At 39.8% G+C, this 62,088-nt stretch overlaps 1 protein-coding gene across 1 annotated transcript; it reads left to right on the forward strand.

Moving 5' to 3' along the window:
• Window positions 1-45,307: 45,307 nt before the first annotated feature.
• gtpbp8 (GTP binding protein 8 (putative)) lies at window positions 45,308-59,106 on the forward strand. The gene is made up of 8 exons (XM_063887024.1): window positions 45,308-45,444; window positions 46,218-46,417; window positions 46,975-47,128; window positions 50,602-50,700; window positions 51,488-51,618; window positions 53,610-53,709; window positions 56,593-56,711; window positions 58,229-59,106. Exons 2-8 carry the CDS (start codon window positions 46,248-46,250, stop codon window positions 58,317-58,319), a joined length of 864 nt encoding a protein of 287 aa, XP_063743094.1. The 5' UTR covers window positions 45,308-45,444; window positions 46,218-46,247; the 3' UTR covers window positions 58,320-59,106.
• Window positions 59,107-62,088: the final 2,982 nt, after the last annotated feature.

Here is a 62,088-nt window from a genome sequence, read left to right on the forward strand (position 1 = left end):
TGGTGGCTGACTAAATACTTTTTTGCCCCACTGTATATATATATATCAGTGGCGGGCCGTGCATTTCACACCTAGGCCTTCAGTGATGTCCTACACAGTCCTACCTGAATTATTCCACCTCTTAATGCCGTCATTATGACGCCATGGCTCTAGAAACTATACATTTAGACAGAAACGCAGTATAACCAGGCATTGCATCACCTTAACATAGTCAAGTACAACAGAGTTATATTAATATTTCCGAAGCTTTTATAATCAATACATCAGCATTTACAGTTAACTTAATTAATCAGATTATCTGACAAACCGCTCCTTGACACCTGTGTCTGTCACATAACGCAGGACAAGTGCCAGCTGTGCTACATTACCCACATCTGACGTCTCGTCCACCATAACAGCGACAAAGGGTGCTTTTTTAATCTTCATTTTGATCTCTTCTCCCATCACTTCAGCAATAGCATAAATCAGGTCGTTTTGTATTTTGCCTGACGTCCCAGTAAACATGTTGTTTGTGTACAGGTGGTAATGCAAATCTGTGTTGTTCTCAGCAAGAAAAGAAAGAAGCTCCACGTAGTTTCCTCTGTTTCTGGACTCGGCGCTTTCATCGTGTCCCCTAAATGAAAGTTCCTGTTTACCCAAAAACAGGACACAATCAATCAGTCTTTCAATATTTCCCTATTTTTGTTCACCCTTTCGTTTTGGAGCTCCGTTTCCCTGCACACTTGTTCGTTGAGCTGTAGATCCACTCGGGTGTCTCCAAAGGTTTTCAAAAGCACCAGTGCTTGCAAGTGCCCAGCTGTGCTTTGGTGTCTCGTTGCTGCCTTGGTTAGACAACTCAAGTTTGCAAATCCAGTGTGGCTCCAAACACCAAATGATCAGTTGCAAATAACAGGCATTCCCGGCAGTACAATTTGCAGTGCCTCTCGGAGGCTGTGAGCCAGGGGTAGGCTACCGCTCGTAGTTTCCCTGCTGTGCTAGGCTCGCTAGCGTTGGAGTTGGTCGTTCCCTTTTCAAGATGTGTAGCTTTACTTGAAAAGTTCGTTTTGAAAATGGCGTTGTAATTATATCTTCGACCAAATTGATCTCTTCTCCTCCTTCAGCCATTGTGGGTTGAAAAAAAAATAGCTTGTAGAAATCTACACAAATTAGCTCGCTCAAGTTCTAGTTCTGTTTGCTAGCTTTGCCCATAGACTGTATGGCTCTGCCTACTGCCTAGCTCTGCCTCTCAATAGTGCGTATCCAATCAGAAGATGTGCACGTGCTAACGTTAGCGTACGCCTGCTAGCTGGCCCGTTGTCGCCAACTCGAAATCGGATTGGTTAACGCCACAGTTTTGTTTGCGTTCACTTTAAGCTACAGCCGCCCGCACTGTTGATTCTGAAGGCCTAAGGGCAGATTTCTTTGACCCTAGCAACACATTATGGCTGAAATATGATTGGATAAAAGCTCTAACATAAAGGCCAGCCCTCCAAATCTCGTTCTGAGGCTGGAAGCAGCGCAGCCAAGACGAACGCTATAAAATGAAGAGAATAGACTATGGGGAATAATTTAATACATATTTGTGGAAAAAATATATAAAAATTAAATTTATATTCTGATGATGTTTAGGCCAGCAGAGAAGGCCTTGCTGGCCCTGACGGCCCACCACTGATATATATATATATTCTTTTAATTTACTCTGTTATTGTGTCTAACCAAGTCTCACTGAAAAAGAAGTCTTGCTCTGATGCGGCGCGAGGTTTCCCTGAACAGATCTTTAGCCTTGTAATGATAACGTTTGCCCTGCACTAAAGTAATCCACTTCTCAAATTTACCAAAGACTGATGTTTACAGAACATAGGACAGATATAAACCTCACACAGCTGTGATTGGTTGCATTTCAAAAGTAAAACTGGGTGACTTTCGACGAAAGACGCTGCTGTAATTAGCCTCTACATTGACAACATGTGTACGGTGCCTTATATGAGCAGCAACAATTATTTTTCCTTAGCAGCCGGGTTGCATCCACATTGTCCAACGAGCTACATGTTCTTGATTTTTTTTTATAGATAAACTAAGCTGTGTGAACTCCACCAAACAAACTCTGACAACACCAGCACTCCTCTCAAACTGTCACTCGTGTCTTTGATTTCAGTTTCAAGGTTTTATTGGTCATATGCACTGCATATACAACGTATATGTTGGAAATGAAAATCTTATGTCCCATGCTCCTCCAACAACTCCACATACATGGTGCAAATAACATAAATAAAATAGTGCAAAAAGAGAGTCTTTGGGCAACAAGTCACCTTCTTGTCAAGCCTTCTCCTTGAGTGAGACTAAGTTAGACACTAGCTAGGAGCAGGATGGCTGTTTAGCTCCTAGCTGTACTCTTACATTGACATGTTTCCATTTGGCAGTCAATGAGTTACACTCCAAACCACTGTGGATCAAGGGGAAACCCTTTGAGACATTTGAATAGCCTAACATAAAGGCCACTGTTGCAGGTGCATACATTAAAATGTAAATGTAGGAAAGTACCCTTTTTTATGACTGTCTTAAACTCTCCCTTTTTTCAAGATGAATACATCACTTTTTTCCTTCCTTAGAAAAATACATTAGTCAAGGTGTGGGTCATTCTGCTTACATCAACTTAGTTCCTATTTAGAACACAAACACTGAGAACAGAAACATCTGTCTGAAAGTCTTTGAGCCTCTGGAGCCCGCTCTAGCCTCCACTTACTTCATCTGTGGCATAGAAATGTCATAATTGTCAAAGCCTGTTAGACTTGATTTGTACTGATGCTTAGCATCCATTTGTACTTCAAAATAATGTGTTTTTTTTTTATTATCCTTGCCGGGAAGCATAAGAAGAAAAGTACAATGGTAAGTTAATTAAATATGGGGACATTCCAGATTGTAATCAATGACTTGAGAGGTAACAGAATGGAGAGAGAAAGCGAAGCAGTGATTTTCTTCCCGTGCTAACCTGAATAGAATGAGAGAACTGCATGTGTTTCATTTATTATAAAGGTCCTTCTTCCAGAGGTTCAAAGGAAAAGCTGAGGCATTTTAAATTAGACATGGAGCCTTGTACTTCTTGACTATATTTTATCAGTAAATTACATTACTCATCTCTAAATCACACTCTCATCATGCTTAATCGAGCAAAACATTGGACACATAAGAAAAAATAATTAAGGTGCCCTTTTCCATCAAAGAAATTCATTTACAAATACAGGAGAAATGTTCAGAGATTTTTTTCGCTTCACTCTGAGAACACAGAGCACCGCTCATTTTAAGCACATTTTTCTTTCAAGGGCACACACTCATTAAGACTTTACTTAGTGAACAACCATGTGTACTTGTTTAGCAATTACAATTAAATACAGGAGTTATTAGGCCCCTGAGACTTATTTTATGGACACTATGACCATTCAGTTATTGAAGTTTTACATACCCTTTTAATATACCTGAACAGATATTCATCACAACCAGCCTGATAGTCAGACCTGAGCCCATCTCATTTTGTATTTATTAGGGAGTCATTTTGTATCTTGAATCTGACATGTTTCAATGTGTCAATCCGCTCAGTCTCTGTTTAACTGGGCACAGTCAGAGACTTCACCACCAAATGCATTAACATTTAAAGAGCCCCTATTCTGCATTTTGGGGGTTTTCCCTCTCCTGTAGCGTGTTCTATATTTTTTTCGTGCATGTAAATGATCTGGTTGACAAATCCCAAGAGCTGGCCAGCAGACTGGGCTCTGGTTTCAGACAGCGACAGTGACATAATCTTGATTCATATTTGATCAGCGCTGCCTGACGCTTTGCCGGCCGAGGGGGATATTCATGTGAGCTGTGGGTCAACGTCACACATTGTTTCTATTGGTTGAGGCTGTGTCTTCACAGAAGTTAAACACACAATGCAAGTCTGCTTTGCTACCAGAAATGTTTTATTTGCCACTTCCTCCCAAAGCATGGAAGTGAAAAAAATGTTGTGAAAATGGTAAATGTGAACTGCAGTCGTCAAAGTTAAACAACATATAATGTCAACATTTTCTACGAACAAAAAGTTGTGTTTCTAAGAAAAAAAGCTGACTGAGTTTGTATATTTTTACAGTTTCCGATGAACCCTTGAAAGGGATGGATTGAATTGAGGGGAACAATAGACTTTGGAAATATTTGGACATTAAAGGTAAACAATGAAACAATGAATCTGCCACTCTTTTTAAGGAGTGAGTGGTTTTCCTAGCAGCCATGTTCTGACAGATGGAGCACTGATCCCTGGAAACCACAGGGCTGAATGTGTGTATCCTCTGCTTGTCCTTCTTGTCTCTTACATCAAACTTCTGCTTTGGAATCCATTCTCTTTGAACATGGATGTCAAACCATTCTTGCCATTCTAAGTTCCCTCAAAAACATGTCCTCACACAATCTGATGTCACTGTTTAATCTGAACTGTGGTCAGTGGACAGTTATTGGCTGTATATAGCTTTTTTTTCTTTGTCTTGTTGAAAAACAACTTGGAAATATCCAAACTCTAATATATTGTCTCTGCTTGGATTTCATTTGCCTATTCTTTCTGATTTATTTGTATCATTAGCTCTACAATTGTTTAGCAAATGCAAACATTTGTCAGGGTAAGGTTTCCTATTAGATAGTTTTAAGGGGCAGCATCATTATATTTCCACACTTATTTTTTGTATTTGCATGGCTATAAATCATAGTTAATCACACAACAGTAATGAGCTACTGCTTGCATGGTGCTGCAAAGACTGAAGAAAAAAGTGAAGTGTACATTACAAGAACTCAGCCTATCTTCAGGAGTTGGCTAATAACTTTTGCTCTGTGTGAATAGGCTCCCTGCTGAGAAACATGGTGGAAATTGAGAGAATTAATCATGTCAATTTTTTAAAAAGGCTGCTCTCATAGCTGCAATATAGCCTGGGTCAAGTCAGTAGTGATATTGGCTTTGCCTCTCCTGCAGTATATTATTATATGTGTCATTATGACTAAAGTGGATACATTTTAAGGGGAAGTAGACTTGCAATTCCTAACAATCAGAGATCTCAGCTTACTCCTTAGTTAATGTAAGAATGGTGGAAAGAACAGGACAATAACAAACCTGTGCGCCTTACACATCCAGGATTTGGAAAATGCAAACACAACCGTTTATCTACACATGCATGGTGAGGCACAAGGCTGCCATGTGGGGATAAAACACTATTAATGGTGGAATAGCAGACGGGGGAGGGAGGTAGCCGGACACCCTTTAGGAATAAATCCTCCATCCACATAACTACTGAAGGCTGACACCATGGAAGCATAAAGAAACTGAAGACACCGTTTGAGGTGGGGCACCGTTCATTCCTATGAAAGTTGCTCAGTGGTGCACGAAGCAGAAAGGGCTAGTTTACCTAGTACTAAATTGCCCAGATGATCCTAGACTTCCCGACTGTGTTCTGCATCTATAAGTCATAGAGAACATTTAGGAGGAGCTTAATTTAGCTTGTAACATTGTACAACTTTTAGGACCTAAGGATTTACAAGGACTATCCAAGTGTTCAGTTGGTGAAGTTGAAAAAAAATGTGTTTGCTGATATACAGACATCTTTTACAGACATCCAATGTACAATAAGAAATGTTATATTTTTTGGGGCAAAATAATAACATTTGCTTCAAGATAAACACAACAGGTATAAAATACATGAATAAGAGCCACACTGCAGTGTGACAGATGAACAGCTCAATCAAAAGCACCAGTAAAAAGATGTGTTTTCAGTCTGGATTTAAAAATAGTACGAGTTGCGGCGGACCTGCAGGTTTCTGGGAGTTTGTTCCAGGTATTTGGAGCATAATAACTGGACACTGCTTCTCCTTGTTTACTTCTGACTCTGGGGACAGAGAGCAGACCTGTCCCAGAAGACCTGAGACTCCTGGACGGTTGATAATGTAGCAGGAGATTGTTAATATATTTTGGGTCTAAACCATTCAATGCTTTATAAAATCAATTCTTTGACCGACAGGAAGCCAGTGTAAAGTCCTCAGAACTAGACTGATGTGATCCACTCTTTGAGTGTTAGTGAAATTATTTTATTGACTCGAAAATGATCTTGTTTATTCCACTTAGAAAAAAGAAACTCTGTTCCACGGCACACCAATGACTGGAATTGTGACAACAACAACTTTATGGCAGCACTGATCGAGGTTTTCTGTAAGTGTTCAAGTCTGTTCACAGTTTCTGATCTACTAACAAGTCCTTAAACCCTGCAGAGCCCAGACCGTGTTCCTGTTAGTGTTCACTTCCTGTCTGTCTTCTTCTGGTGATTTATCATAAGTCCAGCGCTCAGTATTTTAACATCTTTTCCTTTCTCTTTCTTGATCCTCCTTAACAACGGTGAATAAATCCTTAACAGCGGTCTGTACTACTGGATTAAGAACGTGTCAAATGTTCTGAATTGACCAATCAGAATCGAGTATTCAACTAAGACATTTAATAATGAAAGTAAATATACAGTATATATGCAACCCAACTGGACTGATCCCTGGCATCACATCATTTGTCAGCAGTTTGGTGATTGAAAAGTAGATCACAGTGGCTTTTTAGTGGCTTATTCCAAAACCACATCTATGGAGGATTTGAAACAAAAACAGGAGGTTAAATGTTCTCTAATGGTCTGTAGAGCTGTACGCTGCAGATATCACTTTTTAAACAACAATCCTGACACAGAGCAGAGAATCGCTTCAATGTTCACACCATAAATCCCAATTTTTTGGAATTTTTTTTTTGTTGTATAGATTAACAATAAAAGGTATCCTCCTGTGCTACAACACTAGGATTCAGCAGGAAATGTGTTTAGGGTTGCTTTGCCACAAAAAAAAAATCAGAGGAGAAGAGTGCAATGCTGTTTCCATGGCAAGGGATAGCAACTAAAGCGCCGGTTGCATCACACTTCCCGGGCAGAGCGACAATTACAGTTGCTGTCAGAGCTTCAAAGGCCATTATAAAACTTTCTCTGTAACAGTTACAAAAAGAGGAGTGACGCACAGGGAGTTATGGTTTGATCTCCATGTCTCCTTTTAGAAAAGTTGGAAAAGTTTCAATTTAACAGCTTTTAGTTCATCTAATTGTCTTTTTACAAGCAGCATTAGTGTCTTTCATCTCATGCACACCACATTTTTCTGTATCATCTTTTCTTTGTTTTGCTATTAATTAGCAGACCTTTATTCTCACACACCGAGGTTGGGAGAGCACAGTGGTCTATTAAATTTACCGTGACATTAATTTTCACGCTCGCCACTGCCTTCAAAGCCCTCAGACCCACCGCATCCACTTCATTATTCACTTCTCACTTTGACTAGCAGCGGATACAGCAGCGCTCCAACAGTATCTTAGTGCAGTTGGTGGGGACATTTTCTAGGGTAAAAAAAACACTGTGATTATTTAAGTATTTCTGATTGTAAAAAAATCTGATTTTTGGTTTCTTATTCTAAAAAAACCCAATATACCATTTCAGAAGAGTAAGCAACAAGATCATGTAATTAAAAAGGCTTGAACCACAACAAAATGTATAAAAATGGATAGAAACGTTTGTTTTTTCAAGTATTCCTTCTGGTAAAGTAAGTCAAATGAGATGTGTGTGGCTCAATGAGAATAATATTCTCATCTGCCGCTTCTTTTTGTCTCTAGTGAAGCAGAAGCTTGAGTAGTTTTTAAGTCAAATGGGCCGAAGGGTCGCCGGTTCACGCCCTGATCGGATCAAAGGAATACGGAGTGTGGACTGGTACTGAAGAGGAGCCAGATCACCTCCTGGGCCACTTCCGAGGTGCCCTTGAGCAAGGCAACAAACCCCCAAACTGTTCCCTGGCGCCGGCTACACTGGCTGCGTTTCGATGCCTGTGTATAACTGTGTGTATTGCCTGTAACTTTAGAACTAAAAAATGAATGTGCGTGTATAAAAACAGAGTAGAAACTGAATTTCCCCCTCGAGGGGATCAATAAAGGTTCGTCTTAAATGCTTCATGTACATCATCATTTAGTTGCTGTGTTGCTTCTGATTTACCCAGTAGACCACCTTCTCTACCTCACATTAGTAAAATTCCGATGAAACACACCTCCTGATCCTCTCTTACAATTAATTTTCTAAGAGCTGGATGTGCAGCCTTACATGGTATCCGATCATCACCCACTCACTGAGTAATTAGAATCTTGCTGGGGGCCACACAGATTCTAATAACTGATGTGTAAGACGCCCCAGAGGGAGCAGACCACAACAATAAGACAATTTGACTTTTCACCTCTGGGCCCCAGGAGGACAGGTAATTCTGCGGAGTATTACCCAGATAAAGCTGTGTTTTTTAGCGGGGCACATTATCAACTCACAACTCCATGCTGGAATCTACTCCCACGCTCAACTACACCCTCCTCATCGCTCTGTATCTGCATTCATCTGAGTGGAGGGGGGGGATTTGGGCCTTGATAGGAACTGTATAAGCTACCCTGTAGGCAATCATCTTTCTCTACTGTTTGCATCTTCAACATTGAGTCATCCCTTTTACAGTCTAAAATGACGTCAGCATGTTATTTTTAATATGTGCTATTAGTTCAACAACATAGTACTCTTAATATATGTTTTAGGAGCCATGAATGTCACAAAGTGATGGATTCTGTTTTAATTTTAATACGTTTTTTGATTGTTTGTACACTTGGTATTGGCCCTTGTTTATAATAAATATATACATTTTTCTTTTCCTTTCAAGTGTTTGTATTTATAGCAATATACGTTAATGCACAACTTAATAACTGGGCGAAAACTATTCACTGTGATGTGTAGGCATACTTGAAGAAATGTTATTTGGTCTATGGTCTATAAATAAAAAGAAATCGAATCGCTTCACAAGTGTAAATATAGAAAGTAGTCCAGTATGAATTGAATCTGTTTCAGTGTGCAATAACAGCGCGTCTGCTCAATATTGTGTACATTACTGACCCACCACAGGCGGCTGAGTCTGCCTGAGCTGAATTAATGTCCTTAATTTGAATGTTGCTGTCTTATATGGTCTTTGCTGAGGGAGACTCAACAAGTTCACCTTTGTTTTTAAAGTCCATAAATAGATGCTCTGATATATTAATTCTAATATTTGCTCTTGTTATCTTTCTGCAACAGCACAGCAATCAATGTTTTTTGGATTTATCCATCATCCAGGATACTCTGCAACTTCTACAGGTGCACCATAGAGGCTATCCTGACACGCTGCATCACGGCTTGGTACGGCATTCACATTCTGTTCTTGAATATATTCCATTTACGTGTATAGACTTCTTTGTGAACAATTGAATTGAATCCTTATTTACTTCCACATTTTGCAACATTTTCTTACACTATTATATTCTCTATTCAGTTGTTTTTGTTCACTATTTGTATTGGTTTTATTTGTTTGATGTCCTATATATATTTATGTTGCATTGTTGGAGGAGCCTGGGACTTTTTCATTGTCATATCTACACGGTAGATACTGTGCATATGACAGTAAAGCCTTGAATCTTGAATCTTGAATTAGTTTAAAAAAGGATGGGGGTCGGAAACTCAGGAATAGCCACATGAAGGGAAATGCATCGCCGATAGAAGTAGTAGGATGAGATGTATTTTAGTAGATGAAATATAAAAAAATAAACAGATTTTGGAGTCACAGTATCACCTCAAACTCCAATATAAGACATTTTCCCTACTAAATATTGTCCACTGTGCCAAGAGAAAGAAATGTATTACCATGTTATTTACGAAAGTTACAGTGAGCCACAGCAGAGGGACTCTAGCCAATGCTAGTGAAGCCAACCATAAAAGCAAACTACCTTTAGTAAAACGATACTGTGTATGACGGGCTGCGCTGTCCGAGACACTTAAGATTGTCCGCCACTGCTGTTTTGTTTTATTACATTTTGTTTTGTAACAGTAGTTTCGTCATAATTATCTTCTTATAGTAGCTTTGTGGTTTCATGTTGTTGTTTTTTTTTTATATAGCTTGGATACTATTTTTATAATATATTTCATAATCAATGAATTTATAATAAATTGTTGCCATTTGTTGATAAGTACTGACTGCATATGAATTAACTTAATTAAACTTGATAAATAAATATCATACTCTTGTGAGTGAATCCTTGTCTTTATCCTTTTTGTTGACTGCCAACTGTATCCTCTTTTTAATTGAATCTGAGGCGTTTGTGCTGTTTCAGAAATTGAGTGAAAGGGCATATTTTGTTAGTAGAACAGCTAAATGTTAGGCCGTATACATGGCCGCGGTTACACTAGGTAAGGTATACCTGAAAGTGCACGTGGTAAAGTGGCTGTCCCCTTTTTAACCCTGGGTCCTTATCACATGGGCCTGAGTTTAAATCTTACATGTTGCCCCCATAGTTGAATGTCATTCCATTCATATTCTGTATTATAAATTAAGGCAAAGTCAAAAAACTAAAAAACTTTGACCCATCACTGAAAAAACTGAAACTATGGCTACATGTATTGTGTCATAGATTTCATATTACTGTATTCATTTACAGCAATAATATTACGTTTAAATAATAAATATTTGGTTCAACTTAGAATTATTTCTTTTAACTAACCTAAAACAGTTAGGTGAAACCTGTTGACATAAAACATTTAATTCAAGTCAACGTTTCAGTGTAGTTTGATCACACATATCTTTTGATTGACCTTGTTACCAAATATCTGACTGCTAGAGTCCTGATGTCGACAGCATGGTGACATAGTGGTCTTACTTTCTTGTAGCCTCACATCCCATAATGTATCCCTGTTAACTGCAGCCTCTCCTGCCAGACGTCCTCCGTCACCTGAGCTGTTCCCATGTGTGGATGCCTGCAGCCTCCTGTCATCATCACCATTACCCTGGAGCTCCGTTTGGTGCTGGGGAAACAAGTGATGAGTGAAAGAAGCAGAGGAGGAGATGACAACAGAGTCCCGGACCTTATTCTGGAGCAGAACCCCCTCCTCTGGGAACTTACTTCTTGTGGACTCAGCTCTGCACCTCCAGAGGCCCCGAACCCCGGCGCTGACGGATATCCAGGTGGTTGGGAGTGAGGGAGGGTCCATTAGCAGATGGACGCTGGAACCCTGTAACCGACAGGGTTACTGTGAGACGCAGCACAGCTGAAGGGGGCAACAGGGCTGTCAGCATCACCACGACAGCCCAAAATTGGACCCCCATCCCCATGCTAATAGCTATAAAGACATAGGCAGCATTACAATGAAAATATGTTGATGACACTCCATTTTACACCGGCTATTTGTCTGTGCCAAGTTACATTTCAGCATGCAGATTAATAAAGTCTATTTACAGACACCCAAGGGCGTAGATACTGGCTCTATTTTAGGAATCCACTTTGAATATGATTTACTGTCTTGTGCATACTGTAAAAGTGTTGTTTTTTTCTGTCTGATACCATGAGCCATACAATAATAATGTTGGTGAACAATTAGCACTCACCAACATTACTATTTTATTTATAGATTATTTTATATTTTACAACTTCAGGCATGTAAAGATAAACACTTACACTTTTTTAGAATTTATTTACTGTGACTTTATTTAAGAATTTAAACATTTTGTTTGTATTGTGTTTATGCTAGTTATTGATTCAATTAATTCTCTCTGTGTTTAAAATGTGTTATTTGTAAAATTGCTACACAAATGTAATGTATTATGATTTTATTATTGTCATTATTATGATGATTATTACTTATTAGGAATTAGTAAATGAAAGCATATGAAGTATTTATATTTTATATGCCACATCAATGTGCTCTACATTGGTTTATAAAGTCTAACACTTTTTAAATTAATTCTCCCTACCCCATTATTTTGTCTCCTCAGACAGACCTACACCCAGCCCGAGCGCTGCAGTTTTTCTCCCTGACTCCTGAGTGCTGTTAGCAGGAACGGGTCACAGAGTCTGGGCTGAATGTAAACCTGTTTGACAACAGCATCACCCATCAGCAACACGATACCAGCAACAAGGAGCGTCCCCAAAGCCCCTCAATCCCTCTGTGGAGAGCGTCTTTTCGCACCTGCAGGCCACGAGCACCACCACCATGGTCACAATGCATCCACCCATCTGCCGGGCCAAGGTCGAGGATCTGAGGGGGGCCCGGGGAAGCCATCACTCAGCCCAGGGCAGGTCTCCTGGGACCTGATAACTCGGGCTAGTTGATACTGCCCCAACAGATGCTAATGCTTTAAACACCTGCCTCCATACTTTCAGGAGGGGTCTGTTTAAAACAGTGAATCACAAGGTTGCTATGATACAGATCTGTGTCAGGCAGCATGGATGACAAGTGTTATTTGATGACCCAATTATTCCTAAACCTAAATATTCATTGTTCAATTCCAGACAGGGATCTTTGTTGTTTCCTGTTCTATGGTGTCATTAAACATTTCCTGTCTGTCATAATCATCAGAAAAAGGTTTTTTAAAATGCCACTGTAAAGTAATACCTCAATGACTATGACTATGGTTGTACTATGTGGGGTGTGATTCTTTATGTCTGCCAATGCGTCATAATATTTGTAGACAAAAACTTTGATATTTTGTCTCATTGAGAAATCTGAGGAAGGTGTGGAGCATCTGCTCCTCTTCTGATTTTAAAATGCACCCATCCTATGGATGTGCCTGTCTTTTTTCTAATGTTTATTTGTGTAATTGGCATATTATATTGATCTTAACATATTATAGCTCCCTGTCCTGTTCTGTACAGCACTGTGGTCAACGTGGGTTGTTTTTGAATGTACTTTATAAATAAACGTGATCGATTGTTGAAGAACTGTCTGACTTCTTATTTTAAAAAAACTCATAAATGACCAACTCAGACAACAATGCAGTCAGATTTACCATGCTTAAAAAAAAATCTGTAATTTTGGCCTTAATGGTTTCACTTAAAATAAATGACAGCCTGTTGTTTGCTGATAAAGTCTCAGTTTCAGAAACAACAACACAAAAGATGTATGGCCCACTAAGAAAGCAAATATTGACTTTAATACCAGTGTTTTGTCTCTTCTCAGACGGTCAGACTATAAAACACATTTATATCCAAGATAAGCCCTGCATCTTATTCCCAAAGTGGTTTAAAGGCTTCATGTGAACTAGCCAGGATTTCTGGATGAACTATTGTTGGAGGAAAGCTGTTGTTAGGTGCAGGACATTTTTTTAAGATATAACCTTCTTTAACAAATTACCTCCTGGGCTGGTTGCCATGGATATACGATTAACTTATGTTCTTTCAGCATCAACACAAAAAGAAAACAAACAGTAAGAGCCTTTATCAGATAGGTCCTCCCAGTCTTGGCTATGTTTCATTATCACCCAAGTGCTCAACAAAAGCTAAAAGAATCCAGAGGTCCCTTTCGCGAAAAAGGACAGAGAAAACTGCCAAACAACTTAGTACAGATACAGAACAGAACTGCACTTCATTTTGCCTCCTAATTACACTAATGGAAGTCCCTTTGTAGGTCTCAGTGCTCCCAAACCGAGGAGCTAAAAGAGGATAGGCACTCTGCTAAAGGCCCCATTGTGCTGGGTAAGCCCGGGCTTAGACAGAGAGGGAGACAGCAGCAGCTGTAATTAGTTTAGCTCCCTCGCTACTCCACATCCTGCCAGGAGAGCGCTCTGCCCAGTGAAAGGTGTCTCCACAGGGCTTTCTTTCTAAAATGAGGGTGGATCATCTACTAAAGGTCCCATGGAAGGGGTAGGAGATCCCTACTCCAATCTGACATGCTGTGATTAAATTGGACGAGGGGGAGTCCAACAATACAGATGGTTAGTTGAGTGAAGGGACCTAATTAAGCAGTCGTGAGGGGGGATAGTGAGGTATTCACCCAGCCGCTGAGACCCGCAACCTCCCTGCACAACTTTTGAAATAAAGGTCAAGAATCTATTTAACAGGCTGTACTTGGGACTCGTGCATATGGCATTTGAAAAATAAATCTTAGCATAATGAGCACAGAAGACCAGATGAATGGGATTACTCACATTGAGACTATTCAGTGGCACGGGCGTTTTCAATCAGGAATGGAACACAAAATTCTCTTTAAATACTCCAATGTGATTTCTGGAGCCATATGACACACAATGCTGCATTCCAAGAAGGAAATCCCACTCATCTGGTGCTTCAGTAGGCTCGTACGAAGCATAAACATATTGTAATTGCTATTACAATATACAATGCTGACTGCAGTCCATGCAGAATGCACAATGCATTCATGGAAAACATTAAAAACAATGCGGTTCAAGGGGAATATATTAAACCCCTTTTTAGTTTTCCTGGAACGGCTGCTTTTTCCCAATGTTTTTCTTAACCTTGACTACCAGAGTTGTTTTTTATTGAGGTTTCTTTTTTCCCACTGTGAATGTTGTCTTTGGGAGGTGGGTTCTTCACACCTCAGTGAGCAGCCTCAATGGTACCCATCCCAAAGTCGGCCATTTTACCCAGCCCTTTGCCCTGTTTGAATGGATGCCCTTTCCTCCCATTTACCCTCTCCATGAACGGAAAGGGCCTACATAATCCCCCCTCGCTTTAATCAGGGGAGCTCAGGAGGATAGAACAGAACCAGGGGGCTTGTGCCTTTGTGCTGGCCTTGACCGTCTTGATTCCGTTGGCATATTCTGGGAAGGTCCACCACCCGGGGCCTTTTTAATTTGCTCTCTATTGACTCTGTGTTAATTGGGTTGGGGAGAGATGCTTCCAGATTTCAACCCCAAGCTCAGTCATCTTAAACCTTCTTTGTGTTTTTCACACTTTTTTTTTTTTACAAAAGATGCTCAGCCTGCTGCGAAGCAAGCAGTGTGCGAGAAGGGGAGGAGTAGGAGAGATGTTGAAAGGAAAAGGATTCAGGATCTGAACTGTATGTTTGCGAAAGGGTGAGATACCATCCCAATGGAAGCCGTTAATCAACACCGTCTTGCTGTGTGTACTGAGTGATCTCATAGGTCAACATGGCCACAAGTAACTATCTATTTTTTCCCCTTCCATATGGTATTAACATCAATCTGTATCTGCATGTCTATCTGGAGACAACCTCGTTCTTCTTAGCGAAGGTAAGTGGAGCTGATAGCGGTTGCAAGCAAGCGATAGTGTTAGGAAACATCTACAATAGCTCTGATTTATGAAGGTTCTCACAATGTATCGTATTGCCTGTAGACTAGATGACCAGTTTAAGACATCATTTCACTTTTCCCTACCCTAAAATATTTTTTAAATATATTTACCAAGAAAAATAACTCATAGGTTTTTGTGATGCATTTTAACTTTATTTTTGTGTTTCATAATTACATGACCCCGGGTATGTCTGGCTTCTCCACCAATGATTCCCTCCTTGGTTCATGTCTGCAGGACCAAGGTCGCCATGTTGGATTAACTTTGCAAAAAAAAACTCATCATTGGTTACAGAAAAACACCATAAAACAACATGTAGTGGTTTTTTTTAAATACACACTATAAACCCACACACACATATCACAGCATGTTCCTAATTTAACTGAACAAAGAGATGATTTTGTGAGTACCGAAATACATTGTCCTCCAAAATAGTAAACCCCTTTGAAACATGCACCGTACTTGATAATAGCTTTAAATTAATTGCATCGGTAGTCCCATGGCATTTTAGCCAAGTATCATTGGCCTAGATAGCAAGGTGGGTGAAATTGTCACTTGAACCTGACATGCCCTTGCACATTCTAGCTGACTATTGTTAGTATGTTTCTGTCTGTCCGTCCGTCCGTCCGTCCATCCATCCACTCATCTATTTATCTACTCATCTAGCTAACTAGCTAAGCCTCTATTGACAGTGAAGAGCAATGTTTGCCACGGCTTCCTAACTTTGTCTCTCCATGGAGTGTAAGGTTGGGGGGGGGGTGGGTGGCGTTTGGAAGCTGACTGATACAAATGAAGTGTCTTGGTAAGAGCACCGGGGTGTTTAAGTGTGTAATCATTCGATGCATCCCTGTAGACCCCCTAGCCTGACGGAAAGAAGTCAAGGCTTAAAGAATCATGAAATCCTAGCAATTCCAGAAAGCACCCCTAGGAAACTCATTAAAGAGCTGCACACATCGATGGCACAGCCTCACACTGCTGTTTTTCTTACAGAGAAGGAGCAGTCCATGGAGGGTTTAACTGGATAATGGTATTGGTTTCACATCAGCGCGGGAGCAGGAAGACCACAGTGCCTAAGCTGTGTGGACAGCCTCCCTCTCTCCTCCTGTTTCCCGCTTCTGAACTGAGTAATTATTCCTTAAGCCCACCTACCCAGGCAACAAAAATAGAATTGATTTCACATTATGTGGAGCATCACTCCTGCTGGGGAGGTCCTGGCAGGGTGACCAGGCAGCCAGCGGACCTGTCTGACCTGACGGCCCGGGACTGGCTGTGAGCTGCTGCACAGGGCTATCGATGTGATCCTGAGCTCTGTTTCCTGAAACAAAGCAGAGACTCTGTTGTTACACCTTTCCGCCCCGAAGAGTCGCAGAACGCAGTGCTACGAGATAGCAAGCCCCCACAACCACACACTGCTGGGTTTATTGACTTTAAAGTGTGTGAGTTTTTAAAGGTCACTTCACTGATACAATGTCAAAGTTATGTTTGACCGCGATGAAAATCTAAATCAAAATCAGTTTCATGTCAAAGGTTATGGATGACACCAAGATACTATTTCCTGAGTGGATATGACCTGACTTATGGGAAAGCATTACACGAGGGATCAATTATCAAGGTAATAAACGTGTTGGTTTATTTAGCATGTGCAGTGATACAGTGCTAAGTTATGTATAACGTATAGTTTTTTATATCTTTTCACGCTGATATTTTTGGGCCTGTCTATTTCATTTAAATAATGGTTCCGTATAGCCTGCTCACGCCATACCATGCTGAATTCTCACACTCATGTTCACCCACGCTGCTTTAATCTAGCTTTGAAGTGTGGTCAACTGAGGCCAAATCAAAGCCACATCCAAGTCTTTCCCTGACCCTTACTGACTGAATTAACACATGTCTGTCTTTGGTAGAAACTTAGGTGCAAGCTCCAGTTTCAAAGAAATGACCCTCCACAACAAAACGTGTTACTTTATCAGATCAGCGAACCCAATATACTGCAATGCATCACCACGATGTTGTAATGTAAGGTACAGGTGATTAAACCTCACAATTGGAGAGAGGGTTTTCTTTCTGTCATTAAAATATTTGGTCTTCATCAAAAATACAATTATTTTACAAAAATATTCATATTTTTCACAACAGGCCTGGTGCTGCTCTTTTTGCCAACCAAAGGAACAATTTCATCCCCTCTTTTTCTAGTCAAATGTATTGCATGACAGCCCGCCTTCACAATACAAACTGGCCAATCAGGTCATGACTCTGGAATGTGAGTGAACAAGTTAAACAGAAAAATAAACATTGTTTCCTACATCTAACAAAATCATCAAGCCTAAACCAGCCCAATCACCTAAACCAATTCATTATTTTATTTACCAAAAAATAGTACCTTTTAAAACAAACCATATCTGCGCAGAACTGTTAGTATTTAAGTTTCGGCCAACATAACATCATATGTTTTTGACCAATGACATTTCCCACTCCACCTCTTCATGATAGATAGATATATAGAAGTGCTTTAATTGGGAATTTTTTTTTTTTTGTTGCAGCAGCATAAAAACAAGGCAATGTAATTACAATAAAATAGCATTTAAAAAGAAGGAAGTAAAACATATATATTTGGGACAAAATATGTGTACAATAAATGTGAAAGGTGTGGAATATTAAATAGAATAAATATAGAATGTACAGTATGGTATAGTTTAAGTCCAGTTAGCACAGTGAACTATGGAGCAGAGAGTTACCCGTCAGCCAGAGGTGCACCATAAGGAGTACTTTGGAGGCTTTTTGAGCACTGGCACAAAATGTATATTTAAGAAATACATTTAATTTAAATGCATAGTAAATGTATATGCCTATATGTAAATTGATATTAGAAACCTTTATTGAAATAAAGGAAAGTCTGAAGAAAAATGCCTACCTTTCTTAACAACAAAAGTCCAAATGTTTATAAAAAACAATATTGCAGGGAGGTATAGTACAAGCACATACAGTCACAGTGAGCTGTCAACGGGCCAAACCAGCACCCCGTCTAACCCTTCACCTTGCCGGGTGTCCTATGGAAAACCATTACCATGTTCCCGCCCAGCTTCATTGATCACTGTGGGTTTAGGCTCGGTCTGGCTCCCCAACCCAATGGAACATTATTATGTGCAAAGTCATCCAGCATGTGTGAGAGGGGGGGGGGGGGGGGGGGGGGGGGGGCGGGGCTGAGGTTCAGGAGGTAGAACGGTTGTGTATCAATCGGAGTGGTTTGTTCCTGCTGCCCATATGCCAGTGTCCTTGGGCAAGATACTGAACTTGGATTGCTCCCAATGACCGTGTACGTGTGTCTGACATTAATGGGTGATGCTGCGGCCTTAAAGCTTGTTATATTGTCGTTTAGACTAGAGAAGACCCATAAAAAGGCTTTTCGAGCCCTAAATCTCGATTTTGACTGTAGAAAGAATATGTAAAGAAAAATAAGAGAATACAATGTCATGTGTTGGTCGTCTTTATAAATGTTTTTTTTTGCAACAGGCTTAGGCTAGATAATGCAAAGTATGAAACAAATATCTGTGTCTGGGAATCACCAGTCCATCTGAATCAGCTGCAAAAAATCTTTTTGATTTCATTTCAAAGGTCAAAGTTCAACAACCCTTGTACCATCAATCAATTAAGAAATGTATTGGTTTGTTCAACATGACTGATCTACTTTAGAGAGCAAATAAACAGCAGGTAAAGACATACATGTAAAACAAAGGATAGTGCAGACTACTGTTTATGTCTTGTTTTAGAGTCAATGGCAGCTCACATTGTCACCCCCAAGCTCCATAACCTGGCATGAATGCATGGAATCACACAGAGGTGCAGTCGGTGGACTGGTGTGGGCTAAAGAATACAGAAAAATATCCAAATGTCAAACTCAAGCTTTACTGCGGGTCTAAAAGCATATTTGGTGTGGTTTCATATGGCATGTACGTTGTTGCCTTGTCACTGTGTAATGCTGCACAATACAGTCAGTTAATAATAAAAACGATCAAGTATTATCATCAGGGATTTGGTATGCAACACGTATGGGTCAATGAATCAGAAATACCCAAAACCTATATGTGAGTGTGGAATCCATTAGTCCCTGTTTCCGCAGTATCACAAAGAACGTTTTTTTTGGTAGTAAGATAAATCCTGTTCTCATGTTGGGTTCTGATAATGGATACACTCAATACCTACAAACAGACCCTGTTAACCATAATACTCTAGGGTACATTACGTTAACCACTTCAGGTGTTACCTTTGTGATGTGGAGAGCCAGCTAGATCTTTTTCTGTACTTAGAGTTCTCTTCTACAGCACTATTCTTGGCATACCATCTTCATATTTTGTCCAATGTTATTTTCATAAAATCGGAAAGGATAATGCTTGTAATATTCTTTTGCAATTATTTTTCTTACAGCACAACTCCACTGAAAAGACTGCAGACTCAATACTACTCCAAGCCCATTCACGAAGAGTTCCTATTATCATTCAATCTGTGACCCATGAAAACTATTCTTAAGTGGACATATTATGCTGATTTCACGTTCCTGATTGTGTTTTCGTTCCTACCAGAACACCTTTACATGCTTTAAAGACTTGCATTCACATCAGACATGTTCTGATTGTTGACTTTGTAACCATACCAGATTCCAGAAGACTCCTTTGAAGGCACAGTCTCTCAGTTCCTCAACATTATAAATACCTGTTCCTGCTTTATAATTTTTTTTAAAGCATGGAAAATACATTTTTTACAATATATAAGGTTTAAAAAATGTTTTCTGGCCATCAGATTCCAAAAAAAGTTACTCAAACACCGGCATCTGGTGTATTAATTTGAACCGACTTCCACCCAGTGCAACAGATTGGCTCATTGATGTGTTTTTAATAGTTTTGGTACAAAAGTGGCACTGGGACTGGTAGATAGCTGCACATGACTAGCTCCAGAACCTCTGTGTGTTATATTAATTAGCTTAAAACCATGAAACATTCGCAACATCAAAGTTTGTTAAATATTCCACCATTCAGAAACAACCTCACTCTCTCGTTGCCGCTTGTTATGGGAAGGGCTCTGTCTTCCCCCAGCTAGACTCTGCTTTCATCCCATTTCACAGCCATCCTGTCCTCCTAAGCAGGTGCCAATCACAGCGGGCCGACTCGCCCAGAGCCCTGAGCGGCTGTAACTCATTAGAAAATGCTGGCCAAGTTTTTTGGTGCCGGCACCGCCCGTATTCATACTGAGCCCAATGTGAGACATTCCTTGGGGTGGTGAGAGGTTAATCAGCAGGGCAAAAACTATGAGCTCAGGTCCTGCAGGTAGGGGGGGGGGGGGGGGTGCGGGAATGAGGAGGGCCGATGTTAGTCTGTGTCCGAGGGTGTACGAAGGACGGTGTGGTGGGTCGACTGTGAAATGAGGAAATGCATCAGGAAATGCACAAGGACAGCCAGGATGCTACGCATTTGTGTGAATGCTGCAGATTTTTGTAATGCATACTAAATCACATAAATACAAAAATAAGCCTCCTTTGCAGGTCGAAATCAACATCCCCTAAAAAATGTATTTCAGAAGTTAAATCGACTGGAACCACAATTGAGGAAATGCTTTAACAGCACTTTGTTTTTCTTGTTTGTTTTTTACTTCACCCCATTTCTAAAGGGAGGCTCCATGCACAGTATGTACTGTGGGAGAAACTCTAAAATATAATAGAGAGTGGTGAGCCTGCACAGTTGGATATGCACACCACAGCCCATTTTAACCACTAATGGTGTTGGCCCGGTGTCGATTCAAGGCCAGTCCAGCTGTACGGCTCTCTACGGTTAGCTTTTACGAGACGCTCGGTGGACAAGCCTTCAGCCCCGGCCAATGCCAGGCTCACCACATTTCCCCAGCCACACATTTAAGACAAAAATACTGCCCAGCAAACACAGTTATGAAGAAAGAATATTGGAATGGACTAATCCACACTCAATGACTCTGGGGGAGATAATTGGAAAATATAAGTTAAATGAGAGTAACAATGTGAGAACAATCTGCAATAGCCAGTATTTTATAAAATTGATAGGACCTGTGTCCACTGCTGCAGCTACTGGAAATATCATATCTGGTAATTTCCCCTTGTTAACATGCATCAGTCTTCTTCATGTGTGGCTCAGTTATCAGTCGCCCCCATATGCTGGGACCGTGGTAAGCAAAGAGTCTACCCAAGGGGTGTCAGACTTATTTTAGTTCAGGGGCCACATACAACCAAATTTGACCTCAAGTGGGCAGGAAAAGATCAATCATAGCCTTATAACCTATAAATAATCGCAACTCTTAATCCTTCTCTTTGTTTTAGTGCAAAAAAGTACACACTCTCTCAGTTTATCATTTACACATGTGCATTACAACGTACAGATCACAGTGTGTCTACAAAGTCACAAAACATGTAGTCACTGGCCGCTAACTGGAACTGAACATATAGTATTTTACTTTATGGTCTAAACAACCTGTGTAGAAATTATTTTACATTAATTTCCACATCTGTGTCAGCTGAACAGACACCATCATACAAACTAAATTGGGAAATGTTGAGGAACAAGGTAAGCCCCCTTCCTTGCAAAGATATAAAATGTATACAAACAAAATAAATGAAAGTTGTGAAAATTGCAGTTAATGTATTTTCTGGAATTTTAACACTTTGCAAAATCGGATTGGACGCTCTTGGGGCCGGTTTTGAAAGGCCAGTGATGTAAATTGTGCTCGACAGGCATTAGGCAGAAGTGCGTGTGTGTTTTCTGCGCAGCGTTCACTTGGGTTCAGGGTTTTTCTTTTATCTCACCTCTTGTAGGGCTGGGTGTTTTGTTAAGCGCTCCACCTGCGCAACCATGTCTTTGTTGCTCAAAAAGCAGCATTTGTCTGAATGCATGTCTCTCTGGCTCCACTTCTTTATTCTATCCACAACACAGAGCAGGCAGAGGCAGATTCCCCTCCCTGAAGTCATTGAGGCTATGCCTGTTGAGTTTTCCACTCCAGTTGACACTTTACAAAGATAACATTGCCATATTCACCTTAAAACTTGATCATGTTTCGAGGCAGTGGGTTACTAGCTTCAGATAGATCTGGACAAAAACTGGAAGCACATTTTAGGTCGATGACTACAAATGTAAACGATTGAAAATGTTAAAACTATCAAAAAATGTTTTCATCAGCTGGGAATAACTATCCTGCTAACGCTAACTTCATTGTTTGGTTCATGGGTTGCAAAAGGGTCCTAACCATGCATGTGGGAACTTCACTTGAGATTCACTATAGCAAGGACAACGCCATAACAATATGACATGTGTAGATTTAATGAAGTAACAATGAATTGATATGAAGGGACCGATTAAATGATGTTGATGAATGACATCTCTTGGTCCGGTCTGGGAGGACACTCAGAGTAGGGTTTCCGTCTCCTGGATAATTCTGCTCGGGCTGATTATGGATTTAGTGATGTGAGGATGAAGGGAGGTGGGAAGGGAAATGTATGAGTGGAAGGGAGAGGAAAGGTGGGTTGAGAAATATAAGTAGACTTAGCAGTGTTTAGAGATGGGAATGGGGCGTGCTCCTGAACCTAAGTTAACAAATTAACATAATTTAAGATCAACAAGATATAAGATTCAGCTCTGCACTGTTATTTTACAATTGAACAAAAGCCTGAAAAACACAGCCATGCACAAACAGGACCCACTGTATTTACATGCCGTAATGAAGAGGACACCTCCATTGGTGGACACCTCGGCCCACCTACAGCTACCAGTTCTCACTCTCCCAATCTTAGTCCCCCACAGTCTGAGAAACTGCCGCCCATTTATTTGCTTTAACCAGCAAAAAAAACTCTCCAGCTCATGATCCACATAGAAAATGTGTTTGTGACAACACATTAACAATTGTTAAAGTTTCAGGTGAGATTGTGCTAAAGTAAAGTATTCTCAAAAAATAAATAATAACACATGTTTTTCTTTGTTAATTGATGCTGTTAAGATAGTAATATAAATTATATTAGAATAGATCAAATGATAGTTGAACAACAAATTGTTTGCCCTTGTATTTTCCTTCATACAGGCATTTTGGTTCCCCAGAGGACGAATCCTACTAACATCTCCTCTGGCGCCATCATACGTTAGATATTAAGATTGATCGCCATCACCACACATTCATATTGTTACTGTACATAAGAAGATAGAAGGCTAATAATCTTCAATCGCTACTCAGTTAGTTTTGTTTTTAATAAATTCCATTCACATTTGCATTATTATTTTAGATTTTGGATTGAGAAAGAACCTCAACACACAAAGTCTCACCACTTCAGTGCCATGCACACGACTTGGCATTCTGAAGATTTCCAAGCATAGCCTGCTGTGCAGTAGCTCGGAGAACTGTCAGTTAGAAAATGTAAGTTATGTGGTCATATGTTAAATTGACTCTTGTTGCCAGACGGAAAAGGCAGCATCCAAATAGGGCCCATTTCCTGTTTGTGTAGAGTATATATATATGCATGGGAAAACCCAACATAACATTTCTGTCACTCATTTTAATGTCTTTTGGCTCAGTTTTTGTATAACCCCTCATGAATCTTTGAGTGTGACACAGATATAATTTTCCAGCTAATAAATATATATCCAATGACAATTGGATCTTCCAACAGTTCACCCCACATAAGTGATTATTTTGCCAAATGGCCGCCCCGCCCTGTGGGTCCCCACAGTGACCTCATTATGTTCCATATTTATTGATTTTGTTCATTTCCTTTGGTTAGTTATTCCTCAAAACCTCAGTGAAGCTTTGAAAACATGTGAATCAACAGTTAATGACTATATTAGCTATTCCTGTAAAAGCATATGTCAAAATATAACCAGATGCAGCGTCGAAGCTGAATAAACACTTGCGGTTGGATCCATGTTGCCATTCATTTTTGAAAACAAGTTCTTACAGCTAGTACAAGAAGGACTAACTTTGCTGCATAGAGTTGGTGAGATACATCACACCCCCTCCTCGTCTGTGGGGGCAGCAGTTGGACCTCACCCACCAGCAGCATAGAAGTTACCAACGTCAGATCTCACCTGCAGGGGCTCTATGATCTCAGCTGAAGCTGGATTTGGGACGGGTGGACCGGTTTCTCGGACAGGCTGCCTGGACACGGGCCAGACGCCCAAGCTGTGAAAAGGTCCTGCAGCCTCCCTCACATTACACCAGCGTTACATTTGTTCTAGCTTCTCTTCACTTCTCCTGCCATCTGTGGTCTTAATGAAGCTGTCAAGAAGCTGTCATTCACTCGTGAGTGGCTGTGCCGCACAGCACGATGGCTAACATTTAGCCAACAGGGACTCAGCGAAGCCTTGAGCTATAGCAGAATGTTCCAGAATTGCTGTGTAAATGACTTTCAGCACACCAGACACCATCGCTCATCAGAACTGGTGATAACACAAGCTGGTTGAAGATCAAAGAAGGGTTTCTGCTTCGATTCGTTTTTGGGAGTATTCACTCACAGGGTGTATTTACTGAATGAGTAATGGCAAATCACAGTATGCCATAAAGTCTTGGACCAGAGTGAGATTGTAGTTGTGAGGAACAAAAGAGAAACTCTTACTGTTGAGGGGGGAAGAAGTCATGGCAACGAAAGACCGCTGGGAAGTCGATGAATGACAGAAGGGGTTTTGATTCTTGTTCACATGGTGTCACACATGGCTACAACGGAACCGGAGGCTTTGTGGAACTCTGTGTATCCACGCCCTCCTGTTTATTGACTGCCAATGTTCATTGTTTTACAGGAAAAGTAGTCCCTCCCTGTTCCCAAAGGTAATTCACCAAAGACAATCTGGAGCTAGTCGATAGCAGGGGTCCAGGATCTGGGTGTACTGCAATGTTAATACAAAACATTTATTGGCATAGGCCTCTGAGGAAAACTTGCTTTTCTTTAACTCTTAAATGGTTACTACATTCTGGAGGATACAGTCATTTGCATGCTGTGTCCATTTTTAAAAAGGGTGTAATAACAGTGTAATTAGGGTGTAATATTGGTGTAAAATGGGTATTAAAACAATTAAATATTGGTGAAAAAACTGTGTAATATAGGTATAATATGGGTGTAATAGGGAAGTGTTCATTTGTAGTCTAGGTGAATTAACAATGTAATGTGGGTGTATTAAATGTGTAATAGCAGTGTAATATAAGTGATAATATGGGCATAATATTGGTCTTATGTGGGTGTAATATATCTGTCTCAAAACAGTTCAATGTGGGTGTAATAAATTACGCAAAGCGGAGGGATCTTGATCAGCTTCAAGGGTGTTCTTTTTTCCCATAATGATCGCCTTTCTGCACATTATCTCGTTTATTTCACGGCTAGATACTAAACAAACAAACAACTCGACTCCCAATATTAATTGAAATGATTTTATTGACTCAGAAATGATCGTGTTTATTCCTCTTAGAAAAACATTAACTCTGTTCCACGGCGCACCACCGGCTGGAACTGCAACAATAACAACTTTACGGCAGCACTGATCGAGGTTTTCTGTAAGTGTTCAAGTCTGTTCACAGTTTCTGATCCACTAACAAATCCTTAAACCCTGCAGAGCCCAGACCATGTTCCTGTTAGTGTTCACTTCCTGTCTGTCTTCTTCTGGTGATTTATCTGACGTCCAGAGCTCCGTCTTTTAACATCTTTTCCTTTCTCTCTCTTGGTCCTCCTTAGCAACGGTCATTATAGTGCTTGTCAGCGGTCTGTACTACTGTATTAACAACGTGTCACATGTTCTGAATTGACCAATCAGAATCGAGTATTCAACTAAACTGTGTAATAATAGTGTAATATGGGTGTAATGTAAACAATAGCAATCAATTAATTTCCCACAAAATATTTATTTGTGATTTCCCATTTAACAAATAAAGACTCATTCTGAATAGGGTACAATTAGATGCCACCCACCATGCTTTTGACCCAACCCAAATTCTTGGAAATGCATTGACCGTAGAAAATGTTTTGTGGGGCATATAAGACTATCAGTCAGACAAAAGCTTAGTAATGCCTCCTGCTTCTGAGTATGACAGAGAGAGTTGTATGTCTTTGCATGTCCTTGGAAAAACCCTTCACTCTTAATTAGTGCTCTAATTCAGCTTTATCTCTCATAGCTATCATTTCCACACTAATGTCATAATCACCCTCCGGCTGAATCAGTGATGGTGAAATGAGGAGGGAAAAGAAAATATGACAGATAGTTTTTGGGAGAAGTTCAATGTCTTTGAGAAACGACTTCTAACCATGAGAAAGTGTTGAGGCCGGGTGTCGCTTTTTTCCACCGGAGCTTGTGAGAGGTGGAGGGGTTAGAGGCTTTCTGGGATACGCGTGGTGCCAAATGGGGATGAGTAAGCATTCCCAAGAGCCAGGAGTTGTTCTGGACTATGAGGAGTGTGGCCACGCTGACGTTAGCCTGAGCTTTCTTTTTAGAGAGGAGAAGGGGCAGCAGTGAGCCAAAACAGGCAGAGGGAACCAGCCAAAGCTAGCAGCACATCTTAGCGGCTGTGGACCGTTCTCATCCTCATCCTGCTAACCAAGTACAGACACCCACAACCGCAGAGCCTGGAGCGGGCCGCTGCTGAGTCCCTTTCATTTAGCCAATCACTCTTTCATTTCTCCAGCTCCAGCCTCTCTCTTTCACCAATGCACATCTGTCTCTGTCAGTCTCTCCCTTCACCTTTGGCTCCCTCTCTATCTGTCTTTTTGTTTCACGCTTTTCTTTTGGCCTCCCCCACTTGTCAATCTGTTAACCCTATTAAGTATAAGTAAGAGGACAAAAATGTGGGGTAATGAAATAACATAGGGAATAACACCCTGCCGTGGGTGAAGATAAAACCGGTCTATTTATGAGAGCAGAACAAATAAACCGGCTTTGAGGGTGCGCCTGGACTCTGTCTGCCACAGAGGAGTGACAGAAACAGCACTGTTCTGTTCAATAAAACTAGAGGAAAATCCATTTCACTCTCATAACTGAGGTCTATATGAGCAAAACACATTATGGTTGGATTTAGCTTTGCTATGTTTCTGCCTACTGGGCCTGAGGCTTTCATATTTTAACATTGTATGTATCAAGGGAAAATTTAGTCCCAATGTCTTGTTCAAGAATAACCTTCTACTGTCAGCCATCAATGAAATATCAAGATATACAGTATACTATAGAGATTGTCGTTGACTGTAAATGTCAGCTTTTACAATCTGAATCAAGGAACAGGGGCTTCTTTCATAACATTGAAAAGTCAGAGACCCTATTCCTCTGTGTCAGAGTATTTGAAACAGACCAGAGTACAGTGCATTCAGAAGAAATGCTTTTCTGTTTCAGTCATTGCTGCTCTTTCCATCTCAAAGCAAAGCTTGGCTTGTTTTCTTCAGATTGCTGAAAGGCAAAATAAGAACAACTGGTAATGTAGCATAAGGCCCAAGTATTGTTGCTACGGAAACCTTTAAACACTGGTTGAGAGCAGTAGATATAGTATGTTTGAAGTGAACACAACAGGGAAGGGCTCATAGTTATTGGCAGGGAGAATGCTGGAAAAACATCAGGAACAATCACAGCTCAGCAGGCCACCTCTTGTCACATGACCTTAGTCCCTTACATAGGAATGAGCCACATTCACAGTAACGATTACTTTCTATTCTAAAGAAATCAAGAATGTAGAGTTTTCTTTTTCAGAGTTGGGAGTCAAGATATATTTTGTCTATAGCATTTTAACAATGCCTATATCTGATGATTATCAATGACATTAAGCCATGTCCTCCTCCTTAGTTTAACATGTTGGCAAACTGTATTCTCTCATTGGTACTGAAAATAAAATACAGATGAGGCTGATGGGTGTGTCATTAGTTTTGAGGTTAGAAATTATCATTAAATGACGTGTTACTTATTAGACGCTTTTATCCAAAGTGACTTACATACATTCAGTAACTGTGGACAATCCCCACAGGAGGTGTGAAGTGTCTTGCCCAGAGACAAAACAACATGCTGACTGCAGTTGGGATTGAACTTGTGTCCCCTGATCCAAAGATCAACACACTGAAGAATGCATCCCTCTGAGCCAAAGCCTCCTAGAAGCAAACTTACAATCCTCTGGGGAATATGAATGTCTGAAAAATTCATTAAAATGCATCCAATATTACTTGAGGAATTAAGTCTTGACCAAAGTGGTAGCCATACATAATGGCAGCCCACTGCTCCTGACACTAGGATGGGTCAAATGCATAATGTACATTTCCCCTCTGTGGGACCACCAAGGGTATATTCTATCCCAGGTGAAAGACATTTTTAACATAACTTATTTTAACTAAGTAATGTAACAAATGTTCATATTGTAACCAAAACCATGGTCTTTTTCTAAACCAAACCAAAAGTGATTTTGCTGGCTCAACCTAAACAAGATGTTTTGTTTCAATTCACAAGATTAACCACATTTAAAACTAAGACCCAAAATGCTTCTACCTCTGTAGCCTTTTCTCCAGCCATATGTTGTTTTGGGAGTTATTGGCAACACCGTATTCTGTTGTTTAGGTATAGGGACACGTTGCAAATTTGGCAAATCCACAGTGACTGCATGCCCAATAATTGTAATAATGCCTGTATGTATTGCTCCACAAATGATGTAGAGTATAAACAAAGAAAAGAATGATAAAAATACTTTTTTTATTCCACCATGGACAGCTGTTCGGCAAAGCCTCTAGTCTTTATGCTAAACATGTCCTGACTTGAACTCCGTATCTAACCCACAGACAATTAGTATTCATTTTCTGAGTAGCTTTCAATATGGTCAATGTTAACCCGTTCCTGCAATAGATCAGAGTCAGTTCACCCTCCACCTTCCACCCTCATCTCTCCAGTCTGCGTGGCACAGAGCTGCAGATCAGTATGCCAGCACATGGCTCAGGTGATAATGCTAAGAGCTAAAGGACATATTTATTCCAACATGGCTAGCCATGTACAGGGCCAAAAGGATCCTCGTCACCTCCCGGAGCCCCGCTGTCCTCTGGAAAGATGAGGACAAAGAAGGGGACGAGCCACCGGGGCCTCGGCAGCACCACAGAAAGCCCCCCGTAGCAGGAGGAGAGAGATCAAACCTGTTTTCCAGCTGCTTCTCCTTTCAAATTATACACATCCCTCACTTTGCTCTGAAGATCCTCTCCCTCTGTTCCTCTGTCACCTTCACTCTCTCACACACACACAGGGATCAGGCATCCATACAGATTGCAACACACACTCAGGGTTGGAAGGGTTCTAGTGTGACACTAAAAGAGCTCTCACTGTAAAAGCACCTCTTTTGGATTATTAACCTAGTATCTGCTTGTAATACTCTCCACCAGCACACAGTAACAGCGTGACAAGAGGAATACTGAGGACTGAATTAAAACGAATGTCTGATCTTTGTCAAAGTCAATTTATTTTCATGATATTATGTTAATTAATAGAGTATTCCTACGAAAATGACTTAAATTCGGAATATTTGTTTAAAAACTGCTGAAAATAACGTATGATGTGGATTTATAGGGGAGCAGAAGAGATTTCAATCAGAATTGAATATTGTTTTTATTCTGACAGAATCATTTTTTACAGGAGACTTAATTTCATACTAAACTTTTTTTAGCCTTTACTTCTTTTTAACATTTTCTACAGTACCTTTAGGTTCAGCTTAAGGCAGTGAAGTCCAAGATTTTAATATTTTTACCAGTGAACATTTCAATTAAATGAGCTGCAACTGACTGGAGACATGTTGACTTATCCATAAAACCTTGTTACAGAAATCAGACAGTATCTGACCTGCTACAGCGCAGATAGAAATCTAATCGCACATGGACTTGTGTTTCAGTCACTTGTAGGTCAGGAGTAAGTGAAGTAGCTCAGCTGACGTATCTCAAGAATCTCTCTTCAGGAAATAGGTCAACATTAATCTCAGATCTCTGCAACCATTTTTGGCAGTAAATTGAGGTCAGAAAATTCCATTGGAAAATATTAACGGTGTTGTTAAACCTTGTCCTGCATTTTGTACTTGTAACTTGTACTTGTACTGTATGTTTCATCTTTCAGGTGGGAGACTAAGCTGCTTTTGCTTCAGCTGCTTCACAAAAGCCAGAGACAGGCTGATGGTTCTGTGTGGGCTTGAATGCAACTAATAAACATATGATTTAGCTCTTTTATTTGAAAATAATGCTAAGTTATCATTAAAATCAATTATTCTTGGTGGTGTTTTTTGTTTTTTTTAAATGGATTTAATTTCATCTCTTTTTCTCTTGACCAAAATGTTGGCAGTGCGTGCAAACCTCAACCAGCCTCAGGCACTGCAATTGAAACTGTAATTTTAAAAAGTGACCGTTAAAACAGGGCTATGAGCTGTTGAGATAAATACGAAATAATAAAAAACTACGATGTGCATGAGTAACAAGCATTAGGTCTACCTCCCCTGTCTGGCATCTCCAGGGAACTCTTGCAGAGCAACAGATGGTAAACTCTGAATGACTCAGCCGCTGCGCCTCATGTGTAGTCCTCTACTGCCACCTGCCGGCCACAGCATGAAGAATACATGCATTTAGTAACACAAAGAATCCCTAAAACAATGACAAAAAAACAACAATAAAGTACAATATATTACTGCTAAATTAGATCATTAACTAACAAAGACATAAAGTGACATGAAAGCACTTAAAGCAAAGAAGCACAGTAAAGTAAAAGAACAATAAATAATATAACAATAAAATATCTAAGTAAAAAGGTTCGCAAAATTAAATTAAAGTGCTCTTGCTTTTCTTTAACAGTATAAGTATTTCTCTCCAACAAGGCAGTTTTTGTGTGTGTGTTTTCTTTTTTCTGTGTGCTTATAAATGTTGAAAAATGTTTTTAATACAGACAATGAGGGAAAAAAGAAATACAAAGAATAGAAATAAAGTTGCCTAAATTGCTATCATGTGAAATTGGTAATGAAAACTGATGTTATGAAGCACCCCTCCAACATGTTCAGTTAATGACTCAATTTAGATAAATAATTGAAGTTTGGGCATCCGTTGTGAGTCATGATGAAGAGATCCCCACACTGACTCTTATAATAAACACATGTGAGTCTTCCCACTATCTGGGCCAATTATAGACAGCAGACACTAAACAATCTATCAGAGCCGTATAGAAAAATGACCCCCCTGATACAATAGGAGGATGAAAAATGATGTGGAATGTGTAGAGGTGCGAGCAGATGGATTATGAACTATACATGTATAACAAATGAACCGAGCAGGGGGCCCAGGACTGCCAGACCCGCTCAATCCATCACCACTCTAACAAGACAGTGGGCAGCGTGGTGTCGTCTAAGGGAGAAAGGCTCGCAGGCAGCAGAGTCCACACTCAGAGAGACACACATGTCCACACAATAAGAAATGTCTCTGTGGGCTGTTTGTTGATTAATCATGAACCAGTTTTCCAATGTGTTTTTTTCTCTGTCTCATATCTCCCTCCTTTTTATTACCGTCTCTCCTGTGCTCTCAGTCTGGTCTCCCTGAATCTTACCAAGTCGTTTGTAATCCTTAACATGTTTAAAATTGCAACCGAGAAAACATGAATGCTCAAAGAATAAAATAATGCTTTTTTGCGTTGTATGGGAAGGTCATGTCATGAGAAGGTTTGGTCCTCTTAGTAACCACATATTTGATACATATAGTATATGGTACCAAGCACTGGCAGCAGGTTGATATTTTAGGTTAAGAGTGAAACGTCTTGAATAGATGTCAGTCAAAGACTTGCTTCACAAGATGGAATGTAATAGTTTGGTGGTCCGTTGTCCTTGCTTCTAGTGCCACCTACAGGTCAAAATGTACCTAATTGTTTACTTATAACTGCAAACAGATCCCCATTAGGCTGTTTAGTACTGATGTGCATTTAGGGAAACGTTAGCATGCTAATGCTAACATGATATGTCAACATTATAAACATAAACTGCATAATAAAGCATGTTAACATGTAACTGTGAGCATGTTAACTTCTCAACAGCTGATAAGGAACAAAATCAAACATGTTTATTGATTTTGCAGTGTTTTTTTCTCCTCTCTTTACAACAAACAACTTCACAGGTTTGGTAGCATGACTAAAACATGTAGCCTAGTTTAGAGGGGATCTATTTATCACATCAGATGGTGGGGATGTTGACATTAAATGCATTAATAAGTGACTGTATCACATCCAGTATGTGAGGGATTATTTTCCTCTACTGGGACAATTGAGATGCCCTCATTCCTTTTCTTCCTGCAGAGAGACAACTTGTGAAGAACAAGAGGATACTTTGCTAGCGACATATCTTATGGCCTCATGTGAACCCATAACACAAAATAAAAGGGGAAAAGCCAATATGAGGGGACTACAGGTAATGCTTTGATAGTTTAATAATAATAACTTTAACATTAGGCTATTGATTACCAGAATGTGGATTTTCTCATGGTCGATTGAGGAATATTACTGAACCACTTCCTGTGATTAGACTTTTGCTCAAATGCCATCCGGAGTGATGCACTAATGAAGGCTACTATTTTACTGGAAAGTTAATTAAGCTTACATCCCCCCCGCACTACAGAGAGAGACTCTCCTTGCTCTGTTTAACTCACTGTCCAAACACAGACCATACCGTCCCCCTGCAGCCACTCACATGACCTCACCCTCCAGCCGGGGCCCCCACCTGCCATCGGCACCACACAGACGGAGCTCAAGGGCCCGGGGGGGTGTGTATGCATCACAAGCAGCCATGTCCAATAAACACATTGTGAGTGCAGGCTGTGCTGTCAGAGTCCAGCGAGTCACAATGAGCCAACAGCATGTATACTGGCCGTAGTGAAACCATGGGGGGGAGGCCCGTTGTCAGGGCCTGAGACTCTCTTTAGGGCCAGGGGACATAGAGCGAATGGGACAGAAAGGGAGGGGAAAAAAAGGGAGATGGTGATTTAGAGGACACCACACACCCTACTCACCCCTCCTCACCCCACCATGCCCCCCTACTGTCCTCTCAGAGTCACAGAGGGGTGGAGCAGAGAACAATGAACTTTCTGTCTCTCTCTCTCTCTCTTTCTGTCTTTCGATCATACCAATACCTTTATTTTTAAACGGTACGATCAGAGAGAAGTCATTCAGGAAATACTAAATACATAAATAAACATATAAAAATGATATGATGTAATCTTGAAAACATAACCGTTATGTGTTTACAGTTATTCATACAACAGTTTAATAAAACTTTTAGCATTTCTAACTTCTCATGGCTAGGGATGCCATGAGAAGGTAAAGGAACAGCAAGATATACGACAATATTCTTCCTGGTTTTACAAATAACTGTACGACAAAAACTGCAATATAAATTGTGTTTTTAAGGAAATATTAAAAAAAGTATTTTTCCCAGGTTTATGTTTGTACAGAAGTATTTCAAATATGCTTCAAATCAAACTTTTACACAGAAAGTCTCAGGAGTCGGGTTTGACACTGAAAGTTAATTTATGTTTATGTGTTTTCTATTGCTTAAATTATGTAATAAATATTCTAATTAATTAATTAACACAAACACCACGATCCTTTTTTAAATCAAGTAATTGTGTGTGTTATTGCTTTGTTGTTTCTACTTGGATGTTAACCAATTGATTAAAACTGGAGATTTAATACCAGAGTTTCCCAGGAAACGTCATTAAGAATGCAGTTTATTGTATAATAAGGTCATTTTCTCAAACAGGTGGCTTACATCAAATATAAAGTTGCAAAATGAGAGGATCCCCTGTTTACAGAATATCCACCATTACAAATCTCACATGATTTCACACACTGCTATGATGGGCATGATACTCTCATGGTGGAATCATCAGTGCAAATGATCAACAGATGTGTACAAAATATTGTTCCTTCATGAAAATTCTAAAAGAATGAGAATAACTACAACTCCAAAGGTACATTTTGCCCAGAAACATCCAACACAGAGCTGAGAATGATCTGTCGGTGGAAGCTAACATGTGAGCCTCTCCTTGAGAAGTGCTACTCTGAAATAAAAAATGTCTCATGCTCTGCTGGCATTATATTTGCTTTAAACTTTTGTGTGCGAAGCAAAACGATGCAAATCAAAAAACTACGCCTGGGTAATGGATCAAGCTAGATGTAAAACAGACAAGTCCACACGTGCACATGCATTTCCCTTCCACTTAGCTTCCTTCTGACTCAGCCTTTATGAGGAGAGCAGTGTGAAACTGACACAGCCATTATCCCACCCACCCTTCCGCCCAGCCCTCACACAACAGGGACAGGAGTCTGCCATCAGCTTTGTGAAAGACTCTAAGGTCACTGGTTTGGTTGTGAAGTCATGCAAACACCAGCATGACATCATAGCAGAACTGGTCTCGGATCAGTGGATAGGCATAACAATGTATTGTGAATTTGACCTCCAGATGTTATACATTTATTTTTTCTTCCACTGTTCTTATTTATAGATTCTTTATAATAAACCCACTTGATATTTCCGTCTCCATTATTACCCCGTCCTCCTTCCATTCACCGGAGCAATGACCTCCTATAGGTGAATGAGCCATTCTTTGTGCTTATGTGAAAATGAAGCCTCAGGTTTCATTATTTTAATGTTCTGCTACTTATATTTTTGTCGGGGGTCAACCATGTATCATCCTTAGACAATTGCAGCCGAGTGGAACCCTCCCCGCTTACGGTGGTGTCACCTCCCAAGGCTCCAGTGTTATAACTCTGCAGAGGGCCTTGCTTTTCTGCATCACCTTCATTAACTCGGCGCTGGAAGCTTCTCTGTCATCCCTAGCTCGATGAGTCGCCTCTCCACTCCGGCTTAGCTTTCCCAAGTTTATTTTTCCACTTATCTGCAGCGAGGACAGAGGGAGGCAGAGATGGAGGGAGAGAAAGGGGAGATACTCGGAGCTCGGGCTGTGTTTTTTAATCTGTTATTCTCCTGTATTGGCACGGGCGTCTCCAGTGTGGGGATTAAGAATCCAGACAGAGTGATGGAGCTCAATGCTGACCCCGGGGGCGGCTGAGGACTGGAGGAGGAGAGGGGAGAAACAAAATAAATCATCTATGTGGAATGAAAGAGAGAAAGACGGTAGACGGAAAGAGCCGGGGTGGAGGGTTGTGTGTGTGTATGTGTGTTTGTGCGTAGCAGAGAAAGAACCTCTTCAGAGGAGAGAGTAAGGTGCCGGCAGTGTAATGGTCTTTATAAGGTAAAGGGAGCTGTCTAAATCCTGAAACATGACATTATGAAGGCCTTGCATAAAACATTGTTGTAACGTAACCAAGTACATTTACTCATGTACTGGGCTTAAGTACAGGTAATTGTACTTTACCCGAGTGTTTTCATTTGATACTACTTTATAGTTCTACTCTGGAGGCCAATTTTGTACTTTTTATACTTTGTATAGATTAAACAATCCAACATTAAATTAATACTTTTAATCTAGTAAAGAAACTTTTTCCACCACTGTTGTAACCTGTTGCTAACTAACCGAGGGGTTACCACTGTGCTGCTTTCACTCCTCATTTCCACATGGATGAATTCATCAGATGAATAATCATGATCAACATTTCATGCAGGCAGGCCATCAGCTCAGAGGCAGAGCTAGATTCTCCAGCGTTGTGTCTCGCAGCAGCAGAGAGGCTACAGTGCTGCCTCTGAGGGAGGGAACGGTGCCCCGTGGTTTTTAATTGGTCTCGTATGCATTTTCAGATGACCCAGTCGAAGAAAGATCATGTGGGCGCTTGTTGTTTCAGGTGTGATTTATTGTTGGAGCTTGTAAACATCAGTCAGACTCCATTTCCTCTCGACCTGTGTTAGTTTCAACAGAATGAAAAAAAAAACATAAGTTACAATGCGGCAGGAATCTAAGAATACAGTTACAAAAGAAGGAAAGCTATGATGGTGACTCAGTATCACCCCTTCTCGCCCCGCTGTTCACCCTGCCTTTCAGGGAGGCCATTTTTAGAACAGCTATACAAACTCCCCCAAAGTCGGAAAACTTTGTAGAAACCAGTTATTTGTTGATTGCAGCAAACCTAAAAGTGACTACCAGGTATGCCGAGCACCTCTCCGCCACAGCTCAGCCAAAAAACTCTTATATCATCTATAAAATTGACTGTATATATATTGTATATATAGCGCTTTAGCCAGTCTTTACAACTCAAAGCGCTTTACATAATATGGCATTCACCCAAAAAAAGAGATAGGAGGTGACATGCAAGGTGCTCAGGGAAGCTATTATTCACAAACCATTGGTCATGCCGTCAGCAGCAACTTGCAGTTAAGTTTCTTGCACAGGAATACACCAACATGTTTTGTTTTGGACCCTCCAAATCACTCTGCGTCAACCTATGATGCCCCAGAAGGGTCTAAGACCATCGGTTCATTAGTTTGTCCCCAGTTCGATTATCTCTGAATATGCCTTTTTGTAATTGGCCACTCCCACTGGAACTACCACTTTTTGCAAATTGGCATGAACACAAACGCACACACACTCACTGAAATGTAGTGTGTAGCTAACCTTGATGTGTAATTTCAGCATCCTAGTACAAAAGCTGTGGCTACCAAAAGGTTGGGACCTTTTTTGTGGACTGACCGACTGACAGTGACATCTGGGGCTGCTGGTCTCCGCTAATATTCATTATAAATCCATGTAGCAGGTACAGGTGAACCAATGGATTATAATCCATGAAGCTGCTTTGAGTTGCCCACTAGTCACTGTTAAGAGGGAAGAATAATTGTATAACTCTTCAAAGTTATCACTGTAGAAGTTGTTTCCTTTTCTGTTATGATAATTCCGAGCTAATTAGAAAAATTTCAGAAGCAGCCAAAAGGGCTAGTTGCTATGGAGGGATAAAATAAAAATGTGCCTTTTTCATTTTTCTGTGCTTCCATTAAGGTTTCTACACACACATGTTTGTGAAAGAATGTAGCCGCATACAAAAATGGAAGAAAAGAATCCTGTGCTACATTTGAATGTTCCTTCAGACTGGTATATGTGTTGCTGTATTTGTGTGTCAGTATCTTTTACACTTGAACAAGATTAACATATTTTTCTCTTCCGCTCGCTGCCCTGCTGACAGGTGGGAGGTGTTTGCGCTGGTTTCTCTGTGATCCTCCTGCAACCGTGAGGATGCTGGTTCCATCATCTCAGCACAGATGATTTACATGTTTCTTCACAGCACCATAATTCCATATATTTATGTGTTTTTCCCATCCAATATGGAATACTGCTGCTCAATCAATTCAAACAGGAACAAAAAAGAAATTGCTTTAAACATCAAAAACCCCAAATTCTTCATGTGTGTTATGCCCCTCGTTGTCTTTTTGTAGACCTGACAGTTTGCACCCCCTAGTCGCTGCACTCTGACATCTTCAGTGTTTAGTTTCTCTGCATTTCCTTCCCCGGCACTTTATTTGTCAAGATTGCTTCCTGGCTCAAGGTCACTCCTCGTTCGACCTCCTCTCCTCAACGTATCGATGCCAGCAGAGCCATGGTTCTTGGCCGCTAAAGCTAAATCAATATCACTGAGCGCTCAGTGCTTGTGCTCTAATATCCTCCAAACACCACCTGCCAAAATATTTATGCTGTATTCATGGGAGATGCTTAGAGAAACTCACAGAAGAACAAGGAAAGACACAGCCCGCGGCTCGCTAGGTTCTGAAATAGAACACTGCAGCTCTTTTGATTTATAGTTTATGCCGATTCTTATTAAATGTTGCAGAGTCAGTACAGTGAACAGCTCAGATTTCTCCGTCTTGGCACATATCTGGTGAAAAAAACAAAACAGTGCGCTACAACTTTTAAGAAAAACTTAAAATTGAAAAATGTTATTCAGTAATTAAAGGTCCCCTATCATGCTACTTTTCAGGTCCATATCTGTGTTTTGTTGCTCCACTATGACATGTTTTCATGCTTCAATGTTGAAAAAACGCTTTATTTTCCTCACACTGCCTGTGCATAAATTACCACTTTTCACTCGTCTGAAAACGGTCTGAAGAGCCCATGCCCCCACCTTTGCAAAAGCGCACTCTGCTCTGATTGGTTAGCTGGCGACTGTTGTGATTGGTCAACCGCTTAGAGAGTTGTCAAATGTCCCGCCCCTTAAAAAAACTGAAAAAATGGCATCGCTTGTTTCGCCGTACCAGTTTATTACAAATAATAATGATAGATTATCAGTAATCATTTCAAAGTGACACAGATACATCAGATTAACCTCCAGCATTTGTATGACCTTCAGCAGCGTCTGTATGACCTCCAGCAGCGTTTGTATGACCTTCAGCAGCGTCTGTATGACCTTCAGCAGCGTCTGTATGACCTTCAGCAGCGTTTGTATGACCTTCAGCAGCGTCCGTATGACCTTCAGCAGCGTCCGTATGACCTTCAGCAGCGTCTGTATGACCTTCAGCAGCGTTTGTATGACCTTCAGCAGCGTCTGTATGACCTTGAACACGACTTTTGATCACAAACAGCAAACACTGCTTATAGCTATGGCTCTGTTAAGTGAAGCAGTTTTCTTGCTCTTTCTTGGCTGCTAGTTCAGTGAGTTTTGTTCATACAGTGATGAGACTTATACCAATGGAATCCGTGGAATCTCAGACTTCATGATGTTTGTGCAGATAGCATGAAGTAAAGAAATCCCCGTAGCTCACTCGGTGCTATGTAGCGTTAGCTCGTTTTTGTTCAGTGCTGATTTAGACGCTTGGTGTTGGAATTATGTTTCGTTTTGGTACAAATGGTTAATATGTTCTGTTAGCTGAGTGTCTTCCCGTTAAGTGGGTATGCCACATTAATAGGTTGTTACATGTTAACATGCCCTGAGACGCTGTTTCTTACAGGTTGCTGCGTCTGGGCTTAAGAGGTTAACGTGTTGTGATGAAAAACCATCTCCGTATTTCTGCACAGTTCAGGTAAAGTTAGTGTGCATACAGCCTGAAAGCTTGGTAGCGTAGCGTTGATAGCGTTAGCTTGCTGCTTTGCTGAGGCTAGCAGTGTGCTTGCGGCTCAATTCCCACAACAGCTCCACAATTCATCTGCGTCTGAAAAGCGGGTCTGCTAGTCCCCGGATTTCGTTCTGCCTGGTTCTGTCAAAAATTCTATGGGCGGTTACAAACCAAGTGGGCGGAGCCATGAATAATAATTAAGCTTTGCTACAACACACTGACGGGGACTTCAGATTGGCCCATATCTTCCGCCTGTTTTCTTTCATTGGCTATTGCATACAGCAGATAAGTTCCATAGTTTTCAAACCTACCATAGTTCAAAAACAACAGGGAACACTTTTTTTAGTGGAAGGTCCCCTTTAATAACTTATTTTCTAACAGTTGTTTGTTAATATTAAATGTATCATTTTTTATTGTAGTTATTTTTAGTTAAACTAATTCGTATACTTATATTTTGAAATAGGTTTTTGGCACAGGGTTTTTTCGGCACCAGGTGACTATTAAATATTGAACACGTGATGGCGGTTTGGGTGCACCAGTTTGAGCATGTGTTTTTACCAGGAGAAACACGGGAAAGGTGAAACCATTGTTCTTTAATATTAAATGTATCATTTTTTATTGTAGTTATTTTTAGTTAAACTAATTCGTATACTTATATTTTGAAATAGGTTTTTGGCACAGGGTTTTTTCGGCACCAGGTGACTATTAAATATTGAACACGTGATGGCGGTTTGGGTGCACCAGTTTGAGCATGTGTTTTTACCAGGTGAAACACGGGAAAGGTGAAACCATTGTTCTTTACGAATTATATTATTGGAATACAAGAAAATAAATGAACAAAGATGGCGTTCTTGCCTTAACATTGACATTTTTCCCGCTTTAAGATTTGCTTACTGGTACCCCAGCGGCTGTTTCAGTTTAAGTTAAGTTTCTATTTGAATTTATTTGATTAGCTGCTATATATGTGCCTGTGTCATACACTGAAAAATCTGAGACGTAGACTTTATTGAAATGTATTATGTCAACAATTGTCAAATAACTGTATGATGTAAGCAGTAATATTAAGTTTAACCTAATTTACACTTAATATTATTGCTTTCAACTAAATCTGTTGACATAATACATTTAATTAAAGTCAACGTTTGAGTTTTTCAGTGTAAAATAAGTGGCCCCAGCAAATCTGAACAATAATCGGTTTTGTTACCAGTTAGTTTACACATATGAGGAATTTTTACACAAAATATAATAATGTGAAAGTACAGTGAAATATAATATTATGACACATACTTTATATTATATTCAAGCGGAGAGCAGTGCAGATTTAAAAAGAGGAAGTGTGGAGCAGAAATGTGCCACGTGCGCAGGATTTATAATATTTAAAAGAACGGCCTAGAACCGCCACTGGTGCTGTGTGAATCACCTCATTTGGAGCGGGATCTTCCCCCCAATCAGGTGTTGCTCTGATAGTTCTGTTCGACTAACTGGGACCCAGAGTAATGAGAGAGTAACGCTGCAGGGAGCGAGCTCCAGCATCATTCACAGTCTTTTCTTCAGGAAGCAGGGTTGTCCACCTCTCCACACACAGAGCACCGGTAGAAGGACGACGTCTGGCCAGATGGGTAAACAGAACAAATACAGCCGTGTTAATCTCCACTTGCCTTTCTGCAGTGTGCAAATGTGTGTGACAGCTGTGTGTTTGTACGAGGCGTATTGGTGGTTTGACCTCTCGACTTGATACACTCCTCTGTACTTCATCCTCCTGGATAAACAAAAGCGTAAGTATTTGGCTTTGGTATTCTGCCGGCGCACGTCCCATTGTTGCTCCTGTCACAGTGCCGTGGGAGGTATGGAGGCCGAGCGCGGGGGAGCGGGGGTTAACATTCAAATGAACGGTTCTATGGACCTGAAAAGGGTCACTCAGGTCAAACGGTGTGATAAGTCAGTGTCAGATTAACGTGCCATCAGTGTGTGTGTGGGTGTTAGTGGGTGGATGGTCAGCCGTGCAGCTGGACTCCTTCCCTTGAGCTACATTGTCAAAAAAAACACCTATTTTTCTACCAAAATGAGCACATAAAGTCGTATTTGTTTACTTGCTAAAAATGCAATCAACTCTTATTGTAATTGCAAGTAGACTTGTTGGTGAGGTTGGAACAGTGGTAAAACAAAAACATTTTCGATGACGTTGATTTTGTTTCTGTTTAGTTTAACAGTGGTGGAAAAATTATTCAGATTCTTTACTTGGGTGAAATGACTAAAACCACACTGTAAAAACACTACATTTCAAGTAAAAGTACTGCTTCGAGAATGGTACTCAAGTAAAACTAAATAAATACGATTAAAAAATGTACTTCGGAGTAAAACTGCTAATTGCGGTAAAAAAAACTCAAAGAAAAATACATTAAAAAATATAAATTTTAAAGCAAAAGCAGCAAATATTCACATTTAAGTAGCTGGAACTGTTAATATTTTTCAACACAAATTCTCTTGAATCTTACACATTTTATGTTTACCCACTTATGGTTTTAGTTACTTAAATATAATGTTGGATGGTTTAATTTGTAGTTTAAATTATTGTCTGTCAAAAATCTGAATGTATAAAGTAGGTAATGAATAAATTGAAAATAAATGTAGTGCAGTAAACGGTAAAATATGGCTTCCAAAATGTAATACAATAGAAGTATAAGGTAATATAAAATGAAAATACTCTGGTAAAGTACAAGTACTTCATATGTGTACTTAAGTAAAGTACGTACTTACTTACACTGATTTTGAATGTATTGTGTTTAACGCATTGAGGTGAAATTACTTTGTGTTAATGGAGTGTGGTGATCATATCAAATACATTTTTGTGCATTAATAAATTTAATTAAAAATGTCCAAATCCCAAATGAACATGTCCTCCCTTGTGTTGTTTTTCCATCCCTACTAATCGGAGCTGGAGCTGATAAAAGCCTAGACTTCTGCACAGGCTTTTGTCCCGGAATGAACACTGATTGTCACCTTTCACACTGGAGACAAAAGCCTTGCTGTTAGTGGGTGTTCGAGGGTTTTTGTCCAATGGGTAAGGGGCTTCAGTGGCTGCTCCATGCTGCCTCATAACCCTGTAAACATGTCTGTTGCGCATCAATCAAGCACTGTGAAAGAATTGAAACAGACAGACAGAAGACAGGGACAGACAGCCAATGCGGAGCCAGGGAACAAATAATGATGGTGATGGCCGGCCTGATGGTGTGGGTGTGTTTGGGGACGATCAATTTTGTATGATATCTTTTTTTATTTTATTGATATGCTCCCTGGGGAGGTAAATGCCATCATGGGCTGCACTATAGATGTCTGCTTTGAGGACGATTGATTGGTCTGGCATTTGATCCTCTGAGCTCAAGGTGAAGGATGGGGAGATGGAATCATGGGAGAACCCATGGCTGCTCCCCAACACCACTCAGTCCCCCACCCATGTCATCCTCTTTGCTCCTTCCATCATTTATCTGTCCTTTCTGCTTCCATACATCCCTCACTGTCTTGTTTCCCACACAAGTGCCTCTTAAAAAAAAGGGAGGTGTGCTTTTAAAGGTTTTACCCAGGGTTCTGTTGTGCTAAAAGCCATATAAATGACTGCCAGAGGTGATGATTCCTGTCTAATAACGAAACCTTAAAGTAATGCAGCTACCAGCCTTTAATTAGCTAAGTAATCTTAGGAGCACACTTCTCTTTATTTCCATTCTCAGTCAGAGCTATTTAATTAACAGCCGAACACATGTGTAACGCTCATTTAACGATGCACAAGACACACATGCAATAAAGGAACCAGAAGGAAGGACAGACATGGAGAGTATAAATCAATTGCATATTTAATTTTACTCGTTAAATAAAGCACTTGATTCATATGAAATCTATATTCTCTTAAATGGGTGATGAATTAAAAAGGCGCAGTTGTCACCACGTGGCGTTTAAGAATAAAAGACTCCACTGCAAAAGGACAGGGAGAATATGAGAGCTGTAATTGGATATCTGTGAATTAATTTGTCTGGCGAACATACTATGAATCACATCAGGTCATAAAACCCAGATGGAGCAGAGAGGGAGGTCTGGCACAAGGTGGGGAAGGCGGATATTTAACATTTCACAGGTCTGCACTGCCACCATGTGGAGAGGAAAGAGTCAAACTGTGGGACAGCTGTTAGTAGATCATTGGGATTTATTTAGACCTCTTATGCGGTAGCTACAGTGTTGTAAGAAGTATTAAGATATTTTATGTAAGTAAAAGTAGAAATACTAAAGTGTTAAAATACTCTGTTCCATGTAAAAAGTCCTGCATTTCAAAACATACTTAAGTAAAAGTACAAAAGTATTAGCATAAAAGAACCCACTACCAACAGTAAAGGTACTTGCTGTGCTAAATGTCCTATTTAGAATCATATATAGACTGAAAAATCAGAAACGTTGACTTTATTAAATGCATTATGTCAACAAAAAGCAATAATATTACATTTGAATAAAACATAATTAGGTTCAACTTAATATTATTGCTTTTGAAATTTGATTAAAGTCAACGTTTCAGTTTTTTAGTGCAGTAAATAACTTTTTGATGCATTCATGTGTTCATCACAGCAGGTCAAATTGGAGTTACTTTTAATTACCTTATATTTGGCTGCTGGATATATAAACCTATAATTATAGGTCATACATGTTTTTGTACAATTTTATTTTTCTGAATCTGTTAAGTAACTAGTAACTCATCTTGTCAAAAGATGTTTGTTTTTGTTTTTTTTCTTTTTGTTTAAAAAACAAAAAAAACATGTTGTGCTCATAAACATGTTGTTTATGAGCACTAGATGGTGCAACGGGGCGCTGGGTATTTAGGTGACCTCACAACAACAGCAACAGTTTTTGGACCGCGTAGCTGTACACGCTGTTTTTCTTTGGAAATAAATGGTATTGCAAAAGCTAATACTTTGTCGTTATTGGAGATTACACGCGTCCAATTAGTTTGCCCAGTTAGCCAATCCCTCTGTGATGTTGAGTGGCAGTAGTCACCACAGGTTGTAATGAAAAAAGTATAGGCTACTACTGGCAGCCATATTGTAGTGGAATAGAGGTGTAACGTAGCATACAATTTAAAAAGTGAAGTAAAAGTACTCCAAAATCGTTCAATACTTCAGTAAATGTATTATATCACACCACTGGCTACACGTGAGCTCCCCAAAGAGTGCCACCATTAAAATACAAATCTCTTTTCAAACTATTGGTTAACTGATCTGGTCCCCCCATAGGGAAACATGTGGGGAATAACTACTGTGGGTGGAAGGCTAACCACTCTGAACCTGTGAAACCTGAGAACCACTTGGACGTGACTATTGATGAAACTCCATTTCCTCCTGAGACTCAGAGTGAAAGAATGCATAGTGGGAGCGAAGCCTTGAGTCACCTTATCACTGACACCTCCTATAACACATTTATGAAGACATTTCTTTGGCGCTTTCTACATAAATGTCAGTATTATAATCCTCAATAATCTTCACCAAGAGGGTGACGGAGGATGTATGTGACAGTTGGAAATGCACCTCTCCCCGTGGAGAGGAGACGTTTCCCCCTAAGAGCAGGAATGTTTCTGTATGTTTCCCCAGCCATGCATCAGAGTGAAGGATGTAGCTTGAGCTAAAAGAGGATCATGCTCATTAATTTGCCCCAATGGCCTATGTAATATTAGAAAAGCCTGGTGACAGAGAAGTTATTGCATTGACATTGTTTTAGCCTCATCAAGGTCTCATTCCTTTGTCTGGTAGGTCCCAAGGTCTCACACGTTTATATAATGACATGTCTTGAGTCAAAACAGGATGTTGGGACGGAACACTGGATGACAAAGATGAGCTGTCCCAAATGTGCAAACGTGCATACATGAAAACAGGGTTTAGTTGGAACATTTAAAAGGTGCACTTGTTCTTTGTTTTTTTCAGTAAATGAGTGGAGCAAATAAATGCAAAATTAAGATTTAGGTCTCATTTTGGAATATCTGGGAAGGTCCTCCTCTTTGCAAAGGCAAATAAAAGCCCCCAGACATTTTGGAATTGCCTGGAGGAGCCTCTCAGTGTGTAACGGATTTTTTCAAGCTGTAAATAACATAAAACGAATAAGCGGAACCTTTAGCGAAGTATGGTTGTTTCAGCCGAACTCATTTAAGCGCTGCAAACAACATGGAGGATAGTGAAAACAATTTGCCAAAGACCAGTCATTTTTTACTGTAAACAACGCTCAGTTGCACTAAAACCTGCCTTCATTGTTAATGTATTAGCGATGTTAATATTGAACCTCAGGTAAGTTGAGACCTTAAGTTGTAGGACGTGATGTACCTGCACAGCTACATGTAACGCTAATATTTTACTAACATGCTAATCATAGCGGAATACTTTAATGTAACACGTCGTTTATAAATTCCTGGGATAAAAAAAAAATGCTAATATTTGTCTCATATAATACTGTAATAGTAATTATAGCTCAGTAGTGTCAGAATCAGAATAAAGCTGAAGAATAAGCAGAGGTGGAAGAAGTGCTCAGATCTTGTGCTTGAGTAAAAGTAGAAGTGCTCAGATCTTGTGCTTAAGTAAAGTAGAAGTACCAGAGTGTAGGAATACTCTGTCACAGTAAAAGTCCTGCATTCTAAATGTTCCTCCAGTGAAAGTAGAAAGTACTCTCATCTAAATGTACTTAAAGTAGCGACAGTAAAAGTAGTCATTGTTTGATTGGTCCATTTCAGAATAATATCTCTGATATGTTTTATAATGATTGATCATTAAAGTGTTCTCAGAGCTGGTAAAGGTGCAGCTAGTTTGAATGGCTTTGTATACTGCAGGGTAGCTGCTGGATTTACTGCAGGTGAACTAAAGTCTGATTTAAGGGCTGATTATATTTACCATCATTAATCCAGATCTGTAAAGTAACTAAAGGGATTAAATAAATGTAGTGGAGTAAAAGTAGCCTATATATTTTACCTCTGAACTGTAGTGGAGTAGAAGTATGAAGTACTTCAAAAGTGTATGTCCTTAGTTACTTTAATGAGGCTTCACTCATCCCCTTATCCTTTCCTCAGCTGCTGGCAGGTCTGACTCTGCAAAGGACCATGCTCTATCTCCGCCTGTCCCGGAGGCTCCAGCCTCGGACACAGGTAGGCTCTGTCCCCCGACAGAGTGTCCATAAACTGGCATCACTTAAGAATGTCAGAATGCTTCCTCCAAAGAAAGTCCAAAGCTTACTTTACCCCTTCAGTCAGATGGAGACTTACCTGGACAGGTACTGTATGCTGTGTACATCTGCAGACTGTTGGAAGAAATATTCCATTACTTAAGTAAAAGTACAGAAACTATGGTCTTAAAATACTTCACTAAAAATAAAAGTCCTCATTTTAAAATGGTACTTAAGTAAAAGTACAAAAGTATTAGCATTAAAACATACTTAGAGTGCACTTGTTCTTTACCCCAGTTTCATTGTGTGTCTTCATTAAATGCATGAGTTTTTTATTATAGCAGAGGTTGAGTAAAGCATTTCCAAAAATACTTTGCAGATTAGTAGTACAGTAGGCTACTGCATTATACCAATATGTCATATCAACAACGTAACTATGAGTGTTAAAGTAAATATAGGGTGGTAAAAAAAAGTACAATATTTTCCCCTGAAATGTAGAAAAGTAGAAGAAAAAAGTAGCATTAAATGGAAGAACTCAAGTAAAGTACATATGTGTCAAAAAATTAAATAAGTGCAGGTATGATTGACTATATGATTCTGTACATGTATTCTTTCATCTCCCTGATGTGATTTGTTTCTAAACTGAAATGTTATGACACTTTCAGGTCGGTGGACAGGACACAGTTCCAGCACTTCCATCCCAGCGTGGAGGACATGGTGAAAGCAGAAACGCTCTTCCTCTCCTCGCCGTCTCATAAGATCGATTACTACATCTCTGCAGAGCGGTTGGACCATGTTCCTGCACTGAAACAACCAGAGGTCAGTGATCAGCCTCCACCTCACTGTTATTACCTTGCTGTGCGGTGTTTTGGCATCTTGTAACAATGTAACAAATGTATGACAGTATCTTGTAACAACCGGCTTGTATTTTAAGCCTATTTTCCCAAGAAAAAGGTTTGGGAGCTACTGTTGTTGTACAACCTGGCAAAGAGTGGGGCTGATGTATTAAGTGTCCTCTTACTAATAAAGTTCCCCCCCGAAACTAAACCCGAGACAACGTTGGTCTGGTTTCTAATGAACAGTTTAATTAACCCAAAACATTCAAACACCTCCAACAAACACAGAATAATTGTGCAGTAATTCAGTCCAAAGGAAAAATAGGGGTAATCATGCTGTGTTTGAGTCCTTGCTGATTCCTCAGGCTCCGGGGCTCAAAAGTAACTCCTCCCCACAACACTTGTGCTGTTTTAATGCGGTGTGAACGCCTGCTTCAGGCTACAGGTGGCTTATGAAAGCGTCAGTAGAGAGAGTAGAGGTTGTGTAAGCTGCGATTTTAAATAAGGAATGATTCTGTGGTGGTGTGGTTAGACTGTGGTGATGTGCAGCAAATTGTTCTTTGTAGTAGGCTGACAAGAACCTGCCCCCGGGTCTCGCAAATCTTCCCTTCATCTGATAAAGTTAACTGTAAAAACAATTACAAAAATATTAAACTTGATTGCACATGCAAGGACATTTCCTTCCCTCACAGTTGCTGCAAACCTTGTGTGACAGTTGTGATGTTGATGATGAACAGTTTCCTACTTTCCTGTGGCTTTCCTTTCTGGCCTGAATCACCCTGGTAAAACAACTGTGTGCCTACTAGTGCTCTACTACCACCACCTCCTGTCTCCAATATATACAATTACACCAGGTGCCCAAACATGCCTTCCACATAAAAGCATACAAACTATTACAAATAAATGTTTAACTATTCAATAAAATAAATCAAAATATAGCTCCAACACCATCGTATATAACTCCGAAAGCACATACCTCGCTAAGGCTGATGGTGCAGTGACCTGCTCCTCAGATGGTCCCATTGCTTAAGTCATTGAAAGTCATTCTACAGACTTTGTTGTGCTCGTGAGCTCCGTATCCTGATGTGGAAATCACAAGGATGTGATTTATTTTATTGCTAGGGAATATTTTGCTTAGGTGTTAGACCTAGTTTATCATTTTCTCCTTCCACTGTCTCTATTCCAATGGCATAGGTCTTCATCCTTCGGGTTTCTGTAATCTCCCTTAAGGAGGGGCAGCTGACCTGAGATAATTTATTGTTCAGGGACGTCTAGAAGCCCTTCTTATCTGGAACGTAGGTTCCCTGGCGTACATTCTTTTCTCATGTACGACAGCTTTAGGTAGATTTAGGATCCATATTTGTTTAGTCTCGCTGATGAGGAATGTTGATCATACACTCTGAACTGGTTAAAACCTCGGACTGCAGTAGAGTTCTTCAGAATTGGTTGGGCAACCGCTTTGTCAACTCGTGGCTGCAGCAAATGTCTTGTCAATTCTCCGGCCGTAACTTCAGAATAAACCTTCAGTGTTTGCCATCAAGTTCCAGCTATCCCCGTGTCTCTCTGAGTTTCGTCTCTATTGCTCCAGAACTTGCCGCCACAGCTTTGACCAGCAAGTTGATTTCTGTTGTTCTTCGGAATTAAGAGGGCGTCTAGAAGAGTTTTACATGTCCGGGGAACTACATTTCTGCCTTTTCTTATAACACATGAACGCAGGACGGATGCCTTATTTCCCAATTTTTAAAAGTGAAACATACAATGTGTTTCTGCTCCGAAATGTAAGTAATCCTGCTGACAGACAGACCAAAAAGTTTTGTTTTTGAGTTTTTAGCTGGTGAATAAAAAACACGCACCTTGTGTAGTTAAGAAAAGAAGTTGTTCAACCCTTTCTGATACATGTTCCTCTTTTAAACCCATGCTGGTTCACACTGTCCTTCCTCAGCCCTGAACGTGAACACTCGGCGTGTGAAAAAGGAAGCATAATGTCTCTGCCTCATGCATAATGAAGCATGAGTTGACAGCTGATAATGTACGAGCAGATATGTAACCTTACAGACAGTGGTGTTCAGCGGGGGCTTCAGGATGAAACAGTGTTGGTAGGACAGCGGGGGCTCAGTCCGCTCTGCCACTGATGATGTATGTGACTCACTGGCAGCGTGAGTCTGCCTCCGTCCGTCTGTCAGAGAGAGTGATGAGCCGCTGCTGTCCTGTGGGAAGCTCGGTCGCTGCGGCTGCTGCAGAAACAAAATCCTGGCCCCCTCAACCCCCTCAACAGTCAGAGCAGGTGTGCTGCTGGTTAATGGACTGCATCTGTATACTGCTTTCCAGACACCCTCAAAGTGGTTTTACATATCGGCAGCATTCACACACGTTCACACACATTCACACAGAGGCACAGGCTGCCATACAAGGCACACAGGAGAATAACACACACACACACACACACACACACACACACACACACACACACACACACACACACACACACACACACACACACACACACACACACACACACACACACACACACACACACACAGTCAGACAGGCCATTTGGAGCAATTTCGGGTTCTGTTTTTTGCCCAAACACACGTCGCCATATTGACAGCAGGGGCCAGGATCAAACCATGGACCCCTCTGATTGGGCGACCCGCTATCTCCTGCCGCCATGTGTGCTGGTTGAAATTTTCACTGAATAAAGAACACCAGAGAGGCTGTAAAAGTTTCAATGAACTACTGTTTTTCTTTAATCATCTCTAGCGGATGTAATGGCTGTAGAGTAATGACATCATCAGCATTTCAATTGTTTTTTTGCTCTCACAGTGCAGATCTGACTGACACAAGGCTCCATTTACGTTGAATAGGAAGAGGATACTTTGAGTTGTGCTTATACTTATCCGGGTAATAAAATAATAACACAGAGGCTTTGTTGTCTGAACCAAAACTGCTGCTATAAACTACCTTTCACAATAAAAGCCCTAAACATAACACCTTACCACTGCTGAGCATTTTTGCTTGCTTACCTTTACCCAGGCAACAAACAGAGACCTGGTTGATGGCAGAGGCAAAGAAGGTGAAAAGGGAGATAAAGAAAAAAAGAAAGCCATAAAGCAGATTCAGGCAGTAGGTGTATAGATTCACACTTAAAGTATTAGCCTAGAGAACAGAACAGCTGACAGAGGAGAGAGAACATCTGATCCTTTACAACACACACTATATGCTCTTTTTAGCTTGATCTTTTTGCTAACATTGCGATCCTGCTAGTTATCCCCAATTTTGTTTCGGTTATGGAATACAGTTACCATATTTTGTATCCTGATCCCGTAATCATGTCACATGTACTCCGTTACTCCAGTAGCCTGCAGCTCAGACATGTCATTGAATCATTACCACAGTAACAGTGTAATGTAATTTAACACAGTATTTCAAAATAAAGCAACTTGTGTTTCTTTCCAGGTGTGTTTCATCGGCAGGAGCAACGTGGGCAAGTCCTCTCTCATCAAAGCTCTGTTCTCCCTCACCCCGGAGGTAGAGGTCCGGGTGTCCAAAACTCCTGTGAGTACCCACAATACACCTTGTGTTTCCTTTCTTTATTATGATGTTGATATAAGGCTAAAGCTCTTTTACACAATAGGGAGAGCTGGGTGTGGAACCTCAAAACAGTGTTGTGTAGTTATTTGGTCAGATTTTAGTTGTATATCTATTTTTTTATTGAAATGACTAACACACATTTCTTTCCTTGAGTCTGATTTTATTTGACCAGTGTTATCCTTGTCAGTTCCTTATTTTTTAACCTAACATTTTCTAATAGATAGTTAGAATCGGAGGATGAAACCCTCTTTATTAATCACATACATGCACACAGCAGAGCACACACAGTGAAATTGGTCCTCTGCATTTAACCCATCCTAGTACTAGGAGCAGTGGGCAGCTATTGTGCAGCGCCCGGGGAGCAATGGGGAGGGGGGATTGGAGGTGTCCGGTGCCTTGCTCAAGGGCACCACAGCAGGGCCTAGGAGGTGAACTGGGACCTCTCCAAGTAACAGTCCACTTTCCGTATTTCAAGTCTGTTCGGGGACTTGAACCGGCGACCCTACGATTCCCAGTCCAAGCCCCTACTGACTGGGCCACTGCTGGACTGCTAATTTGTACAGTGTTGGGACTCTTTTAGAAATAGTATGATTAATAAAATGACACATTGGTCATCTGATATACCATATATAATTGTAGCGCCACACACATCAGCAGTGTGATTGGTCTCTTTGCTTTGTCATGTTTGAAGTTGTGTTTCCTGGGCGTCTCCTGAGCGTTGTGTCTGTCTCTGTTTGTGTCTCCTCCTCAGGGTCACACTAAAAAGATGAACTTCTTCCGGGTCGGCCGAGCTTTCACCGTGGTGGACATGCCCGGGTACGGACACAGAGCGCCCAAAGACTTTGTGGATATGGTGGAGCCGTACCTTTACACCAGGAAGAAGTAAGGATAAACCTCATACTGCTGCGCTCACAGCCCGGCGCTGTATGAGTGAATGTCTGTAGGGCCAAAGATAGACTTATTACCCATCATTCCTGTAAGATAAATCCATTCCAGAGATACATGAGATATTATGAAATCTATATATCACTGACTTTAGTTTCACATTCTTTGGATGAAGTACAAAGACACAGATTCACTTTTTTCCCGATTGTGATGTAATGATTAGCAAAAGCCTTTCAAAATAAGAGAACATTTGTGTCTCATTTTTGGCAGAATACGTATGTTCATAGACACAGGCACGTGATTCCAAAGCTTCAAAATATACAGTATGTGCTTGTACTGACACCATGGCTTCCCTACATCATGTCTCCACAGGCATCATCCTCTTCTCAGAACTATGATCTTAAAGAAAGGCAATATTAATACATTGGTAGCATCAATTAAATAGCGTTGACCTTCAATGATTTTGATTTGCTGTATTTCTGAAAAGTATTCAGATCCTGTACCAAAAACCATACTTATACCATATATTTTAATAGTAATAATACTCTGTTACAAGTCCTGCATTAATAAAGTAACTTCATTAAAAGTATTCAAGTAAAGAGAATGTATTTAAAATTATAAAAAGTATGCAAATGACCTTATCTTGTGTTATATTATATCGTATATCTTACAATATTGACATTTGAATAGTTATAATAGTTAAAAGGACAAGCAGCAAGTCTTCACTTGCATGAAACATTATGATAATAATAGTAATATATACTTGTAGGTACTTTTTATGACAATGCATCATAAAAAAACTAAAAATTAAAATAGCATAATAATAACAAAAAGACCTGCAGATGGAGATTGCTTTTGAGTTATGATCTCATCTTGCCTATAGCAGGTTTTCCTCTTTTTGAGATTAGTGTAGTTTTATGTATAATCCCTGGTGACATAATAATATGGTCCAGCAGTGGCTCAGTCAGTAGGGGCTTGGAGGGTCGCTGGTTCAAGTCCCCAAACAGACTTGAAATATGGAAAGTGGACTGCTACTTGGAGAGGTCCCAGTTCACCTCCTAGGCCCTGCTGTCGTGCCCTTGAGCAAGGCACCGGACACCTCCAATCCCCCCTCCCCATTGCTCCCCAGACGCTGCACGATAGCTACCCACTGCTCCTAGTACTAGGATGGGTTAAATGCAGAGGACCAATTTCACTGTGTGTGCTCTGCTGTGTGCATGCATGTGACTAATAAAGAGAGTTTCATCCTCTGATTCTATGTTTTTCCTTAATATGTTAAATACCCATTTATAAATTAATGCTCTCAGATAAATATAGTAAAACATACTAACGTACCCCTGAGATGTATGTATCAGAAGAATGAAGTATCAAAGTTGTACTACAGAACAGTACAGAGGGAAATATACTTAGTTACATTTCACCACGTTTCCAATCAAGTAGTAAAAAAGAGAACATTTGTATTCCTGCACATCCCCTCTCAGGAGGAAATATCTGCATGCAAATGTGTGTTATGAGGTCTGGTTCTGTGTTTTCCATGACTAAGAGGGATATTTAGTGGGGACTGTTACAATCAAACCAACAGTTTTCCTCTGGACTGCTCAACCTGTGGACTGTGACCTGCTCCACTAGGTGGTGCTGTTACCATGTAGCACTTATCTCTGATTTACAAGGTTTCAAGGTTTTATTGGTCATATGCACAGCATATACAACGTATATGTTGGCAATGAAAATCTTATATTCCATGCTCCTCCAACAACTCCACATACATTGTGCGAGACAGCGTCTGTGGCCATGATGAGCAGACCACTTGAAGACCCTGCACAGGAAGAACATGAATGATACTTTATCCAAAGTGATCTGAGTACTAACCAATCTGGAGATTTGAATTTAGAATAACTTGTGTTTTTTATTTAAATAACCTTAAAGGACTTTAATAAGAACTGATGAGTCACTTCCTTCTCTTTGTCCTGTGTCTTTCTCCTCCTCAGTCTGGTGAGGACATTCCTGCTGGTCGATGGCAGCGTTGGTCTGCAGCAGGACGACCTGATCGCCATGGAGATGTGTGAGGAGATCAGACGTCCATATGTGGTAGGAGACACACACACACACACGGGGGGAGAAAAAGCTCAAAATCTCTGGCTCCAACTTTCTCAACTGTGAATGTTCTGTGTTTCATTATTCTTCTACAGTTGCAGAAGTTGTAAAGTCTCTGGGTTTTCACTGAAAACTACACCTTCAAACACATAACTTTGAGCTTTGAGAACGTGTGATGAGCATTTTTCACCATGCCAAACAATTAAAAGGTCAACAGATAAATCAATAATGACAATAGTCCCTGGTGCCAGCCCTAAAACGCTTGCATCAATGCTGCATCAATGTGACACACTCATCAGTTTGACTTTATTTACAAACTCTTGCCAGATAGCAATTGTGTGTGTGGCATGTTGTGTAGTGGTAGTGGGGATTGTTTTGAATGAATCATCATCATCACTGAGGTAGTCACATGGAGACGTGCCACAGAGACTCTGAGCAGTGGTTAGTTCAACTGCTGTATTTGGTCACACTATGTTCTCTTTTGTTTGGAAACCATCGAAGAGCATCACTGCATTTACAACTGCCACAAACTGTTGGATGAAACAGACTAAATGTAAGCTTGTGGTAAGCTGAGTATTCTTGAATCTGATAACGGAGTAGTAGCCGAAAAGAATCCAGGAAGCTTCTCGTCAAGTTAACAGCGTTTATTTATATGATATGATAACGCTACAAAGGAACTCACCCTGTTGTACGACAGACTAGCATATTTCCTTTCTATTATCTATTTTTGCTACTTTCTATTTGTTTGACACAAGCAAAACCTGAAAATGCTTTTTCTCACACTTTGTTCAAATGAAATTCAGCGCTCAGTCAGAAAGCCCCAGAGCGATCTGTGTACAGAGATAAAGGTACAACACTCGAAAGGTCTGCTGAAAGAAACAGGCTTTTTGGTCTTGGTTTCTGTCTGACAGACACAGCCAACAGCAAGCTCCTCCTCCAATTTCTCTTCCTTTTTTGCTCTTTCCTGAAATGTTGATTTTCCACCTCACATAAAACAGCATTGTGCTCTGAAAGATAGTGGGAGCTGCACTGCACGTCATACTGCGGCCACATTAGATGGCATGAGTTTTCTCCTCAGTGAAAACTGCAACGGCCATCAGAGAAACGTACTGCAGCTTCAGAAACAATGCAGATCTAAAATTGCAAATGTGCCAAAACAACGGCTGTCAATCAATTAAAATATTGAATATTAAATTAAATGTGTGAGTTTTTTATCTATTCTAAATGTACCTTGAATGGATATTTTATGTGTTTTTTTGAGTGGAAAAATATGATTGCTTTATATTTAATCATAAATGATGTTTATAATAAATAAACAATGTTATGTAACACTATTATGTATTTATTATAAATGATTATGTTATCATTATTATTAATTATTCAATACAGTAAACATCATTGTTATTGCAACAACCCGTGACAAAGATAAATATTGTCCAGAAGTCATGAGACTTGTTAACAGTGGTGGCTCTCACAAAACAAATCCTGAAAAATTCCTGATTTTTTTTTTTTAACTACGGAGCGGGCCGAGGGTCCCAGCACGCACGCAGTAAAAAAAATGAGTGCCGTTAAAAGGAAGTTGCGTTAACTTTGACAGCCCTAGCCAAAACACATGAAGAAAAATCTTCAGCAACTTAACAACACATGCAGCATTTAGAAAACATTCAACCACGTGAGGAAACATGAGCAGCGTTTACTTTTTCTGTCAACATTTCTCCTGCTTATGTCTCTAAGCAAATAAACACATTATTTATCTGCGTTAAGTCAAACAAGTTACAACAGCAGCGCTTTTAGTAAATGCTGCTCACGTTTCATCAAGTTAAAGAATATGATTCTGGTGTTTTGGCACATTCAAGTTGTTTAATTGTACTCCTGTGTATTTGTACATACATTTACTATCTGTGCACTATTGTAGGTGATACACTGACTGAAGTCATTCATATAACCGTTCATACTATCAGAACTCTCCCTTTAATGCTAACCAGCTCCCCCCTCCTCTCTACATTGGACTCATCTCTCTTACAAACCCTCATCATTATGTCCACATTGAGTTAATGCTGAGCGCTCTCACTCAGCTATTTAAAACTGCTGTCCCCTCTGAGCGTTATAATGAAGCCCCCCGCTCTCTGCAGTCAATTATTCATGCTCTCTGGTTATTAAACACTTGGACCATTACTAAGGCTGTGTCAGTGCTGCTTCTAACAGAGAAGAAAAGAGTTGTTGCTCTCCTGCAGTGATGATATGGATAAGATGCCGTGCATGATGTACAGCAGCTCATTTTAACGGGTTTACATTTATGGAGCAATTTAAATCTGTTCATTAATTCTCAGGATTCAGTAAAATCTGAGAAAAGAGAATTAAAAGTTCTACACATTGCAACTTCTGAACTTTAGGGGAAGAGTTTGCAAGATGCGAAGTCTTTTCCTAATAATATAATCACTCTATAGTGAAAGACCACAGCTTAATAACATGAGCATAAATGCCATAATACCATAATAAAATGAACCCTTAACATTGAGACTGCATAGCTCAGTTATTTTAGATGCGGATAAATACATTTAGCATTAGCATTAATTAATAACCGATAAACAACTGTATATTTTTTATTTGATCTTTTATTGGTTGTTTTGACATCCTATACTTTCATAAAAATCTTTATTCATTTTATCTTTTAACATAATTTTTACTTTGACGTCTTATGTTATATAAATATATAAATATTTTAACTATATTTTTATACTTTTTAACTTATGTGTGATTCTGATTAATTCTACCTAATATTATTGTTAATATTGTCTGTTTGCCGATAGCTGTGTTCTTTAAATGTTCAGCAGCTCCTCTGAATCTGAGTTTGAATTGTAACGTGTCACTGTGCAGATGGTGGTAACTAAGATTGACAAATCAGGCTATGGAACTCTGCTGAAGGTCTTACTGAGTCTGCAGGATGTGGTCAGAACAAACACCATGAGCTGCTTCCCCCAGCCGCTGCTTGTCAGGTCAGTCTCTCTTTCTGTTCCCTGCTTTATACTGAAGCTGCTGAGATGTATGTTCCTCCATCAACAAATCAAATACTTTTTCAAACATATTGTTAAGGGTTAGGGTAGAGGACATATTAAACACATGTTTAGGTTCATATTTGTATGTAGTGTCTCTACTGAGACATGTCTTCATTAGTACTGCAGATATCTGTAACAATCTTTCACAAGAGGTTACAAGAACAAAAATGTCCATGTTCAACCCTTTGGGGTCATTTATTTAAAAAAAAGCATGTTAGCCACTTGATTTACGCCATTTTACCAGTATTTTACCGCAGAATTTTCACCACTGGATCAATTTTGGTGATTTTGATATTGAGTTATATATTTTTAGACTTTGTGGAACTCAAATGAACAATTAAGAAACTTTTCCAGAGCTTTTTTGTGTCATTTAATAACAACAAATAAAAATGAATACCTAAAACAGTGGATTATTTCAAAAAACATATATTATAAAGATTTCCAAACTCCAACAGGAATGATAATCTTATTTCCATGTTTAAAAGACATAAGGTTGACACATTATGATCCCATATATACAATAATTCTGCAAAATTACAGGAATTGTAATGCTTTAATGTTCAAAAAGCTCTTTATGTTTCTCATACTGTCTGTACTGCAGCACCTCTTTTCACCCTCTGTCTGAAACCAGAGCCCAGTCTGCTCTGATTGGTTAGCTGGCCAGCTCTGTTTTGATTGGTCAAATGCTTAGAGATGTCCCGCCCCTTAGTCCATCATGTACAATGTGTGGAGCATTAGCCAATAGGACCCTGAGCATAACAGAGTGATGTCACTGTGTTCCTGAAATAAACAAAGGAGTCCAATGGAGGCGTTTTTCGGCAGGGGGGAGAGAGAAACTCCTTCTGGAAGGAACACAGGGATTTTTTAACCTTTCCAGGCCATTTACATGCACAATAACCTATAGAACACACTACAGGGAAGAGAAAACCCCCAAAAGCATAAAAGGCCTTTTTAAAAACACATTAATGAGTTGCTTTGATGTGACACCGGGTCACAAGTTCCTTTATTACCCTAAACACACACTGGAGTTTATTTTGACTCAATCCTACTCTGCTCTGCATGAATGACTCACTAGCACTAGCTAAAAATAGTCCTAGATTGTTTAAGGAACTCAGTTTTTTTAATGTTTTATGTATGGTCGTGTTCTTTTGTCTCCAGCATATCTTGTCAAGTTGTTTAAGGGATATTTATTCCACTCTCACATGTCAGATGTCTGTCTTTCTTTTTAAAAACAATATTCTTATTGTTTTTTATTCTCAATTGGTTCTGTATTTGTTTGTTTTTTCACTCTTACATCATTGTTAACAGCTCTCTATGAAATTGTCATGTTTCAGTCGATGTTACTCACCAGAAATCATTGTGTGTCCTTATAAAACATTTAGAAAGCAGATTTTTAGTTATTTGTAATCATACAAAATTCAGAAGTCTCTGTCTCCCTCTCTTTCTCTTTGCAACAGCTCCCTGAACTTCTGGGGGATCTACCTGCTGCGCTGCTTCATCGCTCATGTAACAGGGAGCATCAGTTTGACGGACACCTCTCTCAGCTGACCTGAGGCCAGCGCACTGGGTGGAGCTGGGAGTTGCCTAACTTTTATTTTTATTTCATAATAAAATGTGATTCATTCACCTGTCCAAAGGCTGGCTGTCATTGTTTTTCTAAGTTGGCTGTGATCCAGGGCCATGATGCTGTCAGCTGCTTTAAGAGACCAGGGATTAATGAATAAGAGAGGAACCTTGAGTATTATGAGAAAAACAACACCCAAACACTGTGGTAGTGACCTGTCAATCACAAGTCCCGCCCCAACATACACATCAGGAAAGTGTTTACTGAGGTAATAAATTAGGTGACAAGTAGGCTAATTTTCTCATAAACTTCTACGCAATCTTACTTTTATGGTGTGGACATCTTCAAAATAACTGAAATGGTTGGATGACTCCGAAAAGGATGAGTGGGTAATTAATAACCTGTCCGACTGACTCACTGAGAGTACTGACATTCACCACATTATGTTGTTTGGAGGTACAAGTGACAACTAATACTGACATTTTAAAGGCCTTCAGACAAAGAATATTACACCTGTTTCACACGGCCCTTAAACCTGCAGGAGTACACTTTGTAGCTTATGCAAACTAATTCCTGAAAAAACTCACGTAAATGACAAGGGCCTTGCTTTGCTTTGCTTTGCTCTGTGTTTTCTTTAAACTGTTCTTTCTCACTTTTGTATTTTCTGGATTAACTGTTTACCAATTAAGATGTATCAAAAGGATTAATTTGTTGCAGTGATGGTTAGAAAATCATTAAACTGTTAAAAAAATAAATACAAAATGTTTCTCAGCCTCTGTGGTTACATTGTTAATAATGATTATAATAATATACTTTAATTGTATAGCACCTTTCATGCACAAAGCAGCCCAAAGTGCTTTACAGAACAAGAAGAAAAAAAACAGTGATCATAATGAAATGAAATTCCCTTGAATCGAAGCTTACAAGAAATTAAAATAGATTAAAAGAAAATCATTTTAAAAATAAAATTTAAAATGTCAAATAAAAGCAAAACAGTAAAAATACAGTAAGACATGGAAATTATACCAGTGAGAATTGAAAGCTGCCCAAATTAAAAGCCATGTTAAAAATTTGATTTACTTTTAAACATTTCAAAGATGTTTGCTGTTTTATTGTTGTAATACTTTTTAAACCAACAGAGAAAAATGTCTGGATTCTGTGTGGTTGATGAATATAATATATTTCATAAATGGTTAAAAGGACTTTTTAAGGGCCAGTGTGTAGTGTTCTGGAAGGGTCTATTAGCATAAATTGAACACAACATTCGTAACCATCTTTTCATTAGTGTTTAAATACCATCTTGCTCAAATGTGAGAATTTTAGGAATATGATAATAAACAAACAATTTTAATTTAAAAACATTGTGTTGTGGGTAATTTTACCGATTTCCTACAGAAGGAACAATTAAAAGATCAATGCCGGTAATATTCTACAGACTAATCAATAATAAAGAAAAAGTTGTATAATTACTACTACAGTGGGAAAGATTCATTCATTCTTTTTTTCTTGCTCATTTTTCAAAAACAAACATTTAACACCAAATTATCTGTTAAAAAGGGAGGCTGTGGCGCAGTGGGATAGTGCGCTGATCTTCGGACGCATTCAGCATGTTGTTGTGTCCCTGGGCAAGACATTTGTCCCAAAATTGCTCCTCTGGTGATTGTCCACAGTACTGGATGTATGTAAGTCACTTTGCATTAAAGCATTTAACACGTTACGTAAAATCTTTATTTAAACACTTGCAGATTATTCTATGACGCACCAAACTATGACTCACTGGGTTTACACTGAAATGTGTTGTTTAATTATTGAGCTGACAATAATTGCAGACAGCTGAGGCCACTTGTCATTTAGATTCCACTTTACATTGGTGCCCAAGTTTAGGAAAGTATAATCAAACTGTCATTGTTCCTCTCCTCACCTGTTCTTTAATCACTTTATTATGCAATTGAAAGACATTAAAATGAAAAGTATGTTTCACAACAGCTCAATACAGTATGTGACGTTTCAAAGTGCTGTTTTTACAACCAATTCTGTCACTTTTGACTTGCAGAATTCTGCTTAGCAGCTAAAGCTAGTTTAATAAATGCATTTGAGCAGAGTGCTAATACGACCATTTGAATATGAGGGAAGCATCCAGTCTGCAGAGATCAGTGGACGTAGCACATCAGCAGAACTGCAGTCATAACGTTTTTATAGGGTTAAGGTCACAAGCTGAACTTCATCGTATCCTCCTTCATTCTTTTATCCAACCAGTGGGAGAGTTTCCCAAAGGTGTCTTTATTTCCTTCTTTAACGGGTTCAGCATGGAGATACATCTGATCAGATTAGATTGTTATCTGCCCTCAGATCTCCTGAGATAATGGCCTTGACGTGACACGGAGCTTCCCACACCGGGAGCAGAAGGATACTTAACATTTACTGCGTGCTGCACCAAGGACAAGTCAGATGGAGAGAAGAAGATAAAGGCAGATAAAGACATGATAAGACTCTCTCTGAAGGGCACCTAGAAGTCTTCCTCTGATCCTTCCTCATTCCACACTGTGATGATGTAGACGTACAGAAAGAACAACACTCCACACACACCTTCACTTTTTAAGAGACTGGTGTGAATCTCCTCACACAGCGTTTAAAGGGAGAACTTGTGCATTAGTTTAAAATCACTAAATCACTATGGTTTGATTTGGAGATATCACTGTAGGATAATGATCAACTGATAAGATCATGGGCATGGTTTGAGCTGTAAATACCAATCTTTATTGCTTTATTCAGGATATCCTCTGCCATGAAACCCCTTTGCAACATACTGTATGGCCAGTTCAAATGAAAATCATGTATAATAACAAAAAAAATAAGGAATACAAAATGTAAATTAAGAATGAACTGTGGAAAATCGCATAATATCAAAGGTCCGGAAATAAAAGTATTTGGGTTGTGTGAGTGTATGACCCACAGTGGATCCTCTTTACTTATCATTTCAAGCATAGTATTTTTTGTTTTTTCTTATAATAATAATATGATTAAGTCAGTAAAATTCATTATTGACAGCAGCAGTCTCCTAACCTTTTCTTAACCTGTAATTGTTTGTTCAACATGTTATTTAAAAGTATTTTTATCTATCATTTGCAACATTCTCTTGCACTTATCTTTGTCCTTCTCGGGCATTGTTTGAGGAGCCGGAGACTTTAGATCTTCATCACTAAAACCACACTGCATTGTACATATGAGAAATGTAACAATATGTTTTTACAAATGTGGCCTTTACACAAAACAGATACACGTTTTTTCTGCAGAGTTTTCATGATGTCTTTGGGAGAGATTAGCATGGCCGAAACAAACAGCTTGATCCAGCAGTTAGAAATGTTACTCTTAAGTGTGTTAGCTATTAGCAGAGCCCCTACACCCACCACTTATCACCTTTGATGTCAACTTTTCCAAAAAGACTCTGAATTATTGTCCCAAAGAAATGTATGTCGTATTTTATTCTTTAAAAAAATCCCCAAATCTAACCTTTCTTCTAGGAGGTGCTCCTGTTGTTGAGACTTATATGCTCATGTTCAGGTTCATATTTATATTTTGTGTCTCTACTGGGACATGTCTCCATGCTTTAATGTTCAAAAAGCTCTTTATTGTTCTCATACTGCCTGTGCTGCAGCACCTCTTTTCACCCCCTGTCTGAAACCAGAGCCCAGTCTGCTCTGATTGGTTAGCTGCCAACTCTGTTGGGATTAGTGACCTGCTTAGAGATGTCCC

Source organism: Eleginops maclovinus, chromosome 7 (assembly GCF_036324505.1).
Source record: "Eleginops maclovinus isolate JMC-PN-2008 ecotype Puerto Natales chromosome 7, JC_Emac_rtc_rv5, whole genome shotgun sequence".
Classification (NCBI taxonomy): Eukaryota; Metazoa; Chordata; class Actinopteri; order Perciformes; family Eleginopidae; genus Eleginops; species Eleginops maclovinus.

Excerpts from the sequence above, each read along its gene's own strand:
- gtpbp8 (XM_063887024.1), top strand. The coding sequence starts at position 46,248 with ATGCTCTATCTCCGCCTGTCCCGGAGGCTCCAGCCTCGGACACAGGTA. Across the intron at positions 47,129-50,601 it reads CTGCACTGAAACAACCAGAG|GTGTGTTTCATCGGCAGGAG; the intron begins GTCAGTGATCAG and ends GTTTCTTTCCAG. Across the intron at positions 51,619-53,609 it reads TACCTTTACACCAGGAAGAA|TCTGGTGAGGACATTCCTGC; the intron begins GTAAGGATAAAC and ends TCTCCTCCTCAG.